Source organism: Arachis ipaensis, chromosome B6 (assembly GCF_059453495.1).
Source record: "Arachis ipaensis isolate K30076 ecotype BB chromosome B6, ASM5945349v1, whole genome shotgun sequence".
In the NCBI taxonomy this organism is placed as follows: Eukaryota; Viridiplantae; Streptophyta; class Magnoliopsida; order Fabales; family Fabaceae; genus Arachis; species Arachis ipaensis.
The window spans coordinates 38,334,979-38,407,067 of record NC_142441.1 but is presented as its reverse complement, the minus strand read 5'-3'; the positions used below and the strand labels follow the sequence as shown (position 1 = coordinate 38,407,067).

Here is a 72,089-nt window from a genome sequence, read left to right as displayed (position 1 = left end):
GTGTTAAGTGATTTCAGGGTTTATAGGGCAGGAATGGCTTAGAGAATGGAAAGGAAGCATGCAAAAGTGGAAGGAATACAAGAAATTGAAGGAATTGCTGAGCTGTCAAGCCTGACCTCTTCGTACTAAATCGACCATAACTTGAGCTGTAGAGGTCCAAATGAGGTGGTTTCAGTTGCGTTGGAAAGCTAACATCTGCGGCTTTAAAATGATATAAAATTCGCCATAGTTTCCATGCATTTATGCAACACACACGTGTACGCGTGACATGCACCACGTGCAGAAATTGCAGAAGACGCTGGGAGCGATTTTGGGCTGGTTTTGGCCCAGTTTTTGGCCCAGAAAACACAGATTAGAGGCTGCAGAGTGGGAGAATCACATTGATCCATTGATTCATACAACTTTTATTCACATAATTTTAGATTTTAGATGTAGTTTCTAGAGAGAGAGGCACTCTCGTCTCTATAGGTTTTAGGATTCTTAGGTTTAGCTATTTTCAATTTTAGATTTCTACTCTATTTCAATTTAGTTTCTCTTTTACTCTTATTTTTTCTAGCATTCTAGTTTATTTATTCCCTTTGTTGATTACTTTATGTTTCCAATTTAGTTTATGAATTCTCATGTTAGATTTGATTTTCTATTTAATGCAATTTGAGGTATTTCATATTTATTGCTTCTTCCATTATTTGTTATCATTGATGCTTGCAATTAGTTGTTTGGATTTTATTATCTCTTATTGCTTTTCTATGCTTTTATGTTATGCCTTCCAAGTGTTTGATAAAATGCTTGGTAGGATTTTAAATTAGATTTTTCTCCTCTTGGCTTTGGTAGAGTAATTGGAGACTCTTGAGTTATCAAACTCTTTTATTGATTGATAATTGAAAGTTGCTAGTTGATTTGAATCCCTCTAAAGCTAGTCTTTTCTTAGGAGTTGACTAGGACTTGAGGAATCAAATTAATTCATCCACTTGACTTTCCTTCATAGTTAGAGGTTAACTAAGTGAGAGCAATAGACAATTCTCATCACAATTGATAAGGGCAACTAGGATAGGACTTCTAGTTCTCATATCTTGCCAGAGTTTTCTTAGTTATTAATTTAATTTCTTGCCATTTTATTTCCTTGTTCCTTATTTCAAAAACCCAAAAAAGATACTTTTCCATAACCAATAGTAACATACTTCCCTGCAATTCCTTGAGAGACGACCCGAGGTTTGAATACTTCGGTTATTATTTTTATTGGGGTTTGTTACTTGTGACAACCAAATTTTTGTATGAAAGGATTCTTTGTTGGTTTAGAAACTATACTTGCAACGAGAATTTATTGTGAATTTTTTACTAGCAAAAATCCGCTCATCACGTACGCCTTGCCCATGCGTACTGGTGCATAAAATTGTGATCATCAACAATGGCGCCAAAGACTTGGAGCTCTCAAACGTGAATCACACATTTCCATAATTCCGCACAACTAACCAGCAAGTGCACTGGATCGTCCAAGTAATACCTTACGTGAGTAAGGGTCGATCCCATGGAGACTGTCGGCTTGAAGCAAGCTATGGTCATCTTGTAAATCTCAGTCCGGCAGATTCAAATGGTTATGGAGGATTGATAATTAAGGATAAATAAAATATAAAATAAAGATAGAGATAAAGATACTTATGTAATTCATTTGTAGGAATTTCAGAAAAGGGTATGAAGATGCTTTGTTCCTCCTGAACCTCTGCTTTCCTATTGCCTTCTTCCAATCATTCATACTCCTTTCCATGGCAAGCTTTATGTTGGGCATCACCGTTGTCAATGGCTACTTCCCGTCCTCTCAGTGAAAATGTTCTATGCACGCTGTCACCGAACGGCTAATCATCTGTCGATTCTCGATCATGTTGGAATATGATCCATTGATTCTTTTGTGTCTGTCACACGCCCAACACTCGCGAGTTTGAAGCTCGTCACAGTTATCCCTTCCCAGATCCTACTCAGAATACCACAGACAAGGTTTAGACATTCTGGATCTCAGGAATGGCCGCCAATAATTCTAGCCTATACCACGAAGGTTCTAATCTTAGATTAGACACCCAAGAGATACACATTCAAGCTTGTTTGCATGTAGAACGGAAGTAGTTGTCAGGCACGTGTTCATAGGTGAGAATGGTGATGAGTGTCACATAATCATCACATTCATCATGTTCTTAGGTGCGAATGAATATCTTGGAGAAGAAATAGACTTGAGTTGAATAGAAAAACAATAGTACTTTGCATTAATTCATGAAGAACAGCAGAGCTCCACACCTTAATCTATGGTGTGTAGAAACTCCACCGTTGAAAATACATAAGAACAAGGTCTAGGCATGGCCGTGAGGCCAGTCTCCAAAAGCATCTAAGATAGCATAAGACTTATCAAAGATGAAAATACAATAGCAAAAGGTTATAGAGAACTAGTAGCCTAGGGTTTACAGAAATAAGTAATTAATGCAGAAATCTTCTTCCGGGCCCACTTGGTGTGTGCTTGGGCTGAGCATTAAAGCTTCCATGTGTAGAGACTTTTCTTGGAGTTAAACGCCACCTTTTGTGCCAGTTTGGGTGTTTAACTCCAGCTTTTGTGCCAGTTCTGGCGTTTTGACGCCAGAATTCTTAAGCTGACTTGAAACGCCGGTTTGGGCCATCAAATCTTGGGCAAAGTATAGACTATTATATATTGCTGCAAAGCCCAGGATGTCTACTTTCTAACACAATTGAGAGCATGCCAATTGGGCTTCTGTAGTTCCAGAAAATCCACTTAGAGTGCAGGGAGGTCAGAATCCAACAGCATCTGAAGTCATTTTTCAGCCTCTGAATCAGATTTTGCTCAGGTCCTTTAATTTCAGCCAGAAAATATCTGAAATCACAGAGAAATACACAAAATCATAGTAAAGACCAGAAATGTGATTTTTATTTAAAAACTAATAAAAACATAATAAAAACTAACTAAAATATACTAAAAACATACTAAAAACAATGCCAAAAAGCATATAAATTATCCGCTCATCACAACACCAAACTTAAATTGTTGCTTGTCCCCAAGCAACTGAAAATCAAATAGGATAAAAAGAAGAGAATATACAATGAATTCCAAAAAATCTATGAAGATCAGTATTAATTAGATGAGCGGGGCTTTTAGCTTTTTGCTTCTGAACAGTTTTGGCATCTCACTTTATCCTTTGAAGTTCAGAATGATTGGCTTCTATAGGAACTCAAAATCCAGATAGTGTTATTGATTCTCCTAGTTAAGTATGTTGATTCTTGAACACAGCTACTTTATGAGTCTTGGCCGTGACCCAAAGCATTTTGTTTTCCAGTATTACCACCGGATACATAAATGCCACATACACATAACTGGGTGAACCTTTTCAGATTGTGACTCAGCTTTTCTAGAGTCCCCAATTAGAGGTGTCCAGAGCTCTTAAGCACACTCTTTTTGCTTTGGACCACAACTTTAACCGTTCAGTCTTAAGTTTTCACTTGACACCTTCATGCCACAAGCACATGGTTAGGGACAACTTGGTTTAGCCGCTTAGGCCAGGAATTTATTCCTGTGGGCCCTCCTATCCACTGATGCTCAAAGCCTTGGATCCTTTTTATTTTACCCTTGCCTTTTGGTTTAAAGGGTTACTGGCTTTTTCTGCTTGCTTTTCTTTCTTTTTTTTTTTTTATTTTGCAAGCTTTTTACTGCTTTTGCTTACTTCAAGAATCAATTTTATGTTTTTTCAGATTATCAAATAACATTTCTCCTTTTCCATCATTCTTTCAAGAGCCAACAATTTTAACATTCATGAACAACAAATTCAAAAATATGCACTGTTCAAGCATTCATTCAGAAAGACAAAAGTATTGCCACCACATTAAAATAATTAATCTGTTATAAAATTCGAAATTCATGCACTGCTTTTTCTTTTTCAATTAAAAATATTTTTCATTTAAGAAAGGTGATGGATTCATTTTCATTGCTTTAAGGCATAGACACTTAGACACTAGTGATCATGTAATAAAGACACAAACATAAATAAACATAAAGCATAAAAATTCGAAAAATAGAAAATAAAGAACAAGGAGATTAAAGAACGGGTCCACCTTAGTGATGGCGGCTTGTTCTTCCTCTTGAAGATCTAATGGAGTGCTTGAGCTCCTCAATGTCTCTTCCTTGCCTTTGTTGCTCCTCTCTCATGACTCTTTGGTCTTCTCTAATTTCATGAAGGAGGATAGAATGTTCTTGGTGCTCCACCCTTAGTTTTCCTATGTTGGAACTTAATTCTCCTAGGGAGGTGTTGATTTGCTCCCAATAATTTTGTGGAGGAAAATGCATTCCTTGAGGCATCTCGGAGATTTTATGATGAGGAATTTCCTCATGCTCATGGTGAAGTTCTCTTATTTGCTCCATCCTTTTCTTAGTGATGGGCTTATCCTCATCAATGAGGATGTCTTCCTCTATGTTAATTCCAGCTGAATTGCTGAGGTGACAAATGAGGTGAGGGAAGGCTAACCTTGACAAGGTAGAGGGCTTGTCCGCCACCTTGTAGAGTTCTTGGGATATAACTTCATGAACTTCTACTTCCTCCCTAATCATGATAGTCCGGTCTGTAGTAACTTCAGACCAGTTGCTAGTGGGAATGATTGAGTGTTGGATGAACTCCAACCATCCCCTAGCCACGGGCTTAAGGTCATGGCTTCTTAGTTGAATCGGCTTCCCTCTTGAATCTCTCTTCCATTGAGCGCCCTCTTCACAGATGTCTATGAGGACTTGGTCCAACCTTTGGTCAAAGTTGACCCTTCTAGTGTAGGGGTGTGCATCTCCTTGCATCATGGGCAAGTTGAATGCCAACCTTACATTCTCCGGACTAAAATCTAAGCATTTCCCGCGAACCATTGTAAGCTAATTCTTTGGGTCCGAGTTCACACTTTGATCATGGTTCTTGGTGATCCATGCATTGGCATAGAACTCTTGAACCATTAAGATTCTGACTTGTTGAATGGGGTTGGTGAGAACTTCCCAACCTCTTCTTCGAATCTCATGTTGGATCTCCGGATATTCACCCTTTTTGAGTTTGAAAGGGACATCGGGGATCACCTTCTTCTTGGCCACAACTTCATAGAATTGGTCTTGGTGCACCCTTGAGATGAATCTCTCCATCTCCTATGACTCGGAGGTGAAAGCTTTTGCCTTCCTTTTTCTCTTTCTAGAGGTTTCTCCGGCCTTAAGTGCCATAAATAGTTATGGAAAAACAAAAAGGAACGCTTTTACCACACCAAACTTAGAAGGTTTTCTCGTCCTCAAGCAAAAGAAGAAAGAAGAGAGTAGAAAAAGAAGAAATAGAGGAGATGGAGGGGGCTTAGTGTTTCGGCCTAGGGGGAGAAGTAGTGTGTATGTTGTGTGAAAATGAAGGAGTGAAGATGGGTTTATATAGGAGTGGAGAGGGGGGTATGGTTCGGCCATTATGGGTGGGTTTGGGTGAGAAAGTTGTTTGAATTTGAATGGTGAGGTAGGTGGGGTTTTATGAAGGATGGATGTGAGTGGTGAAGAGAATGGTGGGATTTGATAGGTGAGGGATTTTTGGGGAAGAGGTATTGAGGTGATTGGTGAATGGGTGAAGAAGAGACATAGAGGTAGGGTAGGTGGAGATCCTGTGGGGTCCACAAATCCTGAGGTGTCAAGGATATCTCATCCCTGCACCAAGTGGCGTGCAAAAATGCCCCTTTCTGTCAATCCTGGCGTTAAACGCCAGGCTGTTACCCATTTCTGGCATTTAATGCCAGCTTCTTGCCCATTCCTGGCGTTAAACGCCAGTCTGGTGCCTATTTATGGCGTTAAACGCCCAGAATGGTGCCAGACTGGGCGTTTAACGCCCGTTCTGCTACCCTTATTGGCGTTTAAACGCCAGTAAGTTTCTCCTCCAGGATGTTCTATTTTTAATACTGTTTTTCCTTCTGTTTTTGCTTTTTCAATTATTTTTTGTGACTTCACATGATCATCAGCCTACAGAAAACATAAAATAACAAAAGAAAATAGAAATTTAACATAGATAATTAAAGATTGGGTTGCCTCCCAACAAGCGCTTCTTTAATGTTATTAGCTTGACAGTGGGCTCTCATGGAGCCTCACAGATGTTTAGAGCAATGTTGGAACCTCCCAACACCAAACTTTAGAGTTTGAATATGGGGTTCAACACCAAACTTAAAGTTTGATTGTGGCCTCCCAACACCAAACTTAGAGTTTGACCGTGGGGGCTCTGTTTGTCTCTGTATTGAGAGAAGTTCTTCATGCTTCCTCTCCATGATTACAGAAGGATATCCTTGAGCTTTAAACACAAGGGAGTCTTCATTCACTTGAATGATCAATTCTCCTCTGTCAACATCAATTATAGCTTTTGCTGTGGCTAGGAAAGGTCTGCCAAGGATGATGGATTCATCCATACACTTCCCAGTCTCTAGGATTATGAAATCAGCAGGGATGTAGTGGCCTTCAACCTTTACCAAGACATCCTCTACAAGTCCATAAGCCTGTTTCTTTGAATTGTCTGCCATCTCCAGTGAGATTCTTGCAGCTTGTACCTCAATGATCCCTAGCTTCTCTATTATAGAGAGAGGCATAAAGTTTATGCTTGACCCTAGGTCACACAGAGCCTTCTCAAAGGTTATGGTGCCTATAGTACAAGGTATTGAGAACTTTTCAGGATCTTGTCTCTTCAGAGGTAATTTCTGCCTAGTCAAGTCATCCAGTTCTTTAGTGAGCAATGGAGGTTCATTCTCCCAAGTCTCATTACCAAATAACTTGGCGTTTAGCTTCATGATTGCTCCAAGGTACTTAGCAACTTGCTCTTCAGTAACATCTTCATCCTCTTCAGAGGAAGAATACTCATCAGAGCTCATGAATGGCAGAAGTAGATTCAATGAAATCTCTATGGTCTCTGTGTGAGCCTCAGATTCCCATGGTTTCTCATCAGGGAATTCCATGGAGGCCAGTGGACGTCCATTGAGGTCTTCCTTAGTGGAGATCACTGCCTCTTCCTCCTGTCCAGGTTCGGCCATGTGAGACGTGTTTATGGCCTTGCACTCTCTCTTTGGATTCTCTTCTATATTGCTTGGGAGAATACTAGGAGGGAGTTCAGTAATCTTCTTACTCAGCTGACCCACTTGTGCCTCCAAATTTCTAATGGAGGACCTTGTTTCAGTCATGAAACTTTGAGTGGTTTTAATTCGATCAGAGACTATAGTTGCTAAGTTAGAGTAGCTCTGCTTAGAATCCTCTGTCTGTTGTTGAGAAGATGATGGAAAAGGCTTGCTATTGCTAAACCTGTTTCTTCCACCATTACTGTTGTTGAAACCTTGTTGAGGTCTCTGTTGATCCTTCCATGAGAGATTTGGATGATTTCTCCATGAAGGATTATAGGTGTTTCCATAGGGTTCTCCCATGTAATTCACCTCTTCCATTGCTGGGTTCTCAGGATCATAAGCTTCTTCTTTAGATGAAGCTTCTTTGGTACTGCCTGTTGCTGCTTGCATTCCAGACAGACTCTGAGAAATCATATTGACTTGTTGAGTCAATATTTTGTTCTGAGCTAGTATGGCATTCAGCGTATCAATTTCAAGAACTCCTTTCTTCTAATTTGTCCCATTATTCACAGGATTTCTTTCAGAGGTGTACATGAATTGGTTATTTGCAACCATTTCAATGAGTTCCTGAGCTTCTGCAGGCGTCTTCTTCAGATGAAGAGATCCTCCAGCAGAGCTGTCCAATGACATCTTGGACAGTTCAGACAGACCATCATAGAAGATACCTATGATGCTCCATTCTGAAAGCATGTCAGAAGGACACCTTCTGATCAATTGCTTGTATCTTTCCCTAGCTTCATAAAGGGATTCACCTTCCTTCTGCCTGAAGGTTTGGACTTTCACTCTAAGCTTACTCAATTTTTGAGGTGGAAAGAACTTTGCCAAGAAGGCATTAACTAGCTTTTCCCAAGAGTTCAGGCTTTCTTTAGGTTGTGAGTCCAACCATGTCCTAGCTCTGTCTCTTACAGCAAAAGGGAAGAGCATAAGTCTGTAGACCTCAGGATCAACCCCATTGGTCTTGACAGTGTCACAGATTTGCAAGAATTCAGCTAAGAACTGATGAGGATCTTCCAATGGAAGTCCATGAAACTTGCAATTCTGTTGCATTAGAGAAACTAATTGAGGCTTAAGTTCAAAGTTGTTTGCTCCAATGGCAGGGATTGAGATGCTTCTCCCATAGAAGTCGGGAGTAGGTGCAGTAAAGTCACCAAGCACCTTCCTTGCATTGTTAGCATTGTTGTTGTTTTTGGCTGCCATGGCTTCTTCTTGTTTGAAAAGCTCTGTTAGGTCCTCTACAGAGAGTTGTACTTTAACTTCTCTTAGCTTTCGCTTCAAGGTCCTTTCAGGTTCAGGATCAGCCTCAACAAGAATGCTTTTGTCCTTGCTCCTGCTCATATGAAAGAGAAGAGAACAAGAAAGTATGGAATCCTCTATGTTACAGTATAGAGATTCCTTGAAGTGTCAGAGGAAAAGAAGAATAGAAGGAGAAGCTAGATAGAAGAGAATTCGAACTTATCAAGAAGGATAGAGTTTGAATTGCACCTTGAGGAGGAGTGTTAGTCCCTTAAATAGAAGGACGTGAGAAAGGGGAAGAATTTTCGAAATTAAAGTAAAAGATTTTTAAGAAAATAAAAAGAAATTTGAAAATTTGATTGAGATTTTCGAAAATTAAGATTGGGAAAGAAATTAAGTGATTTTGGAAAAGATTTTGAAATTAGAAATTAAAAAGATATGATTGAAAATTAATTTTGAAAAAGATGTGATTGAAAAGATATGATTGAGAAGATATGATTGAAAATCAAATTAAAAAAGAAAGTTTTAAAATTAAAGTTGATTACTTGACTAATAAGAAATTAAAAGGTATGATTCTAAAATTTAAAATTTGATCCTTTCTTAATAGGCAAGTAACAACTTGAAAATTTTGAAGTAAATCATTAATTGTAGCAAGGATTTTTGGAAATAATAATAAATAAAAAAATGGAAAGAAATTGATTTTGAAGAGATATGATTGAAGAGATATGATTTGAAAAAGATTTGATTTTGAAAAATTATGAAGATTTGAAAAAAATTTGGATTAAAAATAAAATCTTCCCTCTAGTGTCCTCCTGGCATTAAACGCCCAGAATGGTATCCATTATGGCGTTTAAAGCCCAAAATGCTACATTTTTGGGCGTCAAACCCTGGCTGGCGTTTAAACGCCAGTTTTCCTTCTTCACTGAGCGTTCTGAATGCCCAGCTTTTTCTGTTTAATTCCTCTGCTGAATGTTCTGAATCTTCAATTCTCTGTATTATTGACTTGAAAGACACAATTTTGAACATATTTTTTGAATTTTTAATGATGAGAAACAATAAAAAATGCAACTAAGATCAAATAAATAATGCATGCAAGACACCAAACTTAAAAATTGAAACTAAGATACATAAAATATTTTTGATTTTTATGATTTTATAAATTTTTTTGTGATTTTTCGAAAATCATATGGAAAAGAGAATAAAGAGATTCAAAACTTTTAATAAGAATTCCAGGAATCATGCAATGTTAGTCTAAAGCTTCAGTCTAAAAAGATTAGACATGGCTAGCCAAGCTTCAGCAGGACATTACATTCAGCAGCTAAATTGATGAGAATCAATCAACTTTTGTGATGATAAGAACATCACCTTGAAACTCTAGAATTCATTCTTAAAAATTCCGAAAAGTACCTAATCTAAGCAACAAGATGAACCGTCAGTTGTCCAAACTCGAACAATCCCCGCAACGGCGCCAAAAACTTGGTGCACAAAATTGTGATCATCAACAATGGCGCCAAAGACTTGGAGCTCTCAAACGTGAATCACACTTTTGCACAATTCCGCACAACTAACCAGCAAGTGCACTGGGTCGTCCAAGTAATACCTTACGTGAGTAAGGGTCGATCCCACGGAGACTGTCAGCTTGAAGCAAGCTATGGTCATCTTGTAAATCTCAGTTAGGCAGATTCAAATGGTTATGGAGGATTGATAATTAAGGATAAATAAAACATAAAATAAAGATAGAGATAGAGATACTTATGTAATTCATTGGTAGGAATTTCAGATAAGCGTAGGAAGATGCTTTGTTCCTCCTGAACCTCTGCTTTCATATTGCCTTATTCCAATCATTCATACTCCTTTCCATGGCAAGCTTTATGTTGGGCATCACCGTTGTCAATGGCTACTTCCCGTCCTCTCAGTGAAAATGTTCTATGCACGCTGTCACCGCACGGCTAATCATCTGTCGGTTCTCGATCATGTTGGAATAGGATCCATTGATCCTTTTGCGTCTGTCACATGCCCAACACTCACGAGTTTGAAGCTCGTCACAGTCATCCCTTCCCAGATCCTACTCAGAATACCACAGACAAGGTTTAGATGTTTCGGATCTCAGGAATGGCCGCCAATAATTCTAGCCTATACCACGAAGGTTCTAATCTTAGATAAGACACCCAAGAGATACACATTCAAGCTTGTTTGCATGTAGAACGGAAGTGGTTGTCAGGCACGCGTTCATAGGTGAGCACGGTGATGAGTGTCACATAATCATCACATTGATCATGTTCTTGGGTGCGAATGAATATCTTGGAGAAGAAATAGACTTGAGTTGAATAGAAAAACAATAGTACTTTGCATTAATTTATGAAGAACAGCAGAGCTCTACACCTTAATCTATGGTGTGTAGAAACTCCACCGTTGAAAATACATAAGAACAAGGTCTAGGCATGGCCATGAGGCCAGCCTCCAAAGGCGTCTAAGATAGCATAAGACTTATCAAAGATGAAAATACAATAGTAAAAGGTCCTATTTATAGAGAACTAGTAGCCTAGTGTTTACAGAAATAAGTAATTAATGCAGAAATCTTCTTCCGGGACCACTTGGTGTGTGCTTGGGCTGAGCATTAAAGCTTCCATGTGTAGATACTTTTCTTGGAGTTAAACGCCAGCTTTTGTGCCAGTTTGGGCGTTTAACTCCAGCTTTTGTGCCAGTTCTGGCGTTTTGACACCAGAATTCTTAAGCTGACTTGAAACGCCGATTTGGGCCATCAAATCTTAGGCAAAGTATAGACTATTATATATTTCTGGAAAGCCCAGGATGTCTACTTTCCAATGCAATTGAGAGAGTGCCAATTAGGATTCTGTAACTCCAGAAAATCCACTTCGAGTGTAGGGAGGTCAGAATCTAATAGCATCTGCAGTTCTTTTTCAGCCTCTGAATCAGATTTTGCTCAGGTCCCTCAATTTCAGCCAGAAAATACCTGAAATCTCAGAAAAAAACACAAACTCATAGTAAAGTCCAGAAATGTGATTTTTATTTAAAAACTAATAAAAACATAATAAAAACTAACTATAATATACTAAAAACATACTAAAAATAATGCCAAAAAGCGTATAAATTATCCGCTCATCACGTACGCGTGATCCCCAAATTTTTCAGGTGCAATCCAAAAATCAGAGAGTTGTGCGGGTAGGGTGCTGAAATTGTGCCTCTAGCATAATTTTGACCCACGCGTACACGTCACTCACACGTACGCGTCATCTTCTTTTCTCTCTCATCACGCGTGCGCTTCGACGATGTGTACACGTAGCACCATACTTTTGCCACTCACGCGTACGCGTGACATGACCTGTACGCGTGACCCACTGCCCTGTTTCACCCACCTTCTTTTCTTCTCTTCTTTTCATTTCTTTTCTCCTTCTCTCTTCTCTTCTTTTCTTTCCCTCCTTCGACCATCATCCAACACTACCAATCACCATCTATCACCATCTCTATTAGTTAGTTAGTTGGTTAGTTTAATTTTTTTTGTGTTAGATTATTAATCTTGTTTGCTATTTATTGCTGCTGATTACTGATAAGATGTTATTTTAACATCATTGCTGTTAATTTTCATTGTTGGATTTTTTTATTGAAGTTACAATTTGTTACTTGGTTTTGAGTTCTTAATGCTTAATGTTTTTGGATACCAAGTGTGTGACATGGCCTTCAAAGCATTTTAAATCTTTTGAATTGCATGTTTTTGCCACCATGTGATTTGATTTCATTATCTGTGATGAGGCAATTTGTGTATTATCAATGCATTTTTTATTAGGTGATGCTTGTTTATGATTGAACCTTATTTACATCACCTATTTCATGCATTGAGATTTTGGAATTGTGAAATTGGATAGTAAGCTTACCTAGTGACATATTTTTTAGCCTTCTAAGATTTGTGGACCAAGCTAACTATGTGATTGATTTTAATTTCTATCTTCTTTTTCTTAAGTTCTATAGTATCCACGTGTTCCACCTCTATGTCACTTAGGTGTTGCAACCAAACTTCAATATGTGTCATTGATTGATGTGTGAGCTCTATATTTCATTTGGTTCACTAAGTTTACTTACACATCAATCAATGTCCATTCATTACCCAATTCACAATTGCTTGATTATTTGATTAAATGCTTCTATGCTTCTGTATTACTTGTTTGGTTGTCTTAACCTAAAAGTTTCTTTAAAGCATCTCAAGCACACTAAAATGAGTGAAGTGCATACTTTCTTTGTGTGATCGTGATATAGCTTCTATGTTAGTGTGTGTGTTCTAAACCACGCGAAAATTTAGAACTCACACACTATTTTTCCTTAATGTCACACTAATCACTCACTTCATTCTAGTGATTATTACCTCATTCCAACAATTTACGCTTCCTTGCTTTTGGATTTTCTCATCTTACTGTGCTATATTCACTACAAGAAAACAGCTTTATTGCCACACTTTTTGAGCTACAACCACGCTTTTGAAAGGGTCACAGCTGCTAGTGTGGCGGTTGCTCTATCGCCACGCTTTTGGTGACCTATCGCCACGCTTTATTTTTTGCCACACTTAAAAAACGTGGCTGTATGTGATAGATACGACCACGCTTTAAAAGCATGGTGATAGCGAGAGATACGGCCACGCTTTAAAAGCTTGGCAATAGCGAGATATAGCCACGCTTTAAAAGTGTGGCAATAGCGTTGTCAAATTTAAAAAAAAATTTTGACTTTACCTTCATTATTGCACAATATAAATTTTCAATCCTTTTTTATTACCAAACCTATAAATATAGTATGCAATTTTTATTACTAGACAAATCAAACAATAATTAGCAACATATATAATTTTTGCCATAATTGTTTTATACATTAATACTCAATACAAAACTTTCCAGGTTTTTTCAGTAACAAAAAACCCTCAACCTCCTATCCATCAGAAATTCACTAACTAGGCAAAACGCATGTATAATTACAAAAGGAATGCAAAATTAATAGCAGGTCTAAGGTCTGAAGATCACGTCAGGGTCCTTCATTTTCTATATTTTATCTTTTCCTTACAACTTTGTGCCCAACAAGTACATAACCAGGGTCCCTCATTTTTTGTATTTTATCTTTTCATTACAACATTGTGCCCAACAAGTACATAACCGAGCTCAATATCCCCCTCTCAGAATGATTCCCAGCAATGTTTGGTGGAGTTGAAAAAAATGACACCAACATCAACAAAATGATTTCATTTCCTTTTCACAGAACATAATAATGAAAATGCTGACAATCATCAACCAAAGACGTAACAATGAAGAAACAACGAATAACCCCATTAGCAAGCAAGCTCAGTGCAGTTTTTTCTTTTGATAAAGAAACAAAAAAAAGTCAAAAAGGACCATTGAATTACCATAAAAATGGGAGAAAGGAATCGAACCAATTGGCAATGCAGGATGCAATGCAAGTAGATAGATATCAAATTTCAAAAAGAATGAAAAAGGGGGCAGCAGAAGAAGAAAAACAATCTTTTGAATGTAAAGATTAAATTTTTTTCTTTTTTCTCCGAAGGAAAAATAGAACTGAACCCCTTAATGTTCCCTTGTAATAGTGCCCTTTGCAGGATGATCTTAGAGGAAAAGTAGCAACAAACTTGGATTCACAGCTCAACAAAAAATTTAAAGGCTTCCAGTTACTCTACAACAAAATTTCAAGGTTAACAATCTTATATATGTTACTATCTCTATTTGATATTTGTATTCAGAAGAAAAATAAATAGCTCAATACCATATAGGATTTTCTGCCAGAGAAAAAAACCAGCTACTAATGCTGCAAGAAACCCAATACATATAAAAAGATGATTAACAGATCCAAGCGCAACGTGAATATTAGTTGGAAAAATCTGTTCATTGTAAGAAATCACCCAAGCAGTCAATATAAAATATATAAACAAGATCAAAAATGTTAAAATAATTTATAGCAACACTAGCTCAGATATAGAAGGGAAAACAAGGAACAAAGTAGTACAAGGGAAACTGCACCTTAGTACATTCTTGTACAATGCTTCAGCACACCAGTGACGGGAATACTTATAGAAGTGGCCGAGTCAAACTATCAAAGTTTCCTAGAGTGGTTCAAACTATGGTCCAAAATTCAGTGCCGACTTCAAATATAAAAGGTGCTGGATTCCTGCATAATATAGTTGAGATTACCTTGCTTGGTCTCTAAATCCAGCTGGGAAAGGTTCATGATCTGACCCTACCATATATATGATTTGTAACACCCCAATTACCCTAAGCCTTATCTCTAGCCGTAAGGTAAAGATTAATCAAAAGTTACGACAATTCTAAGGCTTATATATATTTATATAGGAGGAAATAATATATATTCTAGAAGCCTGATGAAGGATTAAGCTAAAAAAAGGATTACAGAAGCGCGAAACGTTCACACGAATCTAACGCATAAGATACAAGATATAGAAGCAAACGAATGGAATATATACAGATATAATAGTATAATAATCATAGGTAGTCGCAGCTTGCGGAGTTTAAGCTGACTAGAATATACAGACATACAGAGTCTTTGGAGTTAAAAACAGCTTAAACAACTATTCTCTCAAATAAGCCTCTAAGGCCATAAAGATAAATATACAAAAGGCGAGAGAATACTATGACAAAAGTAAGACAGAAATAAACAAGGAATGAACCATACTCCGCTCTGTCACCATATCTGCAATCTCACCGAACTAGATCACGACCTGCATCTGAAAAACAACAACAAGGTATGGAATGAGAACCAGAGTTTCTCAGTATGGTAACAGTGCCCAATGATGTAAGATGTAAGGCTCCGAGACGCCGAAGGCAATCCTAGAACTCCACATCACATACGGATATTCAAGCTTAGAGTAAAATAAATAAATATATAAAGAACCTACACCATAAATCGGGTTATCTAAACTTATGAGAATTCTAACTAATACTAATCACACCGCTGTATTCCACAGCCTTCACCAACCAAACCTCTGTGCGATCCCATTGCCACCGCCTACCTAACCTCCTCAGCACCAGACAATCACAGTTATTGCAAACAAGTAAAACACAGATAATATTCATATACAACAAGTAGTTTAAGAAGCAGGTAGGCATGTTATACAATTAGGCAAACTCAAGTAAACAAAGCAAGCAAGGTTATAAAAGATGCACATGATGAATGTCTGCCCTATTGGCTGTAATATCACATGTCGGTTATCGTCAAACCCGACAGAAAATCCATCGACAACTCCCGAATTAGTCTCTCTATTGTGCATAAGGAGGAAGAATTTCGAGGGATGAGTGCCCTACCACCTTCTCCTTTTAGAGGGAAATATTCCGGGGGAGCGTGCCCTACTACCAGGGGTATGCGTACGCACATGTACCAAAATTTACAATGTCTGTTCACTCGCACAACCTGTGCTAGCGGCCCCAACAGACTGATCTTCCCAACACGTGTGTGCGTACAGGGCTGTGCGTACACACGGGTTGTAAAACTTTCTTGGTGTGTGCGTGCATACAAGGCTGATGGTGCACGAAATTGTGATCTCAACGGCGCCAAAAACTTGGTACGCACTATCATAATCTCAATTCTTCTTCACAACTTCGCACAACTAACCAGCAAGTGCACTGGGTCGTCCAAGTAATAAACCTTACGTGAGTAAGGGTCGATCCTACAGAGATTGTCGGCTTGAAGCAAGCTATGGTCATCTTGTAAATCTCAGTCAGTTAGATTCAAATGGTTATGAGGTTTTGATAATTAAAATATAAATAAAATAAGATAGAAATACTTATGTAATTCATTGGTGGGATTTCAGATAAGCGTATGGAGATGCTTTACTCCTTCTGAATCTCTGCTTTCCTACTGTCTTCATTCAATCATTTAAACTCCTTTCCATGGCAACCTGTATGTTGGGCATCACTGGTGTCAATGGCTACTTCCCGTCCTCTCAGTGAAAATGGTCCAAATGTGCTGTCACCGCATGGCTAATCATCTGTCGGTTCTCCATCATGTTGGAATAGAATCCATTGATCCTTTTGCGTCTGTCACTACGCCCAACACTTGCGAGTTTGAAGCTCGTCACAGTCATCCCTTCCCAGATCCTACTCGGAATACCTGATGACAAGTCATCTTAGCCTATTTTAACTAGTCTTTTTCTTTCATTTTCATTAGAATTATGCACTTTCTTGAGCTACAAGCAAGCCAATTAGGTAGATTTTCATGTTTCCCTTGATTGAATCAACCATGTATGAATTCATGCTATTTCATGAGGTTTTATACTATAATTGTCACATATTATGAAAGAATGAATATCTCATGATTTTAAGCATAGCTTTGATGTGTTTGGTTGATTAATTATAGGTGAAGAAAGCTTGGAGAAAGGCTGAAGCAAGAAGGAATAGCTAGGAGTAAAGAGAAGACAATGGAATAAGTGAAATTGAACCAGGAAGCAAAAAGCTGGACCTAAAGTTAGCATCAAACTTTTGCACAAACTTTTGGTTGAAAAGTTAGCCCCAACGTTAGCCCCCTAACTTGGAGGCTAACGTTGGAACTTGAAAATCACTCCTTGGGTACCAAAAGTTTGCGCCAACGTTAGCCCCCTAACTTTGATGCTAACGTTGGCACATAAAATTCACCCCTGGGCACCAAAAGTTTGCGCCAACGTTAGCCCCCTAACTTTGAGGCTAACGTTGGCATGAAGAAAACCTCCCTGGGCACCAAAAGTTTGCGCCAACGTTAGCCCCCTAACTTGGTGGCTAACGTTGGCACATGAAAATCACAAGGAGGAGCAAAAGTTTGCGCCAACGTTAGCCCCCTAACTTGGTGGCTAACGTTGGCGCCACAAGTACACAAGGCAAGGCCAACGTTAGGGCCAAAGTTAGACCCCTAACGTTGGCACCAACGTTCATATCAGCAAAGTGGTGTTAGCTGATATGAAAAGTTGGAGCAAAAGTTAGACCCCTAACTTTTGCTCAAACTTTTGGTCCAACTTTTGCAAAACTCAAACCCGGTTCAATTGGTTCACTTTGGTTCTTCTCCAAACTTCAAGAGCAATCAACCAAGGCCTCTTTCAACCCAATTCCACCAAGAGCAAAGGCCCAACTCAAGGCTTGAAGATCATTGGAAGAAAGTGTATAAATAGGATAGAATTCAAGTTTTTCGGGGAGCTTTCTTTTGGAATTTTCATAATAGTTTTCGGAGAGCTTTGGATATTGAGTGATTTTTAATTTCTTGTCTTGGGGAAGGAGAATTCACTTCTCTTCCTCTCAGTTTTATTGCTTTCAATTTCAATTACAATTGTCTTGGATTTTGGGTTGGAGAATTGAAGAAATTCTGTTTCAATCTCAACCTTGGATCTCTCTGTTTATTTACTGCAATTGAATTTCCGTTTCTGTTACTTGATTCTCATTTACTTTCCTTGCAATTTACAATTTCCTTTGCAATTATTCTTGTTGGATCTAGGAAGGCATTGAGATCTAGACTTGGTTTTCTAGTCTCTGGGTCCTGAGATCTGAATTCCCAATTTACATTCTGTTTCTTGCTTTTAATGTTCATTTACTTTACTGCTTCAAGATCCGTTTCAATCCCAATTCCCTTTTACTCTTCTGTTTAATGCAATTCAACTTTTCCCTGTTTAAATTCTGCAAATCCATTCCCCAATTCCCTTTACAATTCCAGCCGTTTACATTTCTTGCACTTTAAGATTCCGCAATTTACATTTCTTGCATTCTAAGTTTCTGCTATTTAATTTCTTGTTCTTTAAGATTCAGCAATTTATTTCATGTTCTCTTTAATTCCATGCAATTTAATTTCTGCAAATCACAAAACACTCAACCAAATCTTGATTCGCTTGACTAAATTAACCACTAAACTAAAATTGCTCAATCCTTCAGTCCCTGTGGGATCGACCTCACTCCCGTGAGTTTTTATTACTTGATGCGACCCGGTGCACTTGCCGGTTAGATTTGTGTGTTTTGGGAGAAATTTATTTTTCCTCCAAAATATCTCATCAATACCACAGACAAGGTTTAGACTTTCCGAATCTCAGGAATGGCCACCAATAATTCTAGCCTATACCACGAAGGTTTTAATCTTAGATTAGAAACCCAAGAGATACACATTCAAGCTTGTTTGCATGTAGAACGGAAGTGGTTATCAGGCACGCATTCATAGGTGAGAATAGTGATGAACGTCACATAATCATCACATTCATCATGTTCTTGTGTGCGAATGAATATCTTAGAGAAGAAATAGGCTTGAGTTGAATAGAAAAACAATAGTACTTTGCATTAATTCATGAAGAACAGCAGAGCTCCACACCTTAATCTATGGGGTGTAGAAACTCCACCGTTGAAAATTACATAAGTGAAAGTGGTCCAGGCATGGCCGAATGGCCAGCCCCCTAAACGTGATCAATAATCAAAAGTGATACAAAGATACTCTCAAAAATGATCCAAGGTTTTTAAATAAATCACTAAATGTAGTTTTTATACTAAACTAGTAGCTAGGGTTATAGAAATAAGTAAATGATGCAGAAAATCCACTTCCGGGCCCAATTGGTGTGTGCTTGGGCTGAGCATTGAGCTTTCATGTGTAGAGACTCTTTCTGGAGTTAAACGCTAGGTTGTAACCTGTTTCTGGCATTTAACTCTGATTTGCAACCTGTTTCTATCGTTTAACTCTAGAATAGGGCAGGAAGTTGGCGTTTGAACGCCAGTTTGCGTCGTCAAAACTCGAGAAAAGTATGGACTATTATATATTACTGGAAAGCCCTGGATGTGTACTTTCCAACTCAATTGAGACTGCGCCAATTGGGCTTCTGAAGCTCCAGAAAAATCATTTCGAGTGCAGGGAGGTCAGAATCCAACAGCATCTGCAGTCCTTTTTCAGCCTTTGAATTAGATTTTTGCTCAGGTCCCTCAATTTCAGCCAGAAAATACCTGAAATCACAGAAAAACACATAAACTCATAGTAAAGTCCAGAAATGTGATTTTTGAATAAAAACTAATAAAAATATACTAAAAACTATGTAAAAATAGTGCCAAAAAGCGTATAAATTATCCGCTCATCACAACACCAAACTTAAATTGTTGCTTGTCCCCAAGCAACTAAAAATCAAATAGGATAAAAAGAAGAGAATATACTATAAATTCCAAAGTATCAATGAAACTTAGCTCTAATTATATGAGCGGGACTAGTAGCTTTTTGCCTCTGAATGATTGGCATCTATAGGAACTCCGAATTCAGATAGTGTTATTGATTCTCTTAGTTCAGTATGTTGATTCTCGAACACAGCTACTTTATGAGTCTTGGCCGTGGCTCTAAGCACTTTGTTTTCCAGTATTACCACCGGATACATAAATGCCACAGACACATAACTGGGTGAACCTTTTCAGATTGTGACTCAGCTTTGCTAGAGTCCCCAATTAGAGGTGTCCAGGGTTCTTAAGCACACTCTTTTTGCTTTGGATCACGACTTTAACTGCTCAGTCTCAAGCTTTTGGCTTGACACCTTCACGCCACAAGCACATGGTTAGGGACAGCTTGGTTTAGCCGCTTAGGCCAGGATTTTATTCCTTTGGGCCCTCCTATCCATTAATACTCAAAGCCTTGGATCCTTTTTATTTTACCCTTGCCTTTTGGTTAAAGGGTTACTGGCTTTTTGCTCTTGCCTTTTGGTTTAAAGAGCTCTTGGCTTTTTCTACTTGCTTTTTCTTTTTCTTTCTTCTCTTTTTTTTTCTTTTATTTTTGCCATATTTTTTTTGCAAGCCTTGTTATTCACGGCTTTTTCTTGCTTCAAGAATTAATTTTATGATTTTTCAAATTATTAATAACATTTCTCCTTTTTCATCATTCTTTCAAGAGCCAACAATTTTAACATTCATAAACAACAAATTCAAAAGATATATGCACTGTTCAAGCATTCATTCAGAAAACAAAAAGTATTGTCACCACATCAAAATAATTAAACTAATTTCAAGGATGAATTCGGAATCATGTACTTCTTGTTCTTTTGTAATTAAAAACAGTTTTCATTTAAGAAGGGTGATGGATTCATAGGACATTCATAGCTTTAAGACATAGACACTTAAACACTAATGATCATGTAATAAAGACACAAACATAAATAAACATAGAGCATAGTAAACGAAAAAAATAGAAAAATAAAGAACAAAGAAATTAAAGAACGGGTCCACCTTAGTGATGACGGCTAGTTCTTCCTCTTGAATATCTTATGGAGTGCTTTAGCTCCTCAATGTCTCTTCCTTGCCTTTGTTGCTCCTCCCTCATGGCTCTTTGATCTTCTCTAATTTCATGGAGGAGGATGGAATGCTCTTGGTACTCCACCCTTAGTTGTCCCATGTTGGAACTTAATTCTCCTAGGAAAGTGTTGATTTGCTCCCAATAGTTTTGTGGAGGAAAGTGCATCCCTTGAGGCATCTCAGGGATTTCATGATGAGGAATTTCCTCATGTTTTTGTTGAGGTCCATGAGTGGGCTCTCTAGTTTGCTCCATTCTCTTTTTAGTGATGGGCTTGTCCTCTTCAATGTGGATGTCTTCATCTATGACAATCCCAGCCGAATTACAGAGGTGACAAATAAGGTGAGGGAAGGCTAACCTTGCCAAAGTGGAGGACTTGTCAGCCACCTTGTAGAGTTATTGAGGTATAATCTCATGAACTTCCACTTCCTCCCCAATCATGATACTATGGATCATAATGGCCCGATCCACAGTTACTTCGGATTGGTTGCTAGTAGGAATGATAGAGCGTTGGATGAACTCCAACCATCCTCTAGCCACAGGTTTAAGGTCATGCCTTTTCAATTGAACCGGCTTGCCTCTTGAGTCAATTTTCCATTGAGCTCCTTCCTCACATATGTCCATGAGAACTTGGTCCAACCTTTGATCAAAGTTGACCCTTCTAGTGTAGGGGCGTGCATTTTCTTCCATCATTGGCAAGTTGAATGCCAACCTTACATTTTTCGGACTGAAATATAAGTATTTTCCCCAAACCATTGTAAGCCAATTCTTTGGATTCGGGTTCATACTTTGATCATGGTTCCTAGTGATCTATGCGTTTGCATAGAACTCTTGAACCATTAAGATTCCGACTTGTTGAATAGGATTGGAGAGTACTTCCCATCCTCTTCTTCTAATCTCTTGTCGGATCTCTGGATATTCACCCTTTTTGAGCTTAAAAGGGACCTCAGGGATCACATTTTTCTTGGCCATAACTTCATAGAAGTGGTCTTGATGGACCTTTGAGATGAATCTCTCCATCTCCCATGACTAAGAGGTGGAAGCAATTGCCTTCCCTTTCCTCCTTCTTGAGGTTTCTCTGGCCTTAGGTGCCATTAATGGTTATGGAAAAATAAAAAGCAACGCTTTTACCACACCAAACTTAAAATGTTTGCTCGTCCTCGGGCAAAAGAAAAAGGAAAATAGTAGAAGAAGAAGAAAATGGAGGAGATGGAGGGGAAGTGTGTATTTGGCCAAGAGGGAGAAGAAGTGTTTGTAATGTGTGAAAATGAAGTAGTGTTGAGGGGTTTATATAGGGGTGGGGGGAGGGTTAGGTTTCGTGTATTAGGGTTGAGTTTGGGAGGGAAATGGATTTTGAATTTAGAGGTAGGTGGGGTTGGTGGGGAAGAGTGGATGGATGTGAGTGGTGAAGGGTTTTTGGGGAAGAAAAATGGAAGTGATTGGTGAAGGGTATTTGGGGAAGAGTGTTATGAAAGGGTGTGAAGAGGAGAGAAGAAGAGGTGGGGTAGGTGGGGATCCTGTGGGGTCCACAGATCCTGAGGGGTCAAGGACTTAACATCCCTGCTCCATTTAGTCGTGCAAAACGCCCTTAGAGTGCATTTCTGGCGTTAAACGCCAGGTTGCTGCTTGTTTCTAGTGTTTAACGCCAGCTTTTCTCCCATTCTTGGCGTTAAACACCAATTAGATGCTTTGTTCTGGTGTTAAACGCCAGACTGTAGCTTATTTCTGGCGTTGAACGCCAGCTTGATGCTTCTTTCTGGCGTTAAACGCCAATCTGATGCTTCTTACTGGCGTTTAAAAGCCAGTAAGCTCTTCCTCCAGGGTGAGCTATTTTAAATGCTGTTTTTCATTTTGTTTTTGATTTTTCAGTTCTTTTTGTGACTTCACATGATCATCAACCTAAAGAAAACATAAAATAGCAATGGAAAATAAATATATATAATTAAATAACATTGGGTTGCCTCCCAACAAGTGCTTCTTTAATGTCAATAGCTTGACAGTGGGATCTCATGGAGCCTCACTGATAATCAAAGCAAGGTTGGGGCCTCTCAATACCAAACTTAGAGTTTGGTTGTGGCCTCCCAACACCAAATTTAGAGTTTGAATGTGGGGGTTTTGTTTGACTCTGTATTGAGAGAAGCTTTTCATGCTTCCTCTCCATGGTTACAGAAGGAGAACCTCGAGTCTTGAATACAAGGTAGTCCTCATTCAACTGAAGGACCAATTCTCCTCTGTGAACATCAATCACAGCTTTTGCTGTGGCTAGGAAGGGTCTGCCAAGGATGATGGATTCATCCTCATCCTTTCCAGTGTCTAGGATTATGAAATCAGCAGGGATGTAACGGCCTTCAACCTTCATTAGCACGTCCTCTACTATTCCATAAGCATGTTTCATTGATTTGTCTGCCATCTCTAGTGAGATTCTTGCAGCTTGTACCTCAAAGATTCCCAGTTTCTCCATTACAGAGAGTGGCATGAGGTTTATCTCTGACCCCAGGTCACATAGAGCCTTGTCAAAGGTCATGGTGCCTATGGTACAAGGTTTGAAGAATTTTCCGGGATCCAGTTTCTTCTGAGGTAATGTCTGCCTCATTAATGCATTCAGTTCACTGGTGAACAAGGGGGGTTCATCCTTCCAAATCTCATTACGAAATAACTTGGCATTCAGCTTCATGATTGCTCCTAGATATTTAGCAACTTGCTCTTCAGTGATGTCTTCATCTTCTTCAGAGGAGGAATATTCATCAGAGCTCATGAATGGCAGAAGGAAGTTCAATGGAATCTCTATGGTCTCTGTATGAGCCTCAGATTCCTTTGGTTCCTCAAAGGGAAACTCCTTTCTGTCCAGAGGATGTCCCATGAGGCTTTTCTCACTGGGACTCACGTCCTCCTCACTCTCTCCAGGTTCGGCCATGTTGGTCATGGTTATGGCCTTGGTCTCTCTCTTAGGATTTTCTTCTGTATTGCTTGGGAGAGTACTGGGAGAAGTTTCAGTAATCTTCTTACTCAGCTGACCCACCTGTGCCTCCAAATTTCTAATGGAGGACCATGTTTTATTCATGTAACTTAGTGTGGTCTTGGATAGATCAGAGACTATGATTGCCAGGCCAGAATGGCTCTGTTCAAAATTCTCTGTCTGTTGCTGAAAAGATGATGGAAATGGCTTGCTATTGCTAAATCTGTTTCTTCCACCATTATTATTGAAGCCTTGTTGAGGCTTTTGTTGATCCTTCCATGAGAAATTTAAATGATTTCTCCATGATGGATTATAGGTGTTTCCATAAGGTTCTCCCATGTAATTCACCTCTGCCATTGCAGGGTTCTCAGGATCATAAGCTTCTTCTTCAAAAGATGCTTCCTTAGTACTGTTGGATGCAGCTTGCAATCCATTCAGACTCTGAGAAATCATATTGACTTGCTGAGTCAATATTTTGTTCTGAGCCAATATGGCATTCAGAGTATCAATTTTAACAACTCCCTTCTTCTGAGGTGTCTCATTGTTCACAGGATTCTTCTCAGAGGTGTACATGAACTGGTTATTTGCAACCATTTTAATGAGTTCCTGAGCTTCTGCAGGGGTTTTCAGATGAAGAAATCCTCCTGCAGAATGGTCCAATGACATTTTTGACAACTCGGACAGACCATCATAGAATATACTTATGATGCTCCATTTTGGAAGCATGTCAGTAGGACACCTTTTGATCAGTTGCTTATATCTTTCCCAAGCTTCATAGAGGGACTCACCTTCCTTCTGTCTGAAGGTTTGGATTTCCACTCTAAGCTTGCTCATCTTTTGAGATGGAAAGAATTTAGCCAGGAAAGCACTGACTAGCTTATCCCAAGAGTTCAGGCTTTCCTTAGGTTGTGAATTCAACCATGTTCTAGCTCTGTCTCTTACAGCAAAAGGGAAAAGTATAATCCTGTAGACCTCGGGATCAACTCCATTGGTCTTGACAGTGTCACAGATTTGTAAGAATTCAGCTAAAAACTGATGAGGATCTTCCATTGGAAGTCCATGAAATTTACAATTCTGCTACATTAGAGAAACTAATTGAGGCTTAAGCTCAAAGTTATTTGCTCCAATTGCAGAAATTGAGATGCTTCTTCCATAGAAGTTAGAAGAGGGTGCAATAAAGTCACCAAGCATCTTCCTTGCATCTCCACCATTGTTTTTGGGTTCGGCCATCTCCTCTTCTTTTTCAAAAAATTCTGTCAGGTCCTCTCCAAAGTATTGTGCTTTAGCTTCTCTTAGTTTCCTCTTAAGAGTCCTTTCAGGTTCATGATCAGCTTCAATAAGAATGTCTTTATCCCTGTTCCTGCTCATATAAAAAAAAGAAGAGAACAGAAAAGAAGAGGAATCCTCTATGTCACAGTATAGAGATTCCTTTATGTGAGTAGAAGAAGAGAAGAGTAGAAGAAGGAGAAGAGAAAAATTCGAACACAGAGAAGAAGAGGGGGTTCGAATTTTGAGTGGAAGAGGAGTGTTAGTAAAAAAAATAAATAGAAAGAGATGAGAGGGAGAAGAATTCGAAAATTAAATAAAATAAAATAAAAAAATATTTTTGTTTTTATTTTAAATATTAGTTATAATTCGAAATTTAAAAAGAGAAATAAAATAAAATTTGAAAACTGAATGAAGTAATTAAATAAAAAGAGATTTTTGAAAAAAAATTGTTAGTGATTTTCGAAAATTGGAGAGAGAAAAGTAGTTAGTTGGTTTTGAAAAAGATGTGATTGAAATAGAAAACTTTTAAAATCAAACAAGAAGTCAAGTAGTTAATTGAAAAAGATTTAAAAATCAATTTTGAAAAGATAAAAAGTTAGAAAAGATTTTGAAATTGATTTTTGAAAAAGATATGATTGAAGTTTATTTTGAAAAAGATTTGAAAAAGAAATTTAAAAAGATTTGATTTTGAAATTAAAGTTGATTACTTGACTAACAAGAAACTAAAAGATATGATTTTAAAATTTAAAGATTGAAACTTTTCTTAATAGGCAAGTAACAACTTGAAATTTTTTAATCAATCATATTAATGGTTAGCATTTAATTTTGAAAATCAATTTTTAAAAGTTTTCGAAAATATGAAAGAAAAAATGAAAAAGATTTGATTTTTTTGAAAAAGATAGAATTTTTAAATTGAAAATTTGACTTGACTCATAAGAAACAATTAAATTTAAAAAAAAATTATGACTAAATCAATTCAAGTTTTCGAAATTTATGAGTGAAATAAGGAAAGATATTTTTTTATTTTTGAATTTTTATGAAGAGAGAGAAAAACAACAAAAAGACTCAAAACATGAAAATTATGAATCAAAATACACAATGCATGCAAGAACACTTTGAATGTCAAGATGAACACCAAGAACACTTTTTGAATGTCAAGATGAACACCAAGAACACTTTTTGAAGATCATGATGAACATCAAGAACATATTTTTGAAAAAATTTTTAAGAAAAGAAAAACATGCAAGATACCAAACTTAAAAATTTTTATTCTCTAGACACTAATAACTCGAATGCATATGAAAAACAAGAAAAGACACCAAACAAGAAAATGCAAAGATCAAACAAAGAAAATCATCAAGAACAACTTGAAGATCATGAAAGACACATGCATGAGTTTTCGAAAATTTTTAGAAAATTTAAAACATGCAATTGACACCAAACTTAAAATTTGACACAAGACTCAAACAAGAAACATAAAATATTTTTGATTTATGATTTTATTATTTTTTTTTAATTTTTCAAAAATTAATTGGAAAAGAGAAAATAAGGATTTCAAAATTTTTAATAAGAATTCCAGGAATCATGCAATGTTAGTCTAAAGCTTCAGTCTAAAAAGATTAGACATGGCTAGCCAAGCTTTAGCAGGACATTACATACAACAGCCAAATTGATGGGAATCAATTAGCTCCTGTGATGATAAAAGCATCATCTAAAACTCTAGAATTCATTCTTAAAAATTTTAAAGACATAGAATAATTTATTTTTTGAAAATTTTTTTGAAAATAAAAAGAACAAAAACAAAAAGCTTACAATTAAAATAAAATTACCTAATCTAAGCAACAAGATGAACCGTCAGTTGTCCAAACTCGAACAATCCCCGGCAACGGCGCCAAAAACTTGGTGCACGAAAATTGTGACCTCAACAGCGCCAAAAACTTGGTATGCACTATCATAATCTCAATTCTTCTTCACAACTTCGCACAACTAACCAGCAAGTGCACTGGGTCATCCAAGTAATAAACCTTACGTGAGTAAGGGTTGATCCCACGGAGATTATCGGCTTGAAGCAAGCTATGGTCATCTTGTAAATCTCAGTCAGGCAGATTCAAATGGTTATGAGGTTTTGATAATTAAAATATAAATAAAATAAGATAGAAATACTTATGTAATTTATTGGTGGGATTTCAGATAAGCATATGGAGATGCTTTGCACCTTCTGAATCTCTGCTTTCCTACTGCCTTCATTCAATCATTCATACTCCTTTCCATGGCAAGCTGTATGTTGGGCATCACTGTTGTCAATGGCTACTTCCCGTCTTCTCAGTGAAAATGGTCCAAATGCACTGTCACCGCACGGCTAATCATCTGTCGGTTCTCGATCATGTTGGAATAGGATCCATTGATCCTTTTGCGTCTGTTACTACGCCCAACACTTGCGAGTTTGAAGCTTGTCACAGTCATCCCTTCCTAGATCCTACTCAGAATACCACGGAAAAGGGTTAGACTTTCCGGATCTTAGGAATGGCCACCAATAATTCTAGCCTATACCACGAAGGTTTTAATCTTAGATTAGAAACCCAAGAGATACACATTCAAGCTTGTTTGCATGTAGAATGGAAGTGGTTATCAGGCACGCATTTATAGGTGAGAATGGTGATGAGCGTCACATAATCATCACATTCATCATGTTCTTGTGTGCGAATGAATATCTTAGAGAAGAAATAGGCTTGAGTTGAATAGAAAAATAATAGTACTTTGCATTAATTCATGAAGAACAGCAGAGCTCCATACCTTAATCTATGGGGTGTAGAAACTCCACCATTGAAAATTACATAAGTGAAAGTGGTCCAGGCATGGCCGAATGGCCAGCCCCCTAAACGTGATCAATGATCAAAAGTGATACAAAGATACTCTCAAAAATGATCCAAGGTTTTTAAATAAATCACTAAAAGTAGTTTTTATACTAAACTAGTAGCTAGGGTTATAGAAATAAGTAAATGATGCAGAAAATCCACTTCCGGGCCCACTTGGTTTGTGCTTGGGCTGAGCTTTCATGTGTAGAGACTCTTTTTGGAGTTAAACGCCAAGTTGTAACCTGTTTCTGGCGTTTAACTCTGATTTGCAACCTGTTTCTGGCGTTTAACTCCAGAATAGGGCAGGAAATTAGCGTTTGAATGCCAGTTTGCGTCGTCAAAACTCGAGCAAAGTATGAACTATTATATATTGCTGGAAAGCCCTAGATGTCTACTTTCCAAAGCAATTGGGAGTGCGCCAATTGGGTTTTTGTAGCTCCAAAAAATCCATTTCGAGTGCAGAGAGGTCAGAATCCAACAGCATCTGGAGTCCTTTTTCAGCCTTTGAATCAGATTTTTGCCCAGGTCCCTCAATTTCAGCCAGAAAATACCTGAAATCACAAAAAAAATACACAAACTCATAGTAAAGTCCAGAAATGTGATTTTTGAATAAAAACTAATAAAAATATACTAAAAAGTAATTAAAACATACTAAAAACTATGTAAAAACAGTGCCAAAAAGCGTATAAATTATCTGCTCATCAGCTGTGCGTACGCACATACTAGAAATCACAAAATTCTGCAACATTGCAGAATTTTAGATTTTGGACACCAAACTTTGAATGATCATAACTTCCTCTACAAAAATCCAAATTTTACAAACTTTATATCAATTTGAAGACCTTTCAATGAACTTTAATTCTAAACAAGTTTCAACAAATTTCGAAAATTGAGGCACAAGTTATGACCCATCAAAGTTCACTAAAATTCTATTTTTTTACCCAAAATCTCACAAACTCAATTTTTAACCAAACCTCAACCCAATACCAAATCAAACACATTTCAACCATACCAGAATAGCCCAAAATTTATACCAAACACTACTTCAACCATTTTCTCAATCACACAACCTTCCAAACCATTCAACAACTCTAAATCCAACCAAAGTCACATTTTTCAATTTCCATGGATCTCATTAACATCAATATTACCAATTACCATTTCCATCAATCATCAACATAACTAATCATCATAAATACTCAAAAACACCAATACAAATCCTCATCAATTCCCATAATTACCACCAAACAATAACCAACATTACTCAAATCCATCAAAACGTTTATTCTTCTCATTATCCTTAATAACTCACATTTACACCAATTGTCCTCAAAATCAAAATTCATACTTCTCATCAATTTACCTTAACCTTATCAATCATTATAAACATTCATATTTCCACAATCAACATACACACTCATCAATATCAACCAACATCATAATATATCATTAACACCAATAACCCTCATCAACAATAATAAATCACAACTCTCGTCATCCACCTCCATACAACTTATCATCAAACATCAAATTTGCATACAATTAAACATACACCCAAGCATTCAATCCTATCTTAAGGTCAACTAGCCTAAGTATCTATAAACATTACATATGACATTAAGGAAACCAAAACCATATCTTGGCCGATTTTCAAATGCACCAAACACCAAAATGAAGCCACCAAGCTTGATCCAAGTCCTCAACCAACTCCAATAAACACCAAAGCTCAAACTAACAACACATATATCACCAAAATCAAAACCTAAGATACACAAAATAACTAAACACAAGGGTTTGGTCGAACCTTACCTTATCCAACGTGAGTAGGGATAAAATTCAACAATTATCCGCTACTAGAGATCACCAAAACAACCAAAACCACAAAATCTATTCAAAAACCAAACATAAAAACGTGCAGAATCTAGGGATAGAAACTGGGGATGGAGTTTTGAGTCCTTAACAGAAAAACTTAGATAGAATGGAAGAGCTCATCAAGAGCTTCGCGTGGCCGCAAACGTCTCGTCAATCGGAGCTCCGGATCAAAAGTTATGGCTTCCGGAAGGTGGAGGTGAATAGTAACCACTCCCTTCTTCCTCTCTTCGCTTATAACCGCGCCCCTCTTTCTTTGGGGGAAGAAATGGGCTGGAAAGCTCATTAAGTGAGCTTATATATGTTGGACTTTGGTCCCAGTTTGGACCTGGTCTAACCCGTTAGCATTTTTGGTCCTTTTGGCACAGGACGAACGGATTTTGAAGGTAAAGAATTTCACAAATAAGTTTTCGTTGCAAGTATAGCTTCTAGACCGACAAGAAATCCTTTCATACAAAATTTTGGTTGTCACAAGTAACAAACCCCTAATAAAATTAATAACCGAAGTATTTAAACCTCGGGTCATCTCTCAAGGAATTGCAGGGAGGTGTATTTATTATTGGTTATGGAAGATTATCTTTTTGGGGTTTTTGAATAATGAACAGGAAAAGTAAATTGCAAGAATTAAAGTAATAACTAATAAAGCTCTTAGCAAGGTATGAAAATTGGAAATCCTATCCTAGTTACCCTTATAAATTGTGATGAAAATTGTTCATTACTCCCACTTAGTTAACCCTTACTAAATAAAAAAAGTCAAGTGGACTAATTAATTTGATTTCTCAAGTCCTAGTCAACTCCTAAGGAAAGACTAGCTTCAGAGGGATCCAAATTAACCAGTAAATTCCAATTATCAATCAACAAAGAGTTTGATAATTCAAGTGTCACCAATTAATCAATTCAAGCTAAGAATGTAAAAAGCTAAATTAAAATCATAAATTTGAAATACCTCATATTGCATTAGATAGAAATTCAAATCTAACATGAAGAGTGCATAAACCAAATTGTCAACATAAAGTAAATAACAAGGAAAATAAATAAACTGGAAAGCTAGAACAAATAAAAGTAGAAGATAAATTAAATTAAAGGAACATTGAACCTGGAATTGAGAAAAGATAATCCTAAAACCAAGAGAAATCCTAAATCTTAAAACTTAAGAGAGAGGAGAGAGCCCCTCTCTCTAGAAACTACATCTAAAACCTAAAATTATGTGAATGTATGTTGTGTATGAATCCTTGATTTTTCCCACTTTATAGCCTCTAATCTGTGTTTTCTGGGCCGAAAAATGGGTCTAAAATAGCCCAGAAATCCCCCCCCAACAATTTCTGATATGTCCAGCACGCGGCAAAGTCACGCGTATGCGTCGTCCACGCGTACACGTGGATTGAATTTTCTCCAGGACACGCGTGCGTGTCGCCTATCTTCGGGGCAGCTATTGCAAATTATAAATCATTACGAAGCCCTGGATGTTAGTTTTCTAACGCAATTGGAACCGCCTCATTTAGACCTCTGTAGCTCAAGTTATGACGGTTTGAGTGCGAAGAGGTCAGGGCTGACAGACTGATCTTCCCAACCTCTGTAGCTCAGTTTTGGCATCCCACTTTATCCTTTGAAGTTTAGAATGATTGGCTTCTATAGGAACTCAGAATCCAGATAGTGTTATTGATTCTCCTATTTAAGTATGTTGATTCTTGAACACAGCTACTTTATGAGTATTGGCCGTGACCCTAAGCATTTTATTTTCCAGTATTACCACCAGATACATAAATGCCACAGACACATAACGGGGTGAACCTTTTCAGATTGTGACTCAGCTTTGCTAGAGTCCCCAATTAGAGGTGTCCAGAGCTCTTAAGCACACTCTTTTTGCTTTTGGACCACGACTTTAACCGCCCAGTCTCAAGTTTTTACTTGACACCTTCACGCCACAAGCACATGGTTAGGGACAGCTTAGTTTAGCCGCTTAGGACAGGATTTTATTCCTGTGTGCCCTCCTATCCACTGATGCTCAAAGCCTTGGATCCTTTTTATTTTACCCTTGCCTTTTGGTTTAAAGGGTTACTGGCTTTTTCTGCTTGCTTTTCTTTCTTTTTCTCTCTTTTTTTCTTTTTTTTTTTCTTTTTCGCCCTTTTTTTTTCTGCAAGCTTTCTATTCACTGCTTTTTCTTGCTTCAAGAATCAATTTTATGATTTTTCAGATCATCAGATAATATTTCTCCTTTTCCCATCATTCTTTCAAGAGCCAGCAATTTTAACATTCATAAACAATCAAATTCAAAAATATGCACTGTTCAAGGATTCATTCAGAAAAACAATAGTATTGCCACCACATCAAAATAACTAAACTTTTTTAAAATTTGAAATTTATGCACTTCTTTTTCTTTTTCAATTAAAAACATTTTTCATTTAAGAAAGGTGATGGATTCATTTTCATAGCTTTAAGGCATAGACACTTAGACACTAATGATCATGTAATAAAGACACAAACATAGATAAACATAAAGCACAATTTTCAAAAAACAGAAAATAAAGAACAAGAAAATTAAAGAACGGGTCCACCTTAGTGATGGCAGCTTGTTCTTCCTTTTGAAGATCTTATGGAGTGCTTGAGCTCCTCAATGTCTCTTCCTTGCCTTTGTTGCTCCTTTCTCATGGTTCTTTGGTCTTCTCTAATTTCATGGAGGAGGATGGAATGCTCTTGGTGCTCCACCCTTAGTCATCCCATGTGGGAACTTAATTCTCCTAGAGAGGTGTTGATTTGCTCCTAATAATTTTGTGGAGAAAAATGCATCCCTTGAGACATCTCAGGGATTTCATGATGAGGAATTCCCTCATGTTCTTGGCCATGAGTGGGATCTCTTGTTTGCTCCATCCTTTTCTTAGTGATGGGCTTGTCCTCATCAATGAGGATGTCTCCCTCTATGTCAATTCCAGCCGAATTGCAAAGGTGACAAATGAGATGAGGGAAGGCTAACCTTGCCACAGTAGAGGACTTGTTCGCCACCTTGTAGAGTTCTTGGGATATAACCTCATGAATTTCTACTTCCTCTCTAACATGATGCTATGAATCATGATAGCCCGGTCTATAGTAACTTCAGAACGGTTGCTAGTGGGAATGATTGAGCGTTGGATGAACTCCAACCATCCTCTAGCCACGGGCTTGAGGTCGTGCCTTCTTAGTTGAACTGGCTTCCCTCTTGAATCTCTCTTCCATTGAGCGCCCTCTTCACATATGTCTATGAGGACTTGGTCCAACCTTTGATCAAAGTTGACCCTTCTAGTGTAGGGGTGTGCATCTCCTTGCATCATGGGCAAGTTGAATGCCAACCTTACATTCTCTGGACTAAAATCTAAGCATTTCCCCCGAACTATTGTAAGCCAATTCTTTGGGTCTGGGTTCACACTTTGATCATGGTTCTTGGTTATCCATGCATTGGCATAGAACTCTTGAACCATTAAGATTCTGACTTGTTGAATGGGGTTGGTGAGAACTTCCCAACCTTTTCTTCGGATCTCATGTCGGATCTCCGGATATTCGCCCTTTTTGAGTTTGAAAGGGACCTCGGGGATCACTTTCTTCTTGGCCACAACTTCATAGAAGTGGTCTTGATGCACCCTTGAGAGGAATCTCTCCATCTCCCATGACTCAGAGGTGGAAGCTTTTGCCTTCCATTTCCTCTTTCTAGAGGTTTCTCCGGCCTTTGGTGCCATAAATGGTTATGGAAAAACAAAAAAGCTTTAGCTTTTACCACACCAAACTTGGAAGGTTGCTCGTCCTTGAGCAAAAGAAGAAAGAAGAGAGTAGAAAAAGAAGATGAGTTTAGGCCAAGGGGGATAGGTAGTGTTTAGGTTGTGTGAAAAAGAAGGAGTGAAGATGAGTTTATATAGGAATGGAGAGGGGGGATGGTTCGGCCATTATGGGTGGGTTTGGGTGGAAAAGTGGTTTGAATTTGAATGGTGAGGTAGGTGGTATTTTATGAAAGATGGATGTGAGTGGTGAAGAGAATGGTGGGATTTGATAGGTGAGGGGTTTTTTGGGGAAGAGGTATTAAGGTGATTGGCGCCAAAGGACTTGGAGCTCTTAAACGTGAATCACACTTTGTCACAATTCCACACAACTAACTAGCAAGTGCACTGGGTGAAGAAGAGAGAGAGAGGTGGGGATCCTGTGGGGTCCACAGATCCTGAGGTGTCAAGGATATCTCATCCCTGCACTAAGTGGCATGCAAAAATGCCCCTTTCTGCCAATCCTGGCGTTAAACGCCAGGCTGCTACCCATTTCTGGCGTTTAACACCAGCTTCTTGCCCTTTTCTAGCGTTAAACGCCAGTCTGGTGCCCATTTCTGGCGTTAAACGCCCAGAATGGTGCCAGAATGGGCGTTTAACGCCCATTCTACTACCCTTACTGGTGTTTAAACGCCAGTAAGTTTCTCCTCCAGGGTGTTGTATTTTTCATTCTATTTTTAAGTCTATTTTTGCTTTTTCAATTGTTTTTGTGACTTCACATGATCATCAACCTACAGAAAACATAAAACAACAATGGAAAATAACATAGATAAGTAAAATTAGGTTGCCTCCCAACAAGCGCATCTTTAATGTCAGTAGCTTGACAGTGGGCTCTCATGGAGCCTCACAGCTACTCAGAGCATGATGATGGCCTCTCAACACCAAACTTAGGGTTTGGTTGTGGCCTCCCAACACCAGACTTAGAGTTTGAATGTGGGGATTTTGTTTGACTCTGTATTGAGAGAAGCTTTTCATGCTTCCTCTCCTTGGTTACAGAGGGAGATCCTTGAGCCTTAAACACAAGGGAGTCCTCATTCACTTGAAGAACTTATTCTCCTCTGTCTACATCAATCACAGCTTTTGCTGTGGCTAGGAAGGGTCTACCAAGGATGATGGATTCATCTATACACTTTCCAGTGTCTAGGATTATGAAATCAGCAGGGATGTAGTAGTCTTCAACCTTTACCAAGACATCCTCTACAAATCCATAAGCTTATTTCCTTGAATTGTCTGCCATCTCTAGTGAGATTCTTACAGCTTGTACCTCAATGATCCCTAGCTTCTCCATTATAGAGAGAGCTATGAGGTTTATACTTGACCCTAGGTCACACAGAGCCTTCTCAAAGGTCATGGTGCCTATGGTACAAGGTATTAAAAACTTCCCAGGATCTTGTCTCTTCAGAGGTAATCTCTGCCTAGTCAAGTCATCCAGTTCTTTGATGAGCAAGGGGGGTTCTTCCTCCCAAGTCTCATTACCAAATAACTTGGCATTTAGCTTCATGATTGCTCCAAGATACTTAGCAACTTGCTCTTCAGTAACATCTTCATCCTCTTCAGAGGAAGAATACTCATCAGAGCTCATAAATGGCAAAAGTAAATTCAATGGAATCTCTATGGTCTCAGTGTGAGCCTCAGATTCCCATGGTTCCTCATTAGAGAACTCCTTGGAGGCCAGTGGACGTCCATTGAGGTCATCCTTAGTGGAAATCACTGCCTCTTCCTCATCTCCAAGTTCGGCCATGTGAGATGTGTTTATGGCCTTGCACTCTCTCTTTGGATTCTCTTCTGTATTGCTTGGAAGAGTACTAGGAGGGAGTTCAGTAACTTTCTTACTCAGCTGACCCACTTGTGCCTCCAAATTTCTAATGGAGGATCTTGTTTTAGTCATGAAACTTTGAGTGGTTTTGATTAGATCAGAGACAATGGTTGCTAAGTCAGAGTGGCTTTGCTTAGAATTCTCTGTCTGTTGCTGAGAAGATGATGGAAAAGGTTTGCTATTGCTAAACCTATTTCTTCCACCATTATTGTTGTTAAAGCCTTGTTGGAGCCTCTGTTGATCCTTCCATGAGAGGTTTGGATGATTTCTCCATAAAGGATTATAGGTATTTCCATAGGGTTCTCCCATGTAATTCACCTCTTCCATTGCTGGGTTCTCAGGATCATAAGCTTCTTCTTCAGAGGAAGCTTCCTTAGTACTGCCTGTTGCTGCTTGCATTCCAGATAGACTCTGAGAAATCATATTGACTTGTTGGGTCAATATTTTATTCTGAGCCAATATGGCATTCAGAGTATCAATCTCAAGAACTCCTTTCTTCTGAGTTGTCCTATTATTCACAGGATTCCTTTCAGAAGTGTACATGAATTGGTTATTTGCAACCATCTCAATGAGTTCCTGAGCTTCTGCAGGCGTCTTCTTCAGATGAAGAGATCCTCCAGCAGAGCTGTCCAATGACATCTTGGACAGTTCAGACAGACCATCATAGAAGATACCTATGATGCTCCATTCTGAAAGCATGTCAGAAGGACACCTTCTGATCAATTGCTTGTATCTTTCCCAAGCTTCATAGAGGGATTCACCTTCCTTCTGTCTGAAGGTTTGGACTTCCACTCTAAGCTTGCTCAATTTTTGAGGTGGAAAGAATTTTGCCAAGAAGGCATTGACTAGCTTTTTCCAAGAGTTCAGGCTTTCTTTAGGTTGTGAGTCCAACCATGTCCTAGCTCTGTCTCTTACAGCATAAGGGAAGAGCATAAGTCTGTAGACCTCAGGGTCAACCCCATTGGTCTTGACAGTGTCACAGATTTGCAAGAATTCAGCTAAAAACTTATGAGGATCTTCCAATGGAAGTCCATGAAACTTGCAATTCTGTTGCATCATAGAAACTAATTGAGGCTTAAGCTAAAAGTTGTTTGCTCCAATGGTAGGGATTGAGATGCTTCTCCCATAGAAGTTGGGAGTAGGTGCAGTAAAGTCACCAAGCACCTTCCTTGCATTGTTGGCATTGTTGTTTTCGGCTGCCATGGCTTCTTCCTCCTTGAAGAGCTCTGTTAGGCCCTCTAGAGAGAGTTATACTTTAGCTTCTCTTAGCTTTCTCTTCAAGGTCCTTTCAGGTTCAGGATCAGCTTCAATAAGAATGCCCTTGTCCTTGCTCCTGCTCATATGAAAGAGAAGAGAACAAGAAAGTATGGAATCCTCTATGTCACAGTATAGAGATTCCTTAAAGTGTCAGAGGTAAAGAAGAATAGAAGGAGGAGGTAGATAGAAGAGAATTCGAACTTATCAAGAGGGATAGAGTTTGAATTGCACCTTGAGGAGGAGTGTTAGTCCCTTAAATAGAGGATGTGAGAAGAGGGGAAGAATTTTCGAAATTAAAGTAAAAGATTTTGAAATAATTAAAAGAAATTTTGAAAAATTGGTAAAGGATTTTCAAAAATTATGATTGGGAAAGAAATTAAGTGATTTGTGAAAAGATTTTGAAATTAGAAATCAAAAAGATATTATTGAAAATTAATTTTGAAAAATATATGATTGAAAAGATATGATTGAGAAGATATGATTGAAAATCAATTTTAAAAAAAAGAAAGTTTTAAAATTAAAGTTGATTACTTGACTAACAAGAAATTAAAAGATATGATTCTTAAAAATTAAAATTTGATCCTTTCTTAATAGGCAAGTAACAACTTGAAAATTTTGAAGTAAATCATTAATTATAGCAAGGATTTTCAAAAATTATAATAATAAAAAAAATGGAAAGAAATTGATTTTGAAAGGATATGATTGAAAAGATATAATTTGAAAAAGATTTGATTTTGAAAAATTATGAAAATTTGAAAAAGATTTGAATTAAAAACAAAATCTTCCCTCTAGTGTCCTCCTGTCGTTAAACGCCCAGAATGGCATCCATTCTGGCATTTAATGCCCAAAATCCTACCTTTTGGGGCGTTAAACGCCCAGCCAGGTACCCTGGCTGGCGTTTAAACGCCAGTTTTCCTTCTTCACTGGGCATTTTGAACACCCAGCTTTTTCTGTTTAATTCCTCTGCTAAATGTTCTGAATCTTTAATTCTCTATATTATTGACTTGAAAAGACATAGTTTTGAGAATTTTTTTTTTGAATTTTTCAATGATGAGAAATAATCAAAATACAACTAATCTTAGGAAACTCAAATCAAACAAACAATGCATGCAGGACACCAAACTTAAAAATTTTCATATAAGAGACACTAACAAATTGAGAATGCATATGAAAAACAACAAAACACACAAAACAAGAGAATTTAAAGATCAGAGCAATGAAATCATCAAGAACAACTTGAAGATTAATGAAGAACATAATGCATGTAATTTTCAAAATTTATAGATATGCAATTGACACTAAACTTAAAATTAGACACTAGACTCAAACAAGAAACATAAAATATTTTTTATTTTTATGATTTTATAAATTTTTTTTTGTGATTTTTCGAAAATTGAGTGGAAAAGAAAATAAAGGGGTTCAAAATTTTTAATAAGAGTTCCAGGAATCATTGCAATGCTAGTCTAAAACTCCGGTCCAGGAATTAGACATGGCTTACTAGCCAGCCAGGCTTTCAACGAAAGCTCCGGTCTAAAACACTAGACATAGCCAATGGCTAGCCAAGCTTTAGCAGATCATTGCTAACAACAGCAGAATTGATAGGAATCAACAAGCTCTTGTGATGATAAGTTGAAACCTCGGTCCAATAAGATTAGACATGGCTTCACAACTAGCCAGACTTCAACAAATCATCATGAAACTCTAGAATTCGTTCTTAAAAACTCTGAAGAACAAAATAGAAAATTTTTGTATTTTAAAAAAAAAATTTCGAAAATAAAAAATAAAAAGTAAAATTACCTAATCTAAGCAACAAGATGAACCGTCAGTTGTCCAAACTCGAACAATCCCCGGCAACGGCGCCAAAAACTTGGTGCATGAAATTGTGATCATCAACAATGGTGCCAAAGGACTTGGAGCTCTCAAACGTGAATCACACTTTGTCACAATTCCGCACAACTAACCAGCAAGTGCACTGGGTCGTCCAAGTAATAAACCTTACGTGAGTAAGGGTCGATCCCACGGAGATTGTCGACTTAAAGCAAGCTATGGTTATCTTGAAAATCTCAGTCAGGCAGATTCAAATGGTTATGAAGAATTGATAATTAAAAGATGAATATAAAATAAGATAAAGATAGAGATACTTATGTAATTCATTGGTAGGAATTTCAGATAAGCGTATGAAGATGCTTTGTTCCTCCTGAACCTCTGCTTTCCTATTGCCTTCTTCCAATCATTCATACTCCTTTCCATGGCAAGCTTTATATTGGGCATCACCGTTATCAATGGCTACTTCCCATCCTCTCAGTGAAAATGTTCTACGTACGCTGTCACCGCACGGCTAATCATCTGTCGGTTCTCGATCATGTTGGAATAAGATCTATTGATCCTTTTGCGTCTGTCACACGCCCAACAATCGCGAGTTTGAAGCTCGTCACAGTCATCCCTTCCCAGATCCTACTCAGAATACCACAGACAAGGTTTAGACATTCCGGATCTCAGGAATGGCCGCCAATAATTCTAGCTGATGAGCGGATAATTCATACGCTTTTTGACATTGTTTTTAGTATGTTTTTAGTAGGATCTAGTTACTTTTAGGGATGTTTTCATTAGTTTTTATGTTAAATTCATATTTCTGGACTTTATTATGAGTTTGTGTGTTTTTCTGTGGTTTCAGGTATTTCTGGCTGAAATTGAGGGACTTGAGCAAAAATCAGATTCAAAGGTTGAAGAAGGACTGCTGATGCTGTTGGATTCAGACCTTTCTTCACTCAAAGTGAATTTTCTGGAGCTACAGAACTCGAAATGGCGCGCTTCCAATTGCGTTGGAAAGTAGACATCCAGGGCTTTCCATCAATGTATAATAGTCCATACTTTGCCCAAGTTTAGAGGACGCAAACTGGCGTTCAACGCCAGCTCTCTGCCCAATTCTGGCGTCCAGCGCCAGAAACAAGTTGCAAAGTGGAGTTCAACGCCCAAACTGGCACCAAAGCTGGCGTTCAACTCCATGAAGGACCTCTACACGTGCAACACTCAAGCTCAGCCCAAGCACACACCAAGTGGGCCCCGGAAGTGGATTTATGCATCAATTACTTACTTCTGTAAACCCTAGTAGATAGTTTATTATAAATAGGACTTCTTACTATTGTATTAGACATCCTGGATCGTATTTTGATCCTGTGATCATGTTTTGGGGGCTCGCCATCTCGGCCATGCTTGGACCTTTCACTTGTGTAATTTTAACGGTAGAGTTTCTACACTCCATAGATTAAGGTGTAGAGCTCTGCTGTTCCTCAAAGATTAATGCAGAGTACTACTATTTTCTATTCAATTCATCTTATTTCGCTTCCAAGATATTCATTCGCACTTCAACCTGAATGTGATGAACGTGACAATCATCATCATTCCCTATGAACGCATGCCTGACAACCACTTCCGTTCTACATTAGATTGAATGAGTATCTCTTAGATCTCTTAATCGGAATCTTCGTGGTGTAAGCTAGAATGATGGCGGCATTCAAGAGAATCTGGAAAGTCTAAACCTTATCTGTGGTCTTCCGAGTAGGATTCAATGATTGAATGACTGTGATGAGCTTCAAACTCGCGATTGCTGGGCGTAGTGACAGACGCAAAAGGATAGTAAATCCTATTCCAGCATGATCGAGAACCGACAGATGAATAGCCGTGCCGTGACAGGGTGCGTTGACCACTTTCACTGAGAGGATAGGATGTAACCATTGACAAGGATGATGCCTCCAGACGATTAGCCGTGCTGTGACAGGGCATTTGGATCATTTTCCCGAGAGAAGACCGAAAGTAGCCATTGACAATGGTGACGCATTACATAAAGCCAGCCATGAAAAGGAGTAAGACTGATTAGATGAAGATAGCAGGAAAGCAAAGGTTCAGAGGAACGAAAGCATCTCTATTCGCTTATCTGAAATTCTCACCAATGATTTACATAAGTATTTCTATCCCTATTTTATTAATTATTTTCGAAAACCCCATTACTATTTTATATCCGCCTGACTAAGATTTACAAGGTGACCATAGCTTGCTTCATACCAACAATCTCCGTGGGATTCGACCCTTACTCACGTTAGGTTTTACTTGGACGACCAAGTGCACTTGCTGGTTAGTTGTGCGAAGTTGTGAACCATGGTATTGGCATCATGTTTTTGGCGCCATTACCAGGGAAAGAAAGAGCGATGAATTTTACATAATCAAAGTGTAATCACAATTTCTGCGCACCAAGTTTTTGGCGCCGTTGTCGGCGATTGTTCGAGTTTGGACAACTGACGGTTCATCTTGTTGCTCAGATTAGGTAATTTTATTTTTGTTTTATTTTCAAAAATTTTTCAAAAATCTTTCAAAAATTTCTTATTTGTTTTCGAAAAAAAAAATATTTTATATAAAAATGTTTTCAAAAATATATTTTTCTTCAGAATTTTTAAGAATGAATTCTAGTGTTTCATAAAGCATGTCTGGCTGTAAAGCCACGACTGTAGGGCATGTTAGACGTGTCATGTCTGAGTTACATGCTAAAGCTTGGCTGGCTATTAAGCCATGCCTAACCCTTTGATTGGAGCTTTAGACTAAAGAGCATAAGATTCCTGGAATTCATGTTAAAAATTTTGGAATCCTTATTTTTGTTTTTCAAATAATTTTTGAAAAAATACAAAAAAATCATAAAATCATAAAAATAAAAAATATTTCATGTTTCTTGTTTAAGTCTTGAGTCAAGTTGAAAGTTTGGTGTCAATTGCATGTGCATCTTGCATTTTTCGAAAATAATCATGCATTCATAGTGTTTTTCATGATCTTCAAGTTGTTCTTGGTAAGTCTTCTTGTTTGATCTTTGCATTTGCATGTTTTGTGTCTTTTCTTGTTTTTCATATGCATTCTTGAATTCTTAGTGTCTAAGCATTAAAGAATTCTAAGTTTGGTGTCTTGCATGTTTTCTTTGCATTAAAAATTTTTTCAAAAATATGTTCTTGATGTTCATCATGATCTTCATAGTGTTCTTGTTGTTCATCCTGACATTCATAGTATTCTTGCATGCATTGCATCATTTTTCTTATTTTTCTCTCTCTTCATTAAAAATTCAAAAATAAAAAAATATCTTTCCCTTTTTCTCTCTCAAAATTTTGAAAAATAGATTTGACTTTTTCAAAAAATTTTAAAATCTAGTTGTTTTTATGAGTCAAATCAAATTTTCAATTTAAAAATCTTATCTTTTTCAAAATCTTTTTCAAAAATCAAATCTTTTTCATTTTCCTTAGTTATTTTCGAAAATTATAAAAATATTTTTCAGAAATATTTTTCTCATTTTTATATCAAATTTTCGAAAATAACAATAACAATTAATGTTTTGATTCAAAAATTTCAAGTTTGTTATTTGCTTGTTAAGAAAGATTCAAACTTTAAGTTCTAGAATCATATCTTGTGATTTCTTGTGAATCAAGTCATTAATTGTGATTTTAAAAATCAAATCTTTTTTTTAAAAACTAATTTCTATCCTATCTTTTCAAAAATATCTTCTCATCATATCTTTTTCAAAAATTTGATTTCAAAATATCTTTTCTAACTTCCTAACTTCTTATCTTTTCAAGTTGACTTTCAAAATTTGTTTCAACTAACTAACTAACTTTTTGCTTGTTTCTTATCTTTTTCAAAACTACCTAACTAACTCTCTCTCTCTAATTTTCGAAAATATCTCCCCCTTTTTCAAAAATTTCTTTTTAATTAACTAATTATTTTAACTTTTGATTTTAAAATTTTCGAAAAAAAATTACTAACATTTTTCAAAAACTATTTTAGAAAATCACTAACTCATTTTCAAAAAAAAAATTATTTTCGAAAATTTCCCTTCTCTCTCATCTCCTTCTATTTATTTATTCATCTACTAACACTTCATCACTCACCAAATTCGAACCCCCTCTTCTATCTGTGTTCGAATTTTCTCTCTTCTTGTCTTCTTCTACTAACAATAAGGAACCTTTTTACTGTGACATAGAGGATTCCTCTTCTTTTCTTTTTCTCTTCTCTTTCTTATGAGCAGGGACAAAGAAAAAGGCATTCTTGTTGAAGCTGATCCAGAACCTGAAAGGACTCTGAAGAGAAAACTAAAAGAAGCTAAATTACAACAATCCAGAGACAACCTTATTGAAAATTTCGAACAAGTAAAGGAGATGGCAGCCGAACCCAACAACAATAATGCAAGGAGAATTCTTGGTGACTTTACTGCACCTAATTCCAATTTACATGGAAGAAACATCTCCATCCCTGCCATTGGAGCAAACAACTTTGAGCTGAAACCTCAGCTAGTTTCTCTGATGCAGCAGAACTGCAAGTTTCATGGACTTCCATCTAAAGATCCTTTTCAGTTCTTAACTGAATTCTTGCAGATCTGTGATACTGTTAAGACTAATGGAGTAGATCCTGAAGTCTACAGGCTCATGCTTTTCCCTTTTGCTGTAAGAGACAGAGCTAAAATATGGTTGGACTCTCAACCCAAAGACAGCCTGAACTCTTGGGATAAGCTGGTCACGGCTTTCTTAGCCAAGTTCTTTCCTCCTCAAAAGCTGAGCAAGCTTAGAGTGGATGTTCAGACCTTCAAACAGAAAGAAGGAGAATCCCTCTATGAAGCTTGGGAAAGATACAAGCAGCTGACCAAAAAGTGTCCTTCTGACATGCTTTCAGAATGGACCATCCTGGATATATTCTATGATGGTTTATTTGAGCTATCAAAGATGTCATTGGATATCTCTGCAGGTGGATCCATTCACCTAAAGAAAACACCTGCAGAAGCTCAAGAACTCATTGACATGGTTGCAAATAACCAGTTCATGTACACTTCTGAAAGGAATCTTGTGAATAATGGGACGCCTATGAAGAAGGGAGTTCTTGAGATTGATACTCTGAATGCCATATTGGCTCAGAAAAAAATATTGACTCAGCAAGTCAATATGATTTCTCAGAGTCTGAATGGAATGCAAGCTGCATCCAACAGTACTCAAGAGGCATCTTCTGAAGAAGAAGCTTATGATCCTGAGAACCCTGCAATAGCAGAGGTGAATTACTTAGGTGAACCTTATGGAAACACCTATAACTCATCATGGAGAAATCATCCAAATTTCTCATGGAAGGATCAAAAGCCTCAACAAGGCTTTAATAATGGTGGAAGAAACAGGTTTAGCAATAGCAAGCCTTTTCCATCATCCACTCAGCAACAGACAGAGAATTCTGAGCAAAACCCATCTAGCTTAGCAAACTTAGTCTCTAATCTATCTAAGGCCACTGTGAGTTTCATGAATGAAACAAGGTCTTTCATTAAAAATTTAGAAGCACAAGTGGGCCAGCTGAGTAAAAGGATCACTGAAATCCCTCCTAGTACTCTCCCAAGCAATACAGAAGAGAATCCAAAAGGAGAGTGTAAGGCCATTGACATAACCAAAATGGCCGAACCCAATGAGGGAGAGGAGGACGTGAATCCCAAGGAGGAAGACCTCCTGGGACGTCCAGTGATCAATAAGGAGTTTCCCTCTGAGGAACCAAAGGAATCTGAGACTCATCTAGAGACCATAGAGATTCCATTGAACCTCCTTATGCCATTCATGAGCTCTGATGAGTAATCCTCTTCTGAAGAGAATGAGGATGTTACTGAAGAGCAAACTGCCAAGTTTCTTGGTGCAATCATGAAGCTGAATGCAACATTATTTGGCATTTATACTTGGGAAGATGAACCTCCCTTGTTCACCAATGAACTAAGTGATCTGGATCAACTGACATTGCCTCAGAAGAGACAGGATCTTGGAAAGTTCATAATACCTTGTACCATAGGCACCATGATCTTTAAGGCTCTGTGTGACCTTGGTTCAGGAATAAACCTCATGCCCCTCTCTGTAATAGAGAAACTGGGAATCTATGGGGTGCAAGCTGCTAGAATCTCATTAGAGATGGCAGATAATTCAAGAAAACAGGCTTATGGACAAGTAGAGGACGTGTTAGTAAAGGTTGAAGGCCTTTACATCCCTGCTGATTTCATAGTCTTAGATACTGGAAAGGAAGAGGATGAATCCATCATCCTAGGAAGACCTTTCCTAGCCACAGCAAGAGCTGTGATTGATGTGGACAGAGGAGAATTGATCCTTCAATTAAATAAGGACAACCTTGTGTTTACAACTCAAGGATCTCTCTCTGCATCCATGGAGAGGAAGCAGAAAAAGCTTCTCTCAAAGCAGAGTCAACCAAAGCCCCCACAGTCAAACTCTAAGTTTGGTGTTGGGAGGCCACAACCAAACTCTAAGTTTGGTGTCAAACCCCCATATCCAAACTCTAAGTTTGGTGTTGGGAGGTTTCAACAAAGCTCTGCACATCTGTGAGGCTCCATGAGAGCCCACTGTCAAGCTATTGACATTAAAGAAGCGCTTGTTGGGAGGCAACCCAATTTTTATCTAACTATATTTTTCTTAGTTATATGTCTTTATAGGTTCATGATCATGTGGAGTCACAAAATAAATATAAAAATTGAAAACGGAATCAAAAACAGCAGAAGAAAAATGACACCCTGGAGGAAGCATCTGCCTGGCGTTCAACGCCAGAACAGAGCATGGTTCTGGCGCTGAACGCCCAAAATGGGTAGTATCTGGGCACTGAATGCCCAAAATGGGCATCATCTGGGCGCTGAACGCCAGAATTGCACCCTGGAGAGGAGCTGGCGCTGAACGCCCAGAACAAGCATGGTTCTGGTGTTCAACGCCAGAAATGGCCAGTAAATGAGCGTTGAACGCCCAGAGTTGTGTGCAAGGGCATTTTACATGCCTAATTTGGTGCAAGGTTGTAAATCCTTGAACACCTCAGGATCTGTGGACCCCACAGGATCCCCACCTACCTCCACTCACTTTTTCTCATCCCTCTTTCACACAATCCCATAAACACTCTTCCCCAAAACCCTTCACCAATCACCTCAATCTCTCTTCCCCATCACCTCTTCCCCACTCACATCCATCCACTCTTCCCTATAAACCTACCTCATAAACTCCACCTACCTTCAAAATTCAAAACCAATTTCCCACCCAAACCCACCCATATGGCCGAAACCTTCCCCCCTCCCTTCCCTATATAAAGCCCTCCATTCTTCTTCAAATTCACACAACACAACCCTCTCTTCTCTTCTTGGCCGAAACACAACCCCTTCTCCCTCTCCTCCATTTCTTCTTCTTCTTCATCTATTCTTTCTTTTATTGCTCGAGGGCGAGCAATATTCTAAGTTTGGTGTGGTAAAAGCATAAGCTTTTTGTTTTTCCATTACCATTGATGGCACCTAAGACTGGAGAATCCTCTAGAAAAGGAAAAGGGAAGACAAAAGCTTTCACCTCCGAGTCACAGGAGATGGAAAGGTTCATCTCCAAAGCCCATCAAGACCACTTCTATGATGTTGTGGCCAAGAAGAAGGTGATCCCTGAGGTCCCTTTCAAACTCAAAAGAAATGAGTATCCAGAGATCCGACATGAAATTCAAAGAAGAGGTTGGGAAGTTCTAACAAATCCCATCCAACAAGTCGGCATCCTAATGGTTCAAGAGTTCTATGCTAATGCATGGATCACCAAGAACCATGATCAAAGTAAGAACCCGGATCCAAAGAACGATGTTACAATGGTTCGGGGGAAATACTTAGATTTTAGTCCGGAAAATGTGAGGTTGGCGTTCAACTTGCCAAACATGGAAGAGAACGCATGCCCCTACACAAGGAGAGTCAACTTTGATCAAAGGTTTGACCAAGTCCTTATGGACATATGTGTAGAAGGAGCTCAATGGAAAATTGACTCAAAAGGCAAACCGGTTCAACTAAGAAGACTGGACCTCAAGCCTGTGACTAGAGGATGGTTTGAATTCATCCAATGCTCCATCATCCCTACTAGCAACCGATCTGAAGTTACTGTGGATCGGGCCATCATGATTCATAGCATCATGATTGGAGAGGAAATAGAAGTTCATGAAGTCATCTCTAATGAACTCTACAAAATAGCCGAAAAGTCATCCCCCATGGCAAGGCTAGCTTTTCCTCATCTTATTTGCCATCTATGTTACTCAGCTGGAGCTTTCATAGAAGGAGACATTCCTATTAAAGAAGAGAAGCCCATCACTAAGAAAAAGATGGAGCAAGCAAGAGAGCCCATTCATGGAGCTCAAGAGGCGCAAGAAGCTTATCACCATGAGATCCCGGAAATGCCTTAAATGCATTTTCCTCCACAAAATTATTGGGAGCAAATCAACACCTCCCTAGAAGAATTAAGTTCCAACATGGGACAATTAAGGATGGAACATCAAGAGCACTCCATCATGCTCCATGAAATAAGAGAAGATCAAAAAGCAATGAGGGAGGAGCAACAAAGACAAGGAAGAGACATAGAAGAGCTCAAGGACATTATTGGTTCCTCAAGAAGGAAACGCCACCATCACTAAGGTGGACTCATTCCTTGTTCTTATTTCTTCTGTTTTTCGTTTTCTATGTTGTGTGCTTATCTATGTTTGTGTCTTCATTACATGATCATTAGTAGTTAGTAACTATGTCTTAAAGTTATAAATGTCCTATGAATCCATCACCTCTCTTAAATGAAAAATGTTTTAATTCAAAAGAACAAGAAGTACATGAGTTTCGAATTTATCCTTGAACTTAGCTTAATTATATTGATGTGGTGACAATGCTTCTTGTTTTCTGAATGAATGCTTGAACAGTGCATATGTCTTTTGAAGTTGTTGTTTAAGAATGTTAAATATGTTGGCTCTTGAAAGAATGATGACAAGGAGACATGTTATTTGATAATCTGAAAAATCATAAAAATGATTCTTGAAGCAAGAAAAAGCAGTAAAGAACAAAGCTTGCAGAAAAAAAAATAGGCGAAAAAAAAATAGAAAAAGAAAAAGCAAGCAGAAAAAGCCAATAACCCTTAAAACCAAAAGGCAAGGGCAAATAAAAAGGATCCCAAGGCTTTGAGCATCAGTGGATAGGAGGGCCTAAAGGAATAAAATCCTGGCCTAAGCGGCTAAACCAAGCTGTCCCTAACCATGTGCTTGTGGCGTGTAGGTGTCAAGTGAAAACTTGAGACTGAGCGGTTAAAGTCAAGGTCCAAAGCAAAAAAAAAAAGAGTGTGCTTAAGAACCCTGGACACCTCTAATTGGGGACTTTAGCAAAGCTGAGTCACAATTTGAAAAGGTTCACCCAATTATGTGTCTGTGGCATTTATGTATCCGGTGGTAATACTGGAAAACAAAGTGCTTAGGGCCACGGCCAAGACTCATAAAATAGCTGTGTTCAAGAATCATCATACTGAACTAGGAGAATCAATAACACTATCTGAACTCTGAGTTCCTATAGATGCCAATCATTCTGAACCTCAATGGATAAAGTGAGATGCCAAAACTATTCAAGAGGCAAAAAGCTATAAGTCCCGCTCATTTGATTAGAGTTATGTTTCATTGATAGTTTGGAATTTATAGTATATTATCTTCTTTTTATCCTATTTGATTTTCAGTTGCTTGGGGACAAGCAACAATTTAAGTTTGGTGTTGTGATGAGCGGATAATTTATACGCTTTTTGACATTGTTTTTAGTATGTTTTTAGTAGGATCTAGTTACTTTTAGGGATGTTTTCATTAGTTTTTATGTTAAATTCACATTTCTGGACTTTACTATGAGTTTGTGTGTTTTTCTGTGATTTCAGGTATTTTCTGGCTGAAATTGAGGGACTTGAGCAAAAATCAGATTCAGAGGTTGAAGAAGGACTGCTGATGCTGTTGGATTCTGACCTCCCTGCACTCAAAGTGGATTTTCTGGAGCTAAAGAACTCAAAATGGCGCGCTTCCAATTGCGTTGGAAAGTAGAAATCCAGGGCTTTCCAGAAATGTATAATAGTTCATACTTTGCCCAATTTTAGATGATGCAAACTGGCGTTCAACGCCAGCTCTCTGCCCAATTCTGGCGTCCAGCGCCAGAAACAAGTTGCAAAGTGGAGTTCAACGCCCAAACTGGCACCAAAGCTGGCGTTCAACTCTAAGAAGGACCTCTACACGTGCAACACTCAAGCTCAGCCCAAGCACACACCAAGTGGGCCCCGGAAGTGGATTTATGCATCAATTACTTACTTCTGTAAACCCTAGTAGCTAGTTTATTATAAATAGGACTTCTTACTATTGTATTAGACATCCTGGATTGTATTTTGATCCTGTGATCACGTTTTGGGGGCTGGCCATCTCGGCCATGCCTGGACCTTTCACTTGTGTAATTTTAACGGTAGAGTTTCTACACTCCATAGATTAAGGTGTAGAGCTCTGCTGTTCCTCAAAGATTAATGCAGAGTACTACTGTTTTCTATTCAATTCATCTTATTTCGCTTCCAAGATATTCATTCGCACTTCAATCTGAATGTGATGAACGTGACAATCATCATCATTCCCTATGAACGCGTGCCTGACAACCACTTCCGTTCTACATTAGATTGAATGAGTATCTCTTAGATCTCTTAATCAGAATCTTCGTGGTGTAAGCTAGAATGATGGCGGCATTCAAGAGAATCCGGAAAGTCTAAACCTTGTCTGTGGTATTTCGAGTAGGATTCAATGATTGAATGACTGTGACGAGCTTCAAACTCGCGATTGCTGGGCGTAGTGACAGACGCAAAAGGATAGTAAATCCTATTCCAGCATGATCGAGAACCAACAGATGAATAGTCGTGCCGTGACAGGGTGCGTTGACCACTTTCACTGAGAGAATAGGATGTAACCATTGACAAGGGTGATGCCTCCAGACGATTAGCCGTGCCGTGACAGGGCATTTGGATCATTTTCCCGAGAGAAGACCGAAAGTAGCCATTGACAATGGTGACGCATTACATAAAGCCAGCCATGGAAAGGAGTAAGACTGATTGGATGAAGATAGCAGGAAAGCAAAGGTTCAGAGGAACGAAAGCATCTCTATTCGCTTATCTGAAATTCTCACCAATGATTTACATAAGTATTTCTATCCCTATTTTATTAATTATTTTCGAAAACCCCATTACTATTTTATATCCGCCTGACTGAGATTTACAAGGTGACCATAGCTTGCTTCATACCAACAATCTCCGTGGGATTCGACCCTTACTCACATAAGGTATTACTTGGACGACCCAGTGCACTTGCTGGTTAGTTGTGCGAAGTTGTGAACCATGGTATTGGCATCATGTTTTTGGCGCCATTACCAGGGAAAGAACGAGCGATGAATTTTACATAATCAAAGTGTAATCACAATTTCTGCGCACCACTAGCCTATACCACGAAGGTTCTAATCTTAGATTAGAAACCCAAGAGATACACATTCAAGCTTGTTTGCATGTAGAATGGAAGTGGTTGTCAGTCACGCGTTCATAGGTGAGAATGGTGATGAGTGTCACATAATCATCACATTCATCATGTTCTTGGGTGTGAATGAATATCTTGGAGAAGAAATAGACTTGAGTTGAATAGAAAAACAATAGTACTTGTATTAATTCATGAAGAACAGCAGAGCTCCACACCTTAATCTATGGTGTGTAGAAACTCCACCGTTGAAGATACATAAGAACAAGGTCTAGGCATGGCCGTGAGGCCTGCCTCCAAAAGCGTCTAAGATAGCATAAGACTTATCAATGATTGAAAATACAATAGTAAAAGGTCCTATTTATAGAGAACTAGTAGCCTAGGGTTACAAATATAGGTAATTAATGCAGAAATCTTCTTTCGGGCCCACTTGGTGTGTGCTTGGGCTGAGCATTGAAGCTTCCATGTGTAGAGACTTTTTTTGGAGTTAAACGCCAGCTTTTGTGCCAGTTTGGGCATTTAACTCCAGCTTTTATGCCAGTTCCGGCGTTAAACGCCAAAATTCTTGAGCTGACTTGGATCGCCTGTTTGGGCCATCAAATCTCAGGCAAAGTATGGACTATTATCCATTTCTGAAAAGCCCAGGATGTCTACTTTCCAACGCAATTAAGAGCGCGCCAATTGGGCTTCTGTAGCTCCAGAAAATTCACTTCGAATGCAGGGAGGTTAGAATCCAACAGCATCTGCAGTCCTTTTTCAGCCTCTGAATAAGATTTTTGCTCAAGTCCCTCAATTTCAGCCAGAAAATACCTGAAATCACAGAAAAACACACAAACTCATAGTAAAGTCCAGAAGAGTGATTTTTATTTAAAAACTAATAAAAATATAATAAAAACTAATTAAAATATACTAAAAACATACTAAAAATAATGCCAAAAAGCGTATAAATTATCCGCTCATCAGTGACCTAGGATCAAGCATTATCCTCATGCCACTCTCTCTAATGGAGAAACTAGACATCATTGAGGTGAAATCTGCAAACATCTCATTAGAGATGGCAGACAAGACAATGAAGAAGCCATATGGCTTAGTAGAGGATGTCTTGGTGAAAGTTAAAAACCACTACATCCCTGCAAACTTCATTGTCTTGGACATAGGAGAGGATGAGGATGACTGTGTCATCCTTGGAAGACCTTTCCTAGCCACAGCCAATGCTATCATTGATGTGGGTAAGGGAGAACTGACCCTACAGTTAGGGGAGGACCACATCTTATTCAAGATGCCTCATCCTAATTCTCCCTCTAAAAGAGAGATAACTGTGCAACACCTAGTGTTCTAACCCTCTCTTTTTGTGTAAAGCATGGAAGAGCCCCCAAACATCAATTTTAAGTTTGCAGTTGGGCAGCCATCAACAAGCTCTAAGTACAAAGGTACTAAGAAGAAAGTACCTAAAGGCTGGAGGGACAAGAAAGTTCCAACAGAAGGCCTCTCACCTGGCATGAGAGTTGTCTTGACTAAGAAGCCAGCCTTACCATATACAGTGAGTCGTGTCCTGTCTCTAGAGCATGTGGAGCTCATTCATGAGAGGACAGGAAGAAAGTTCACTGTAAGGGGCAAAAATCTGAGCCTATACTCACCTCCGTAAGGAGCTAACCGTCAAGCTAATGACGTTAAAAATAGTGCTTGTTGGGAGGCAACCCAACCTTAATTAATTATTTATTTTGTTTTGTTTTTCTATTAGGGTCATGATCATATGCAGCATTCAGAACAGAGACAGAATTTCATAGTAGTGAAAATAAAACACTCTGGATGGAGTGTTAAAGTTGAATGCCAGCCAGGGTATCCCTACTGGGCATTCAACGCCCATGATGGGCAGCATTGCTGGCATTGAACGCCAGCCAGGGAGTAGCCCTTGGGCATTCAAACGCTGATGCAGAGAAGCAGAGAATCTGAATTTTCTAGCCTCTCAAGACCTGTGGGTCCCATAGCATCTTTCTCCTACCCTACCTACCCCACTTACTTTCACATTTTCCCATACACACTTCCCTATAACCCCTAGCCCAATCACATCCATACCACTTCCCCAAAACCATCATAACTCGCACCTACCCCTACCCACTTCAAAATCAAATTTTCCACCCAAAACCCACTCTATGGCTGAACATATACCCTTCCCCGCTCCTATAAATAACCCTCTTCATAACCCTTCATACACATACCTCTCATACTCTACTACACCCACAAGGCTGAAAGCCCTCTCTCCCTCTATATCCTTCTATTTTCTTCTTCTTCTACTCCATTTTTCTCCTCTGCTTATTTTTGCTCGAGGACGAGCAAAGTTTTAGGTTTGGTTTGGGAAAAGCATAGCTTTTTTCTTTCCATTACCATTTATGGCACCCAAGGTTGGAGACTCCTCTAGAAAGAGAAAAGGAAATACAGTAGCCACTCCCTCTGAATCTTGGGAGATGGAAAGATTCATCACCAAAGCCCACCAAGACCTCTTCTATAAAGTAGTGGCTGAGAAGAAAGTGATCCCTGAGGTCCATTTCTTGCTCAAGAAGAATGAGTATCTGGAAATTCGAAGAGAGATCTGAAGAAGAGGTTGGGAAGTCCTAACCAATTCCATTCAGGATGTTTGGATTCTCATGGTACAAGAGTTTTATGCTAATACATGGGTTACTAAAAACCATGACACTAGTGTGAAACTAAATCTAAGGAATTGGATCACCATGGTCCTAGGAAGAATCTTAGATTTCAGCCCAGAAAGTGTGAGGTTAGTGTTCAACTTGCTTCTAATGCAAGGAGATCCTCATCCTTACACTAAGAGAGTTAACTTTGATGAGAGATTGGATCAAGTGCTCTCAGACATTTATGTGGAAGGAGCACAGTGGAAAAGGGATTCCCAAGGCAAGCCCATTCAACTAAGAAGGATTGACCTTAAGCCCATAGCTAGAGGATGGTTAGAATTCATCCAAAGATCCATCATCCCTACTAGCAATCGGTCAGAAGTGACTGTTGACAGAGCCATCATGATCCATTGCATCATGATTGGAACTGAGGTGGAAGTACATGAGGTGATTCCTCAAGAACTGTACAAGGTAGCTGAGAAGCCTCACACCAATGCAAGGTTACCCTTCCCACAGCTCATCTGTCATCTATGCAATTCAGTTAGAATTGTTATAAATGGAGATGTCTCGATTGGGGAGGATAAGCCGATCACTAAGAAGAGGATGGAGTGAACTAGAGAGCATGCATAAGAGCATGTGCAGCTGCCTCAGTATGAGATCCCTGAGATGCCTCAAAGGATGTATTTTCCTCCCCAAAGCTATTGGGATCAATGAAAAACTTCTCTTGGAGAATTGAATACTAACATGGAGCAATTGAGGATGGAGTATCAAGGGCATGCTACCACCCTCAATGAAATAAGAGAAGATCAAAGAGCCATAAGGGAAGACCAAAGGGCTATGAGGGAAGAACAACAAAGGCAAAGAGATGACATAGAAGAGATCAAGCATCACATTGGATCCTCAAGGAGGAGTATTAGGCGACACCATTAAAGGTGGATTCGTTCTCTTTACACCCCTTTCCTGTTATTTTTTTCTATTTTCTGTTATGTTTTGTTTGTTCTATTGTTCTAGTTGCATGATCATTTGCATTGATGTCTTAAAGTTGTAAAATATTCTATGTATCTCTCACCTTGCTTAAAAGAAAATTTTAATTGAAAAGATTTGAGAGATGCATGAATTTCAAGTTTAAAATAAGAATAGTTTAATTATGTTGATGTGGTGGTATTGCTTTTATTTTCTGAATGTATGATTAAACAGTGCATATTTGAAGTTGAAATTTTAGAATGTTGGCTCTTGAAAGAATAAGGAAAAAGGAAAAATGTTATTGGTAATTTGAAAAATCAATAAAATTGATTCTTGAAGCAAGAAAAAGTAGCAAAAAGAAAAAGAAAAAGAAAAAGCATGTTGCAAAAGAAAAAAAAATAATATGCATGCGAAAAAGAAAGAAAAACGGCGAGAAGAAAAAAAAAACAGAAAAATCCATACTGCCTAAAAATGCAGGAAAAGGAGGGCAGATTGAAAAAGCCAATAACCCTTTAAACCAAAAGACAAGGGTAAAAGGACCGAAGGCTTTGAGCATTAATGGATAGGAGGGTCCAATGGAATAAAATCCTGGCCTAAGCGGCTCAATCAAGCTGTCCCTAACCTTGTGCTTGTGGCATGAAGGTGTCAAGTGAAAAGCTTGAGACTGAGCGGTTAAAGTCGTGGTCTAAAGCAAAAAGAGTGTGCTTAAGAACTCTGGACACCTCTATCTGGGGACTCTAGCAAAGCTGAGTCACAATCTGAAAAGGTTCACCCAGATAAAGTGTCTATGACATTATTGTATCCGGTGGTAATACTAGAAAACAAGGTGCTTAGGGTCACTGATGAATGGAAGATTGATGGTTTAGGATTCACAATAAATTCTCGTTGCAAGTATAGTTTCTAAACCAAGCAATAATCCTTTCATACAAAAACTTGTTTGTCACTTAAGAAAACCCAATAAAATTGATAACCGAAGTATTTAAACTTCGGGTTGTCTCTCAAGGAATTGCAGGGAAGTATGATTTATTATTGATTATGGAAAAATGTATATTTTTGGGGTTTTTTGAAATAGGGAACAAGGAAATAAATTGGCAAGGAAGTAAATTAATAACTAGAAAAACTCTTGGCAAGGTATGAGAACTGAAAATCCTATCCTAGTTATCCTTATCAGGTGTGATGAGAATTGGTTATTGCTCCCACTTAGTTAACCCTTACTAAATAAAGGAAAGTCAAGTGGACTAATCAATTTGATTCCTCAAGTCCTAGTCAACTCCTATGGAAAGACTAGCTTCAGAGGAATCCAAATCAATCAGCAAATTCCAATTTTCAATCAGCAGCTGAGTTTGACAACTCAAGTGTCACCACTTACTCAACCAAAGCCAAAAGGGAAAAAATCCAAATTATTTATATCATAAATAGAAGAAAGCAATCATCAATCTGAAATACCTCAAATTGTATTAAATAAGAAAATCAAATCTAACATGGAAAGTTCATAAATCAAATTGGGAAAATAAACAAACTAAAGTAATAGTGTAAATAAAAGTAGAAGAGAAATTAATTAAAGGAACATTGAACCTGGAATGAAGAAGGAATAAACCATAAACTAAGAGAAATCCTAATCCTAAAACTAAGAGAGAAGAGAGAGCCTCTCTCTCTAGAAAACTACATCTAAAACCTAAAATTATATGAATGAATGTTGTCTCAATGAATTGATTGATTCTCCCACTTTATAACCTCTAATCTGTGTTTTCTGGGCTGAGAACTGGGCCAGAAACAGCCCAGAAATTGCTGGGGGCGAAGTCAAATACGTGTATGTCGCTGGTTTTGCGTAGATCTACGCATGCGGTTAGAATCACGCGTGCACGTCACTTATCTTCAAAGCAACTATGGCAAATTATATATCATTTCGAAGCCCCGGATGTTAGCTTTCCAACACAACTAGAACCGCCCCATTTGGACCTCTATAGCTCAAGTTATGACCGTTTGAGTGCGAAGAGGTAAGGCTGGACAGCTTAGCAATTCCTTCAACTTCTTGTATTCCTTCCACTTTTACATGCTTCCTTTCCATCCTCTAAGTCATTCCTGTCCTGTAATCCCTAAAATCACTTAATGCACATATCACGGCATCGAATGGTAATAAGAGAGGATTAATATTAGCAAATGTAAGGCCAAAGAAGCATATTTTCAATCATAGCACAAAATCAGGAAGGAAAACGTAAAACATGCGAATTGTATGAATAAGTGTGAGAATAATAGATAAAATCTACTAGATTAAGCACAGGATAAACCCTAAAAATGGGGTTTATCAATCTCCCCACACTTAAACATTAGCATGTCCTCATGCTAAGCTCAAGAGAACTAAAAGAGTGAAGAGGAATGGTAGAGAGTATGAAATGCAACCTATCTATATGAATGCAACTATATGATAAGATGTTTCTACCTACTTGTTTAAAAGTAAATCAGCTCTTCAAGACAAACATAAATCAGATTTCACTAATTTCAAATTATACAATAAAAAACAAGTAAACTTGTAAGAAGATAGCTCATGAACGCAGGAAACATAGAATCGAGCATTGAGCCCTCACTGGTAGTGTATATGTACTCTAATCTCTCAAGTGTCTAGGGTTAATCACTCTACTCTTCTCTAATCATGCTTTCTAGACTTTGTTCTTCATATAACCAATCAACAAATATTTAGTATACCAATGCAAACATCATGAGGTCTTTTTAAGGTTGTAATGGGGCCAAGGTAAGGGTGAGGATATATGTATGGCCAAGTGAGCTATAATATGAATCTTTGACTAGCCTAAGTTCACCTAACACACACAAACACTCTATATCACTCTAAAATCATGCCTAGCTACCCATAATTCCCACTTTTACATCACATACTCATGTACCAATTTATCTTTTATTGTATCACATATGCATTGATCTTTTTCTTAACTTAACTTAGCATTGGGGTAATTTTGTCCCCTTATTTATTTACTTATTTATTGAATATTTTTTGGATTTTTTCTTTTTTTTTCTCTTTTTTTTATTTTTTTATTTTTTTTATTTTTTTAAATAGAAAAATAAACATAACTTATCAATGCACATGGATTTTTAATTTTTCTAGTCTCATATGAGTAGGTACCCAAATTCCCAATATTTTATCAAAGTAAAAACATAATGCATTCCCTTATTAACCCATGTTCCCACAGTTTGCCCACACTTAGTTGATACACAATCTCTATCTTAAGCTAACCAAAGATTCAATTGGGGTGATTACTTATTTTTCCGCTTAAGGCTAGTGATGTGGTAAAATATAGAACAAATGGGGATTAAAAAGGCTCAAAGTGGCTAACAAAGGTAAATGGAAGGGTAGGCTATTTGGAATAAGTGAGCAAAAACAAATGATGGCCTCAATCATATGCAAGCATGTAAATACACTAAATAATAGACATATAGACTGGAACAAAATAAAGATCACAATTATAGAGAAGTAAACACACAAGAATTGAAATATTATGGTTAAATAGTGTAACCATGTAATTAAGCTCAAATCTCACGGGTTGTGTGTTCTTAGCTATAAACTGTGTTCCAATTTACAATCTTCAAACAAGTTTAACAAAAAAAATTTTAAATTAAATTAGTGAAATACTATAAAAAGGTTTTGAAAAAGAAACTCATTACTTTAACCAAGTAGTAGCTAAATGCATAAAATCAAACAAACATGCAATCAAACATGCAAATGCAACAATGAACTAACAAATAAAGTAAAACATTGGTGTTGAGAAGAAAATAACTAACCTATGGAGATCGGTATCGACCTCCCACACTTAAAGATTGCACCGTCCTCGGTGCATGCTGAGATGTGCAAGTGGACGGGCGGTTATAACTGATGCTTTTCCAAAGAATGTGCAGATGGAGTTGTCTGTCACCCCATGTAAACATTTTCTGTTCCTCTTCCTCGGTGGCCATCCTGAAAGAAGAGGAAAAAGAAGAAAAGTAACCCAGGAATAAAGAGAAGAAAATAAATAAAGTATGGGTGGGTTAATGTCAAATAATGGGGGTCTCAATTACATGGTAGCTACAACATGCAAGTGAGAAAACAATAGAAGCACATGGCATACCAGTGGTGCAAAATTTGCAACAAATGGGAGGAGTGTGGGTAATGGAAGACAGTATAAGTTCATATCAATGCAAGAAGAGTACAAGTATCATAAAGATTAGCATTGATTTAAATAATACTGCCCAATTAGAATAAAACAAGTCATGAAGCACCAGGATAATTCAAGAGAAGATGCAACAGTTAAATAAGAAAATTTAACACCAACGGAAAAATAATAAATTTAGAAAAGAAAATAAAAATATGCACAAAATTAAAATGCAATGAATGAAAGTATGCAGATAAATTAAGTAAAATAGAATGAAAGAAAAGAAGGATGAGAAGTTAAAGAGATGAAGAAGAAGAAAGTAAGAAAGGAGGAGGAAAGAAGGAGAAAGGAAAAGAAATTAGGATTGGGAAAGAAAAGATAAGAAAAGTGGGCGTTGCAGGGTTCTGGTGATGCGGCGTTGTCGACGCGTACGCATGGGGCGCGCATTGGGAAGGCGACGCGAGAGCGTCGCGCACGCGTACGCGTGACAGTGTTTGTGCTACTCGCACGAAGCCAGCCTCGTGCACGCACAACTCTCTGTTCACTCAATGTTGTGGCCCAACTTTGCATATGGCACGTGCGCGTCAGTCACGCGCACGCGTGATCACTCAGAAACTGAAAACGACGCGCACGCGTCAGGGACGCGTACGCGAGGGTGATTTTGTGCCTCTAGCACAGTGCCAGCACCAGGCCATCACAACTTTCGGCCAATACACCTTTTACGTCGATTTTTCAGGGCCACGCGTGCGTGTCACATGCACGCGTGAAATGCCAAAATCTCAAGTGGCGCGTACGCGTGAGGTACACGTATGCGTGATGTTGCTTATGCGATTGGCACGCTTTTTGCACCACTCCCACAGAACTTGCTGTTCACTTTTTTTTTGTAGAATGCAGAATGCAATGTGAAAATGAATATGCATAAATTATGGATGAATACTAATAAAAAGAAAATAAAATAAAATAAGACTGAAAATAAAAAAAAGAACAATCATACCATGGTGGGTTGTCTCCCACCTAGCACTTTTAGTTAAAGTCCTTATGTTGGACATTTGGTGAGCTCCTTGTCATGGTGGCTTGTGCTTGAACTCGTCTTGAAACTTCCACCAATGCTTGGACTTCCAATAAGCTCTATCAATACCAAGTAAATTTCTCAAGCTTTGATGGAGTTCTTCACAAGCTTTGAGCTCCCAAATTTGATCTTCATATATTCCTGGATCCCAAATCTTGTTTCTGCACCCGTCTTCAAGTGGATCATGATGATTCCATCTGGCTGGTTCAGCCTTAGAATTCTCATTTAGGCATCCAAACAGCCTCCTAGACCCATACAATTTAGTATTCTTCCAACCATGATAATTCAGTCGTGAGCTTCCTACCACAATGAATCTAGGATTGTGTTGCCAACCACTAACCATCTCCCTCTTACTCTTAAAGCCACAAAGAGCTCTAAGCTGACCATCTGTCTCAAGTAAACCATATTCAAGTGGGAAAGCAAAGTTCAAGGATAATAATTTTACCCACTTGAATGTTGTATTGGATGGTAATGGCTTTGGGGGAGAGATCTCCAACAGCTTTGGCAAGGTGATCTCCAGCTCCATTCCCTTGGGCTCTTCTTTGGCAACTTCCACCTCTTTGCAAGCTTCTTCAATTTCAACCTCTTCCTCTTGGTAGCTTTCTTCCAATTCAAACTCTTCTTCATGGCTTACCAAGGACATGGGAGGTTGTGCTTCTTCTTCTTTAATCTCCATCTCTTGATCAACCTCTTCAAAGTCTTTAGCCATGATATGCCTTGGAGGTTGTACACCCTCTTCAATATCAAATTCAAACGTCTTGGAAGGAGGTTCTATGATTGGACTTTCCCATGGAGGTTATGCATCTCCCAAGTCTTCAACCACTTCTTCCTCTTCAATAATTACTGCTTTCTCCAGTTGTTTTAGTATAAAATCATACTCATCCTTGATGATTTCCTTTCCATGACAACTCCTTTCAACTATTCCTTCATCTTCTAGTACAAAACCCAGCTCCTCCTTGTTGACTTCCTTCACTAATTCTTCAACTACTCTTTCGACTTCAAGGGTCTCCACTGCCTCCACCTGTAGGGCCTCCTCTAGCGTTTTATGAAGTATGAATTCGCGAAGACGATCTCTTTTCTCTTGTTCCTTGTCAATAGCATAGCAGGGATCATATTGCTCTTGGATTGATGGATGTGGGTGCTCTTCCATGGAGGGTGGTGATGGGATAGAAAGATTATGTGGTTGAAAAGGAAGTGCACTAAAGCTTGAGGGTTGAATATTGGAGGTAGAGGGTTGGTTCATGCGGGATATAAGATTTTGGAGTGTAGAGGTGAGACCAATGATATTAGAGATGAGTGTGTTGTTATCCAATGGAGGTTGGGGTGGATGGGAGAGTTCATTTGTTGGGAGAAAGAGCTCATAATACGGAGGTGGTTCTTCTTGATAAGGATATAAAGATGGTGAATATTGAGGTGGTGGTTCTGGGTGTGGTTCATATGGTAGTTGGTTTGGTGGATAAGGATTAGGGTCATATGGAGGTGAATGGTGGAAAGGGGTTTGTGAGTATGGTGGTTCAAAGGTATGTTGGAGAAGTGGTTCATAAGCATATGGTGGGGCTTGTTGGTAACTACAAGGGGTCCACCATATTCATTATCTTGGTACGCTCCCTGGAATGGCTCTTGACCATAGTAGTTTGGTGGAGGTTGGTTGTCACGAAAGGGTCCACCATAACTATTATCTTGGCATGCATCACAGAATGGTTGTTGGTTATATCGCATTGGATGGGGTTGTTGCCAAGAGGGTTGATCAAATCCTTGTGGCTCCTCCCATCTTTGATTCTTCCAACCTTGATGCCTGTTGAAGAACTGAAGATTGATGGTTTAGAAGTTATAGTAAACTCTCGTTGCAAGTATAGTTACTAAACCAAGCAATCAACTTTTCTTACAAACGTTTTGGTTGTCACAAGTAACAAACCCCTTTATAATTGATAACCGAGTATTTAAACCTCGGGTCGTCTTCTCAAAGAATTGCAGGGAGGTGTTCTTATTATTGGTTATGGATCTTGTAAATTGGGGGTTTTGAAAGTAAGAAAGAAGTATGTTAAATGATAGGAAAAATAAAATAGTAATAATAAAATAAACTCTTGGCAAGGTATAAGAACTGGAAGTCCTATCCTTATCAATTGTGATGATAATTGGATTTTAATCCCACTTTGTTAACCTCTAACTATGAAGGTAAATCAAGTGGATTAATTAGCTTAATCCTCAGGTCCTAGTCAATTTCTATGGAAAGACTACAGTTATTGGAGCAACTCCCAATTTCAACCACTGCTTTATTTGACAGCTCAAGCATTACCAATTACCTAACCCAAGCCAAAAGGGAGAAAATATCTAAATTAAATTAAAAGTATCAATATAAATAAAGCAAAGCAATCTTAAATCTGAAAATACCTCAAATTGCATTAATAAAGGAAATCAAATCTAACATGGATATTCATAAATAAAATTGGGAAAATAAATAAAAGAAAAATTGAACCTGATCAAAAGAAACAATCCTGAAAGCAAAGAAATCCTAAATCCTAATCCTAAGAGAGAGGAGAGAACCTCTCTCTCTAAAAACTACATCTAAATCTTAAAATTGTGTATTGTGAGCTTATGATTATGAATGAATGGATTCCTTCACTTTATAGCCTCTAATCTGTGTTTTCTGGGCCGCAAACTGGGTCGAAAACAGCCCAGAAATTGCTAGAGAAGAAAACTGCCACGATGATCTTCGCCATTGCGATGCGTCCGCGTGGAGCACGCGTTTGCATTGCCTAGCGATAAGAAAACTATAGTATATTATATATCAAATTGAAGCCCCAAACGTTAGCTTTCTAATGCAACTGAAACCGCATCATTTGGACCTCTATAGCTAAAGTTATAGCCGTTTGAGTGCGAAGAGGTCAGGCTGGACAGCTTAGCAATTTCTCCAACTTCTTGTATTCCTTCCACTTTTGCATGCTTCCTTTCCATCCTCTGAGCCATTCCTGCCCTGTAATCTCTGAAACCACTTAACACACATATCAAGGCATCTAATAGTAATAAGAGAGGATTAAACATAGGGAACTTAAGGCCAAAGAAGCATGTTTTCAATCAAAGCACATAATTAGGAAGGCAAATGTAAAACCATGCAAATAGTATGAATAAGTGGGTAAAGAGTTGATAAAAATCACTCAATTGAGCACAAGATAAACTATAAAATAGTGGTTTATCAACCTCCCCATACTTAAGCAATAGCATGTCCTCATGCTAAGCTCAAGAGAAGCTATAAAGGAGTGAAGAGGAATGGTAGACTGTATGAAATGCAACCTATCTATATGAATGCAACTACATGCAAAATATTTCTATCTACTTGGTTAAAAGTAAATCAAATTCTCCAAGAATATACATAAATCAGATTTCACTAATTCAAATTACACAATAAAAGACATGTAAACTTGTAAGAAGATAGCTCATGAAAGCAGGGAACATAGAATTAAGCATTGAACCCTTACTGGTAGTGTATATCACTCTAATCTCTCAAGTGTCTTAGGTTCGATTCTCTCAATTCCCTACTAACCTTGCTTTCTAAGGCTTGCTCTTCATCTAACAATAACCATTAATTTAATGCACAGATACACATATCAAGAGGTCTTTTAAGGGTTGTAATGGGGTTAGGGTCAAGGTAGGATTGTATTTGGCCAAGTGGACCAAAATCTGAATCCTCAATTAACTTAAACTTTCCACCTAACTTTAGACAATCCATGTAATCATAATACCACATCTAACTATCTATTAACCATGTTTTCCCATATATTCATGCATTCTAATTTCAAGTACAGTCCATATGCATTGCTTTCACCACTTACTTTGGGGCATTTTGTCCCCTTTTTGCTTAATTGCTTTTTTTTCTTTTCTTTTTCTCACTTTTTTTTATATTATATATATATATATATATATATTTTTTTTTTCTTTTCTTTTATTTTTCTCAATGCATATGATTAAATTATTGGATGCATGAATTATGTCCTAAACATTTTTTTTTCACATTTTCAGAAAATTCTAACATACTCAATTCTCAAACCAAATGTTTTCAAATCCAATTTTCCCATACTTAAATCATAAGCACTCTCACTAGTCTAAGCTAACCAAGGATTCAAATTAAGGGCATTATTGTCTTTCGTTTAGAGTTAATGATGTGCTAAAGTAAAGAACAAATGGGTATAATAGGCTCAACATTGGTTTGCAAAGGATAATGAAAGGTTAAGGCCATATGGGTATGTAAGCTTAGTGAAACAAAGGCCTCAATCATGTATGTGTATGCATACATCAAATAATAGAAATATAGAATTAAGCAAGATAAAGATCACAATTTTAGAGAGAAAAACACACACCAAAAATAAAATATTGGTTGGTAAAATGCAACCAATTCAAATAGGCTAAAAAATCTCACAGGTTTTGTGTGTTCGAGCTCTAAACCATGTTCCAGTATAATATTTCTTCAAACAAATTTAACAAAAATTTTAATTCAAATTAGTGAAATGCTCTAAAAGGTTTCTTGAAAAAGAAAATGTTACTTCAACCAAGTGATCAAATATGCGCAAAATCAAATAATCATGCAATCAAACATGCAAATGCAACAACTAAACAAGGAATTCTAAACCATTGGTGTTGAGATAGAGGAGTAACTAACCCATTGAGATCGGTATCGATCTCCCCACACTTAGAGATTGCACCGTCCTCGGTGCATGCTGAGATGTGCAGGTGGACGGGTTGTTCCAACTGATGCTTTTCTTCAAGAATTGTGCAGATGGACTTGTTTGTCTCCCCCTTTAGAAGTTTCTCCCTTTTTCCATCTTCGGTGGCCAGCCTGAAAGAAGAGAAAAAGAAAAACAGTAACCCAGAAATAAAGATAAGAAGATAAATAAAATATGGTTGGGTTAATGCCAAATAATAGGGGTCTCAATTACATGGTAGCTACAACATGCAAGTGAGGAAACAGTAGAAGTTTATGGCAAATCAAGAGTGCAAAAATTTGCAACAATAGGGAAGAGAGTGTGGGTAAGGAAAGATAATATAAATTCATGTCAATGCAAAAGTAATACAGGTATAAAAGATAGGCATTGATTTAAATAATATTACCTAACCAGAATAAAAATAAGTCACTAAGCACCCGAAATAATTCAAGAGAAGATACAACAGTGAAATAAGAAAATTCAACACCAAAGGAAAAATAATGAATTTAGAAAAGAAAATAAAAATATGCACAAAATTAAAATGAAATGAATGAAAGTATGCAAATAAATTAAATAAAATAGAATAGAAGTGAAGAAGAATGAAAAGGGAAAGAAGGGAAGAAGAAGTAAGTAAGAAAGGATAAGAAAAATTAGGATTGGGGAAGAAAAGTAAGATATTTGGCTGATCTGGATAAGCTGTGCGCCGCTTTTGACGCGGACGCGTGGGTCACGCGTTCGCGCGGATAGCGCTTCTATAAAATGACGCGGACGCGTCATCCACGTGGTCGCATGGATCGATCTGTGCTATTAGCGAGAGGGCAGCCTCGTGGTCGCGCAACTCTCTGTTTGAAGCTCATATTGCCAAATATCTGGGGTGACGCGATCGCGTGAATGGCCATATTTGCAAAATGACGCGGACGCGTGGGGCACGCATTCGCGTGGTAAGGCTTGTGCTTCTAGCACCGTTCCAGCCCCATTCCAGCCTAACTTGCTGCCAAACACCCATTTACGTCAATTTTACGGGGCCACGCATTCGCGTGGGTGACGCGGACGCGTGGGAGGCATTTTTCCCCATATGACGCAGCCGCGTCGGCAACGCGGTCGCGTGGGCATATTTGTGCCTAAGGCACGCCTCCAGCCACGCTCTCGCGTGACTCTCTGTTCGATTCTTTTCTTCCAGAACGCACTGGTGACGCGGACGCATCAGCGACGCTACCGCATCGCGTGCGTATTTTTTTTTATGCAGAATGCAATGCTAATATGAATGTTATGCAAAATTCTAGGTTCAATAAAATAAAATAAAACTTGAAAACAAATAAAAATGAAAAAGGAACGATCATACCATGGTGGGTTGTCTCCCACCTAGCACTTTTAGTTAAAGTCCTTAAGTTGGACATTTGGTGAGCTCCCTGTTATGGTGGCTTGTGCTTGAACTCATCCAGGAATCTCCACAATGTTTGTAATTCCAGTAACCTCCGGGATCCCAAACTAGGCGTAGAAAGCCTTCAAGTAAGTTAAAGCAAGTGACAAGGCCCCAAGAGTGTTGATTGCCAGAATGAATTCCGGGATCCCAAATCTTGCTTTTGCACCCGTCGTTTTGTTGAGCAATATTGTTCCATCCAGGTGGTTCAGCTTTAGAATTCTCATTGAAGCATCCAAACAGCTTTCTAGACCCATTCAATTGAGCTCTGCACCAACCTTTGCGTTTAAACTTAAAGCTTCCAACCATAATGAATCTTGCAGGAAAATTCTTACCACTGACCATCTTCCTCTTACTCTTAATGTCACAAAGAGCTCTAAGTTGACCATCCGTCTCCAGTAGCCCATATTCAAGGGGAATTAGAAAGCTAAGGGATATGAATTTTACCCACTTAAATGTTGTGAAGGATGATGGCAACTTAGGGGGAGGGGTCTCCAATAACTTTGGCAAGGTGATTCCAAGCTCCACTCTCTTGTGCTCTTTGACAACTTCCACCTCTTTGCAAGCTTCTTCAATTTCAACCTCTTCCTCTTGGTAGCTTTCTTCCAATTCAGTCTCTTCTTCATTGCTTACCGAGGGCATGGGAGGCTGTGCTTCTTTTTCTTTAATCTCCATCATTTGATCGACCTCTTCCATGTCCTTAATCATGATATGCCTTGGAGGTTGTACACCCTCCTCAGCATCAATTTCAATCGCCTTGGAAGGAGGTTCTATAACCTGACTTTCCCATTGAGGTTCAGCATATCCTAAGTCTGCAACCACTTCTTCCTTTTCAATAATTACAACTTCCTCCACTTGTTTCAGTACAAAGTCATGCTCCGTACTGTCCATTGGAGTTTCTAGTATCTCCTTTATGCTACGCTCTTTTATTGATTCTCCACATGTAGCCATGGGAGCACTTTGAGTGTTCGAGCGTTGGGAAGCTAATCGATTTATCGCTTGATTTAGTTGATATAGAGTTGCATAAAATCGATCCGCTGCTTCCTTGAGATGATCCCTTGATTCTTCCTTCACTAATTCTTCAACCACTCCTTCGACTTCAAGGGTTTTTACTACCTTCACCTTTAGGGCCTCCTCTAGCTCCTTATGAAGTATAATTCGCGAAGATGATCCCTTCTCTCTTGTTCCATGTCAATAGCATCATTGAGATCATGTTGCTCTTGGATTGATGGATGTGGGTGCTCTTCCATGGATGGTGGTGATGGGATGGAGAGATCATTCTGTGGTTGACATGGAAGTGCACTAGAGCTTGAAGGTTGATTGTTGAAGGTATTTGGTAGTCTGATTTGGACGACGAGAGCTTGTATAGTAGAGTTTAGATCGATAAGTGCTTTCTCCATGGAGGTTTGGGGTGGATAGGAGGGTTCATTTGTTGGGAGAAAGGGTTCATGGTAGGAAGGTGGTTCATCTTGATAATAATAAGGAGATGGTGTATATTGAGGTGGTGGTTCATGAGAGTAGTTGTGTTGGAATGGGGGTGGTTCTGTGTATGGTTCATTTGGCTCATAAGGTGGTTGGTATGGTGGATGTGGGTTAGGATCATATAGTGGTGTTTGGTGGAAAGGGGCTTGTGAGTATAGTGGCCCAGAGTTGTGTTGAGGAGGTGGGTCATAGGTATATGATGGGGTCCACCATATCTATTGCTTTGGCATGCATTATAGGATGGTCTTTGTCTGTGGTATTGTGGAAGGTGTTGCTTTCGGAAGGGTTGATCAGATCCTCGTGGCTCCTTCCATCTCTGATTGTTTTGACCTTAATGCATGTTCCTGTTATAATTTCCATTCCTTGCAACAACATTGGAACCAAACTCAAAGCGAGAAGGGTGAGAACTCATAATAGTAAATAAAAATTAAAAATGAAAATAAAAACTAATTTTAAATTAAAAGGTTATTTAAATTTTGAATTTGAAAATTAAATTTTGAAATTTGAAATTTGAAAATTTGAAATTTGAATTTTGAAATTTGAATTTTGAAATTTGAAATTTGATTTTGAAATAAGATAAGATAAGATTTTGAAAAAGATATGATTTTTGAAAAAGATTTGAATTTTGAAATTTAAAACTAAGATAAGATAAGATAAAAATTTAAAATCAAAATCTGAATAATTTTTTTTATGGAAATTTTGAAAATTCAATAAAATAAAGAGAAAAGATATTTTTGAATTTAATGAGGAAAGAGAAAAACAATAAAATGACACCAAATTTAAAATTTTTTTAGATCAAAACGAAGAAAACAACTAAGAACAACTTGAAGGTCAAGATGAACACGAAGAACAAATTTTTGAAAAAATTTTTAATAACTAAATAAAAACCAATAACCTCTTAATTTATGAAAAAGCAAAAATAAAAACAAAAATAAAAACAAATATACAAGTAAAAAGTAAATATTTACAATAACCAATAATAAGGCACACGTTTGCAATTCCCCGGCAACGGCGCCATTTTGAAGAACTGAAGATTGATGGTTTAGAAGTTATAGTAAACTCTCGTTGCAAGTATAGTTACTAAAACAAGAAATCAACCTTTCTTACAAACGTTTTGGTTGTCACAAGTAACAAACCCCTTTATAATTGATAACCGAGTATTTAAACCTCGGGTCGTCTTCTCAAGGAATTGCAGGGAGGTGTTCTTATTATTAGTTATGGATCTTGTAAATTGGGGGTTTTGAAAGTAAGAAAGAAGTATGTTAAATGATAGGAAAAATAAAATAGTAATAATAAAATAAACTCTTGGCAAGGTATAAGAACTGGAAGTTCTATCCTTATCAATTGTGATGATAATTGGATTTTAATCCCACTTTGTTAACCTCTAACTATGAAGGTAAATCAAGTGGATTAATTAGCTTAATCCTCAGGTCCTAGTCAATTCCTATGGAAAGACTACAGTTATTGGAGCAACTCCCAATTTCAACCACTGCTTTATTTGACAGCTCAAGCGTTACCAATTACTTAACCCAAGCCAAAAGGGAGAAAATATCTAAATTAAATTAAAAGCATCAATATAAATAAAGCAAAGCCATCTTTAATATGAAAATACCTCAAATCGCATTAATAAAGGAAATGAAATCTAACATAGATATTCATAAATTAAATTGGAAAAATAAATAAAAGAAAAATTGAACCTGATAAAAAGAAACAATCCTGAAAGCAAAGAAATCCTAAATCCTAATCCTAAGAGAGAGGAGAGAACCTCTCTCTCTAAAAACTACATCTAAATCCTAAAATTGTGTATTGTGAGCTTATGATTATGAATGAATGGATTCCTCCACTTTATAGCCTCTAATATGTGTTTTCTGGGCCGCAAACTGGGTCGAAAACAGCCCAGAAATCGATGGAGAAAAAATCTGCCACGCTGATTTTTGCCACTGCAACGCATCCGCGTGGAGCACGCGTTCGCGTCGCTTAGCATCAGATAAACTATGCCATATTATATATCAAATCGAAGCCCCGTACGTTAACTTTCCAACGCAACTAGAACCGCATCATTTGGACCTCTATAGCTAAAGTTATAGCCGTTTGAGTGCGAAGAGGTCAGGCTGGACAGCTTAGCAATTTCTCCAACTTCTTGTATTCCTTCCACTTTTGCATGCTTCTTTTCCATCCTCTGAGCCATTCCTGCCCTGCAATCTCTGAAATCACTTAATACACATATCAAGACATCTAATGATAATAAGATAGGATTAAACATAGGGAACCTAAGGCCAAAGAAGCATGTTTTCAATCAAAGCACATAATTAGGAAGGCAAATGTAAAACCATGCAAATAGTATGAATAAATGGGTAAAGAGTTGATAGAAATCACTCAATTGAGCACAAGATAAACTATAAATAGTGGTTTATCACCTGTTCTCATTACAGCTTCCATTCCTTACAACAACATTGGAACCAAACTTGAAAGCAGAGGGGTGAGAATTCATAGTAGCTAAAGAAAATAAAAACTAATAAAAATTAATGAAAATAAACTCCTAAAACTAGAAACACTAACAAAGAAACGAAAAAGCAAATATTTACAATAACCAATAATAAAGCACACAATTGCAATTTCCCGGCAACGGCGCCATTTTGACGAACGGATTTTCTGCTAGTAAAGAATTTTCACAAATAAATTCCCGTTAATCCTTTCATACAAAAACCTGTTTGTCACTTAAGCAAATCCAATAAAATTGATAACTGAAGTATTTAAACCTCGGGTCGTCACTCAAGGAATTATAGGAAAGTATGATTTATTATTGGTTATGGAAAAAGGTATATTTTTGGGGTTTTTTGAAATAGGAAACAAGGAAATAAATTGGCAAGGAAGTAAATTAATAACTAGAAAAACTCTTGGCAAGGTATGAGAACTGGAAATCCCATCCTAGTTATCCTTATCAGGTGTGATGAGAATTGGTTATTGCTCCCACTTAGTTAACCCTTACTAAATAAAGGAAAGTCAAGTGGACTAATCAATTTGATTCCTCAAGTCCTAGTCAACTCCTATGGAAAGACTAGCTTTAGAGGAATTCAAATCAATTAGCAAATTCCAATTTTTAATCAACAGCTGAGTTTGACAACTCAAGTGTCACCACTTACTCAACCAAAGCCAAAAGGGGAAAAATCCAAATTATTTATATCATAAATAAAAGAAAGCAACCATCAATCTGAAATACCTCAATTTGTATTAAATAAGAAAATCAAATCTAACATGGAAAGTTCATAAATCAAATTGGAAAAATAAACAAACTAAAGTAATAGTGTAAATAAAAGTAGAAGAGAAATTAATTAAAGGAACATTGAACCTAGAATGAAGAAGGAATAAACCATAAACTAAGAGAAATCCTAATCCTAAAACCTAAGAGAGAAGAGAGAGCCTCTCTCTCTAGAAAACTACATCTAAAACCTAAAATTGTGTGAATGAATGTTGTCTCAATGAATTGATTGATTCTCCCACTTTATAGCCTCTAATCTGTGTTTTCTGAGATGAGAACTGGGCCAGAAACAGCCTAGAAATCGCTGGGGGCGAAGTCAAATACGTGCAGGTCGTTGGTTTTGCACAGATCCACGTGTGCGCATGTAATCACGTGTGAGCATTACTTATCTTTGGGGAAACCATAGCAAATTATATATCATTTCGAAGCCCCGGATGTTAGCTTTCCAACGCAACTAGAACTGCCTCATTTGGATCTCTGTAGCTCAAGTTATGACCGTTTGAGTGCAAAGAGGTCAGGCTGGTCAACTTAGCAATTCCTTCAACTTTTTATTTTCCTTCCACTTTTACATGCTTCCTTTCCATCCTCTATGCCATTCCTGTCCTGTAATCCCTGAAATCACTTAACGCACATATCACGGCATTGAATGGTAATAAGAGAGGATTAATATTAGCAAATATAAGGCCAAAGAAGCATGTTTTCAATCATAGCACAAAATCAGGAAGAAAAACGTAAAACATGCGAATTGTATGAATAAGTGTGAGAATAATAGATAAAATATACTAGATTAAGCATAGGATAAACCCTAAAATGGGGTTTATCAACCTGCCCACACTTAAACATTAGCATGTCCTCATGCTAAGCTCAAGAGAACTAAAAGAGTGAAAAGAAATGGTAGAGAGTATGAAATACAACCTATCTATATGAATGCAACTATATGCTAAGATATTTCTACCTACTTGGTTAAAAGTAAATAAGCTCTTCAAGACAAACATAATTCAGATTTCACTAATTTCAAATTATACAATAAAAGACAAGTAAACTTGTAAGAAGATAGCTCATGAAATCAGGGAACATAGAATCAAGCATTGAGCCCTCACTGGTAGTGTATATGCACGCTAATCTCTCAAGTGTCTAGGGTTAATTACTCTACTCTTCTCTAATCATGCTTTCTAGACTTTGTTCTTCATCTAACCAATCAACAAATATTTAATATACCAATGCAAATATCATGAGGTCTTTTTAAGGTTGTAATGGGGTTAAGGTAAGGGTGAGGATATATGTATGGCCAAGTGAGCTATAATATGAATCTTTGACTAGCCTAAGTTCACCTAACACACACACACACTCTATATAACTATAAAATTATGCATGGCTACCCATAATTCCCACTTTTACATCACATACTCATGTACCAATTTATCTTTTATTTTATCACATATGCATTGATCTTTTCCTTAACTTAACTTAGCATTGGGGTAATTTTGTCCCCGTATTTATTTACTTATTTATTGAATATTTTTTGGATTTTTTCTTTTTTTCACTTAACCACGCGCACGCGTCACTTATCTTCAGAGCAACTATGGCAAATTATATATCCTTTCGAAGCCTCGGATGTTAGCTTTCCAACGCAACTGAAACCACGTCATTTGGACATCTGTAGCTCAAGTTATGACCGTTTGAGTGCAAAGAGGTCAGACTGGACAACTTAGCAATTCCTTCAACTTCTTGTATTCCTTCCACTTTTATATGCTTCCTTTCCATCCTCTAAGCCATTCCTACCCTGTAATCCCTGAAATCACTTAACGCACATATCACGACATTGAATGGTAATAAGAGAGGATTAATATTAGCAAATATAAGGCCAAAGAAGTATGTTTTCAATCATAGCACAAAATTAGGAAGGAAAACGTAAAACATGCGAATTGTATGAATAAGTGTGAGAATAATGGATAAAATCCACTAGATTAAGCATAGGATAAACCCTAAAAATGGGATTTATCAGTCACATCCAAGACTCTAAAAGCTGTGTTCAAGAATAAAAAAGAACTAAACTAGGAGAGTCAATAATATAATCTGGATTCTAAGTTCCTAAAGATGCCAACCATTATAAGTTTCAATGGATAGTGAGATGCCAAAACTATTCAGAAGCAAAAAGCTACTAAGTCCCGCTCATCTAATTGTAACTAAGCTTCATTTGAAACTTAGAAATTTATTTGTATCTTAATTTTCTTTTTATCCTACTGTGTGTTTAGTTGCTTGGGGACAAGCAACTGTTTAAGTTTAGTGTTGTGATGAGCGGATATTTTATACACTTTTTGGCATCATTTTCATATAGTTTTTAGTATTTTTTATTTAGTTTTTATTAATTTTTTATAGGTTTTAGTGTTAAATTCACATTTTTGGATTCTACTATGAGTTTTTGTGTCTTTGGACAATTTTAGATATTTTCTGGCTAAAATTGAGGAGCTGAAGCAAAAGTCTAATTCAGAGACATAGAAAGCACTGCAGATGCTGTCCTGGAGTGCTCTCAATGGCTATGGAAAGCTGACTTCCAGAGCTTTCCGACAATATATAATAGTTCATACTTTGCTTTGGATTAGAAGGCCCAAAACTGGGATCCAACGCCAGCTTCATGCCCCCTT

At 37.9% G+C, this 72,089-nt stretch overlaps 3 non-coding genes across 3 annotated transcripts; 2 read left to right on the top strand and 1 right to left on the bottom strand.

Moving 5' to 3' along the window:
- The first annotated feature begins 24,325 nt into the window (after positions 1-24,325).
- Positions 24,326-24,433, top strand: LOC148555198 (small nucleolar RNA R71). The gene has a single exon (XR_015888243.1). It is a non-coding gene; the product is annotated as a small nucleolar RNA R71 (small nucleolar RNA).
- Positions 24,434-35,889: 11,456 nt separating this feature from the next.
- Positions 35,890-35,997, top strand: LOC148555197 (small nucleolar RNA R71). Its single transcript, XR_015887753.1, has one exon. It is a non-coding gene; the product is annotated as a small nucleolar RNA R71 (small nucleolar RNA).
- Positions 35,998-43,040: 7,043 nt separating this feature from the next.
- On the bottom strand, positions 43,041-43,148 carry LOC148555196 (small nucleolar RNA R71). Its single transcript, XR_015888338.1, has one exon. It is a non-coding gene; the product is annotated as a small nucleolar RNA R71 (small nucleolar RNA).
- Between the last annotated feature and the right edge of the window lie 28,941 nt (positions 43,149-72,089).